This window comes from Zophobas morio, unplaced genomic scaffold (assembly GCF_036711695.1).
Source record: "Zophobas morio isolate AGI-343-1 ecotype UQ-CSIRO unplaced genomic scaffold, CSIRO_AGI_Zmor_V1 ptg000014l, whole genome shotgun sequence".
Classification (NCBI taxonomy): domain Eukaryota; kingdom Metazoa; phylum Arthropoda; class Insecta; order Coleoptera; family Tenebrionidae; genus Zophobas; species Zophobas morio.
The window spans coordinates 20,422,156-20,474,090 of NW_026972119.1; the positions used below are offsets into that span (position 1 = coordinate 20,422,156).

At 32.4% G+C, this 51,935-nt stretch overlaps 5 protein-coding genes across 5 annotated transcripts; all 5 read right to left on the reverse strand.

Moving 5' to 3' along the window:
* Positions 1–2,128: 2,128 nt before the first annotated feature.
* On the reverse strand, positions 2,129–3,505 carry LOC135128623 (odorant receptor Or2-like). Its single transcript, XM_064055558.1, has 5 exons — positions 2,968–3,505; positions 2,698–2,920; positions 2,443–2,647; positions 2,238–2,393; positions 2,129–2,191 (listed from the first exon to the last, which is right to left on the reverse strand). The coding sequence occupies exons 1-5, from the start codon at positions 3,503–3,505 to the stop codon at positions 2,129–2,131; spliced, it is 1,185 nt and encodes a 394-aa protein (XP_063911628.1).
* Positions 3,506–15,940: 12,435 nt separating this feature from the next.
* Positions 15,941–17,408, reverse strand: LOC135128622 (odorant receptor Or1-like). The gene is made up of 6 exons (XM_064055557.1): positions 16,871–17,408; positions 16,593–16,818; positions 16,441–16,540; positions 16,263–16,367; positions 16,057–16,212; positions 15,941–16,003 (listed from the first exon to the last, which is right to left on the reverse strand). The coding sequence occupies exons 1-6, from the start codon at positions 17,406–17,408 to the stop codon at positions 15,941–15,943; spliced, it is 1,188 nt and encodes a 395-aa protein (XP_063911627.1).
* A 4,244-nt stretch (positions 17,409–21,652) lies between these two features.
* Positions 21,653–26,296, reverse strand: LOC135128882 (odorant receptor Or1-like). Its single transcript, XM_064055958.1, has 6 exons — positions 25,759–26,296; positions 25,532–25,709; positions 25,332–25,431; positions 25,172–25,276; positions 24,956–25,114; positions 21,653–21,757 (listed from the first exon to the last, which is right to left on the reverse strand). Exons 1-6 carry the CDS (start codon positions 26,294–26,296, stop codon positions 21,653–21,655), a joined length of 1,185 nt encoding a protein of 394 aa, XP_063912028.1.
* A 7,120-nt stretch (positions 26,297–33,416) lies between these two features.
* Positions 33,417–34,869, reverse strand: LOC135128621 (odorant receptor Or1-like). The gene is made up of 6 exons (XM_064055556.1): positions 34,332–34,869; positions 34,057–34,282; positions 33,899–33,998; positions 33,739–33,843; positions 33,534–33,689; positions 33,417–33,485 (listed from the first exon to the last, which is right to left on the reverse strand). The coding sequence occupies exons 1-6, from the start codon at positions 34,867–34,869 to the stop codon at positions 33,423–33,425; spliced, it is 1,188 nt and encodes a 395-aa protein (XP_063911626.1). The 3' UTR covers positions 33,417–33,422.
* Positions 34,870–45,129: 10,260 nt separating this feature from the next.
* Positions 45,130–47,010, reverse strand: LOC135128883 (odorant receptor Or1-like). Its single transcript, XM_064055959.1, has 6 exons — positions 46,473–47,010; positions 46,194–46,419; positions 46,043–46,142; positions 45,461–45,565; positions 45,240–45,395; positions 45,130–45,186 (listed from the first exon to the last, which is right to left on the reverse strand). The coding sequence occupies exons 1-6, from the start codon at positions 47,008–47,010 to the stop codon at positions 45,130–45,132; spliced, it is 1,182 nt and encodes a 393-aa protein (XP_063912029.1).
* Positions 47,011–51,935: the final 4,925 nt, after the last annotated feature.

The following is a 51,935-nucleotide window of genomic DNA, read 5'->3' on the forward strand; positions in this document are numbered from 1 at the left end:
ACACAGAAAGAACACACTGATATTTTTTGATACCCGTAAATTCCGACTTATACCAATGAATTCTTTATGGTCTCCCCAAAATTTATTAACCTGATTGACCCATTAGACCGATAGGTTCTTGTGTAAATTTTCTTTTTAATGAAGAACATACTAGTTTAGCAATGGGATCTTCTCCTATAAATTCATACCAATTTCCAATCACAGACTTTTTCCTTCTTTGTCCATTTTCAAAATTTTCAAAAAAACTAGATTGTAACATTGCCTTTAAGACTTCTTCTAACCTTTCTGCTTTCGAAGTAGAAAGACAGGAATCATAAATGAAGAAAAATGAAGATATGGAGGAACGAAGACGAAGAAAATACCCGAAAATTAAAAGTTCATTCAAAACATTGATAAAATACCAATGCAAGAAATAGTAAAGAGAAAAATGAACACCTATAAAAGAACCAGAAGTACGAAAATTTGAAGACTTAAAAACTTCTTAAAAATTTAAGGAGTAACAGAAGCAAAGATATACCTAATAACAACGTGACATTAACGAAACTGGGAAAAACAAAAACCCAAAATTTAATTTTATAAATAAACTTCGACAAATCTTTTTCTCCTAAGAAAATATGGTTTTTCCTTTAATACAAGATACTAACAAATATTTTTTTAATTAAAAAAATTAGGCAAACAAAACAGTCGTAAATTATGGCTGTCGGCAATCTCCGATTTCTGTTCTGAGTCTATGGTTTCCTAGAATAATGAGTTTGCATCAATACACTATACAATTTTCCAGACTTATATGCAAAATATAACGGATATGCAAATTTCACAAAAATCCGCTCTCTACGTAATCACAACTTACCCATTTATGCTTTCAAAAAAATTTCTGATCACAAAATTTAATGAAATGCTGATGCTCCTGTACTTCCGACTTAATAATATTTTCCTATTATTTAGAATTGGTTATACAAGATGTCTCAAAAAATCATAAATGAGGCATTTGATATTGTTGATGGAATCATAAACGGTTTTCCTAGTTTTTCTGAAATTCTGGATTTAAAACAATATTACATATCAAAACTGATATATCTGTCCGTGCTTAGAAACTGATGACGTCACCACAAAATTTATTAAAACCAGCTTCTTTGAAAACACAAGAATACGTTACGTATCTCTCGTTTAACAACTCATAGGGATCAGTTTTACCTAACATATAGGAAATTTTAATTTGTTTCAAAAAGTGAACTTATTTAATGGATTTATGGACAAAATAAATGTCTGTATAACTTTAGACTATTTATTTTCTTTACGTTTAACCTCACAGGTAATATTTTCCTGCTTAATCTCGCATTGAAATCTCCAACCAAATTTAATTTTTGGTGCGCTATCTTTAGATTAGTTTCAATATTTTTATATTACTATATAGGAAACATAATTATCTCTGCTTCTAGTTTTCAATTTACATTTTTTTCATTATATTTCATATGAAATTCTTCTTAAATATCGTTTGTTACTTTCTTGCACAGATTCTTTAGCACTCTTGAAATTTTATAAATCTTATCCTTATTAAGTATTAAATTAAGTTCTTCTTTGACGGGACCTTATAGTTTTAAATAACAGTTTGTAAGCTGATTTGGAATTTAGTCCCATTATTTTATTAAATTTTTTAAATAAAATTTGAATTTAGTTTAGGTATGTACTTTCCTATTGTAAATGTGATGATTTTGGTATTCAAAACACAAGTCTAAATTGACCCAGAAAAATCCACTCGTTACAAAAATACTTAGTTATGATTTGAGAAGTTTTAAAGCAAATTATGGTGGAGGCGCCGGGAAAGAAAAATCATGTTTGACAAACCATTATTAAAAATGGTTTTAAAATGTATGAAAGCAGATAATATTTTTAAAACTGTGTCATTTAGAAATAAACGTGAGTACTTACTGTTTTTTTTCACACAGTTTTTGCTTCTATAATTTTATTATTACTAATTAAGTTTTATATTTAAATTTTCTTCCAAACCATTAAAGAACAGAACAGTGTAGACAAGTTATATTAAATGAAATATTATAAATAGTACAAAAGCTACTTATTGAACACACCAAACATTAACAACACTGACTTAGAAGTTTTTATCAAAATTTTAGTTGAATTCTAGATTGTAGTTCTCCAAAACTGCCAACAAAGAATAAGATCGTCTCAATATCTGAAAATTTGCATTAAAAAAGCCACACTTTACTTAACAACGTTACCATTGTAAAAGTGACCAAAGACATATCGAAGATTTTTCCAACTCTAATCACCATAGGTCTTTTTGCACGTTCCATCAAAACAATCAAAGCTCTCTTTGTTTTCACGTCGAATTCGTACCACTTGCTTAAATAAACTGCTGTATTTATAGTATTATTCTAAAAAAAAATATTCATAATAAACTGATAGACTTCTCAGTGTCACAACCTCTTCAAACAAAATCGTCCCAAAATGACAATAAAGATAAACTTCTGTCAACATAGCAATTAAATACATCATCATTGCCAAAAAATTGAAACTTAGAACGTCCACTATGGTAAGCTGAAGACACGAAACGCAAAAAACGACCACACCTCCAGCAAACTGGCTGAAGGCAATTTGCGAAAAACATCTCCCGTATTCTTCGACAAAACTAAAATTTATAAAATTAAATAATTCATACAGTAATTACAAACAAATTACTCTAAAATTCTGTTGTGGTGAATAACACATTGTTTCACTTTTTCAAAAAACAGATGATTCTTATTTAAAGAAATATCGTTCGATGACAACATTTCTTCGTCTACGTATTCCCCAAGAAATTGTAAGTTGTTTTTGAGTATTTGTATCTGAACTGTAGCCTGATAGGCTAATCCAGCGACTAAAGGATCAACAGCTGCACTAGTGTAAGCCCCATAACCAACAGCTGAAATAAAAATTACTCTCGAGTTTATATTTTCTTCAAATACTCACCTAACACTAGATATACATAAACACAACAGTTATAAAAAGTCGGGGCTGTGTTAGGGTCAAAAGGTAGCCACAAATCAGTCGGAAAAATATGATTTTTCCAAGCAATAGGTCTACAAGACCAACTCATAAATCCTGCTGTTACAGACGTAAAAAATAGCTTTGTCGTAGTTCTACAAACTTTAACCCCTTCCTCTAAAATCTTCCTGTGCTCTTTCCTCTCCACTTCAAAAACCGGAGCATCAAAATAATGGATACAATTTTTGATTCTTTCACCATTATTCAAAAACGGCCAAAATTTTGGAATGAAGCACCCCAGCTCCGCTATTAAGAAAGTGTTGTCGGCGATTTGCATAAAACTGAGATCGTCTTGCAAATAAAGATTGAGACACTGCAGAATTGGAACTGGAACTATGAGTAAAAAGTACAAAATGTAAGTTAGCACTCGGTATAGATTTTTATAGCGGTTTGGAGGGTATAAACCGAACACTCTCATTCCACGTAGGTTGAGACTGAAGCTTTGTGTAATTACTTCTGGCATTCTGTTCAAGAATAAGGATGTTTTATTGTGTTTTACGTTTATAAGGGTGGTATACATTTATATATTTATCGCGGCGTCTTTTCAAATTATAGAGAGAAATTGAGATTAATTTTTAATCAAAGTCCAACGGTTAAATTTAAAGTTATTGCATGACATTCTGGCCGGGGTACGTGGGAAACTATTATTGAAAGAAAGTTCTAATCAAAAATTCACGCTGATGATTTCTAATTCTCTTTGAATTGTGTTTGTGGCTATACAAAAAGGAAAAATAGTTCGACTGTAATTGTGTACTGGTCATGCTTGATGATGTTTTTTAAGTGAAGTACTTTTACAAGGTGTGGTGATTATATATAAAATAAAACCTGTGTACTGTGTAGTTTAAATTAAAGTTTTTTCGGTTGTGCTTAATTTCAGAAAATGAAACGAAACAAGAATACAAAAACACATCAAAAGAGTAAATCAAGGAAAATAGAACAAATAAAATAAACGTAAACTTGCAGCTCGGTTTTTAATATTAGGTAAGTTAAACTATATTTAAAATAGACAATAAGACAGAAGGTACAATTATTAACAAGATGTGAATTCATAGCTAATGATTTGGTACATATTTGAAACCAAAACAATTTAAGAATTCGCAGAATGTTTTAAAAAAATCGCAACAGATTCAAAAATATTCTAAAGTCTCACATAAGTCAAATTTATTTTTTAAAATTACACTTTCCGATGCTAAAAATTTATTTTGTGTAATGAACTGTTTTTCCATCGTGACGTCATTAATAGTTTTTTTAACTGGCCCTCCCAATCTTTCCTTTCGGATACTAAAACATGTTTTTATTTGTTAAATGGTCGCGGAAAAAAGTTGGTACCTTGTATAAACATTTTTGGGAAAATTCCTATTAAATTTGGAAAAACAAATTTCCGGCATATATTGAAAAACGGAGCTTTCGGCGAAGTAGTAAAAAAGTAGCCTGTTGAGGGTTCCAGACCAAAATTTTCAAAATATTCAGTTTCAGTCAAAATTTGAAAACACCCCAAGTCGTCAAACAATCCCAAAAGTTCATATCAAAAGAAATAGTCAAAAATTTCAAGTTTTTGAAAAATTGACCTTTTGGTGAAGTTAACTAAAAATCCACAATTTTCTGGGATATACGTATATCTCGACAACCTGAATCGAAAAACAGCCTCTTAATGGTTCCAGACTAAGATTTTAGAAATATTGAGTCTCAAAGTCGAATTTTTAATATAATGCCAAAATTGCCGTATTTCGCTTTGACGATTTAAAAAAATTGTTGGAATTTTCAATGAAGGGAATGCGAAAAACATCTCACAAGATCCAAATCAACAAAAAAAACTCCTTAAATAATTTTCAAAGGTGCTCGGGAAAATGCCAAAAATTTCACACAATTTATCTAGGCACTGAAAAATTGAACTTTTGGCGAAATTGCTTAAAAACTCACAAAATTAATTCTGAAACATACTCAAGTTGAATCGAAGAACATATTCCCAGACAAAGATTTTCAAAATATTCAGTTTAAGTAAAATTTTTCAGATATCCCAATAATTACCATATGTCATTTTGGCGAGTCTGGGAAAATATTAGGCAATTTCGAAGAAATGAAGCCGTCAAATATTCCCAAAGGTCGATATCACCCAAGAAATTCTTGAAATAGTTTTCAAAATTGCTCGCGAAATAGTCAAAAATTTCAAGTTTTTGAAAAATTGTGCTTTTGGTGACGTTATCTATAAATTCACAAAAAAAATAGTTATATATTATCTCGCCAACAGCCTCTTGACGGTTCCGGACCAAGATTTTCGAAATATTGAATCTTAAAGTCAAATTTTTAACATATTGCAAAAATTGGCGTATTTCATTTTGACAAATATGAAAAAATGTTGGAATTTTTAAAGAAGGGAAGCCGAAAAACACTGCACAAAATCGAAACCAACAAAAGACATTCTTTAAATAATTTCGAAGGTGCTCAGGACAATGTAAAAATTGCAAACATTTCGAAATTTTCAATATTAGCAAAATTTTGACAAATACCAAAAATTACCAGGTGTCATTTTGGTGCTTTCAAAAAAACAATCGTAATTTTCGAAGAAATGAAGCCGAAGAACACTCCTGGAACTCGATATCAACACAAGAAATTCTTTAAATAATTTCGAAAAAAGCTCGGGAAATATGCGAAAATTTCAAGTTCTTGAAAAATTGAGCTTTTGGCGAAGTTATCTAAAAATCCACAAAAACATTCTGAAATTTCTACAAATTGAATCGAAAAACATAACCTCTTGACCAAGATTTTCGAAATATTGGGTCTCAAAGCCAAATTCTTAATATACCCCAAAAATTGTCATATTTGATTTTGCCGAAAACACTTCAATCCAAAGAAACTCTTTAAACAATATTCCATGGTATTCAGGAAAATATCAAAAATTTCTTACAAAATTTTCAAATTAGTAAAATTTTGAAAAATCTTGGCAATTAGCACGTGTTATTTTGGTGATTCCGGGAAAATAATTGGAATTTTTAAAGAAATAAAGCCGAAAAACACTCCCGAAAATCGATATCAACACAAGAGCCTCTTTAAAAAATTTCCGAAAATACTCGAGAAATGATCGAAATTTTCAATTTCTTGAAAAATTAGGCTTTTGGCGAAATTACCAAAAAATTCACAAAACATCAACAAATTGAATCGAAAATCATGGCCTCTTAATGGTCTCGAATTTGTGAAATATGGGATATCAAAATCGAATTTTTAACATATCCCAAAAATTACCGCAAGATCGAAATCAACAAAAATCGAAATGTCAAAAATACAATTAGCTTTTGACGAAGTTGTTTAAAAATTCATAAAAAATTCTGGGATATAGACAGTTGATTCGAAAAACATGGTCTCTGATGGTCTCGGACCAAGATTTTCAAAATTTTCACTATCAGAAAAATTTTGAAAAATCCGAATAATTACCACGTGTTATTTTGGTGATTCCTAGAAAATGACTGGAATTTTCGAAGAAATGAAGACGAAAAATGCTCCAGAAGTCGATTTCAACACAAGTAACTCTTCAAATAATTTCCTAAAATGCACCGAAAATGGCTGAAAATTGCAAGTTCTTGAAAAATTGAGCTTTTGGCAAATTTACCTAAAAATTCACAAAAACATTTTAGGATTCAATCGGAAAACATAACCTCTTAATGGTTCGGGACAAAGATTTTCAAAATATTGTGTCTCAAAATCAAATTTTTGAATAATCCCAAAAATTGCTGTATTTCATTTTGACGAGTCGAAAAACAAAAATTGGGAAACAAAACACTTCATAAGATCGAAATCAAGAAGAGAAAATCTATTAAATAATTTTAGAAGGTGTTCAAAAAATGTCAAAAATTTCTTGCATTTCATACATTAAAAAATTGAGCTTTTGGCGAAGTCGTTTAAAAATTCACACAAAATTCTGAGTACACAGACAAAATGAATCGAAAACATAACCTGTCGATGGCCTCGGGTCAAATTTCTACAAATATTCAGTATCAGTCAAATTTTGAAAATATCTCAATTATTATCATGTGTCATTTTGGAAATTCCTGGAAAATGATTGGTATTTTCGAAGTAGTGAAGCTGAAAAACACTTCCAGAAGTCGACATCACCACATGAACTGTTTAAATAATTGAAAATTTCAAGCTCTTGAAAAATTGAGCTTTTGGCAACGTTGCTTAAAAATTCAGACAAAATTCTGAGATATAAACAAAATGAATTAAAAACAAAAACTGTTGATGCGCTCGCCCCAAGATTTTTTTAAATATTAAATTTGAGTAAAATTTGGAAAATATCGCGATAATTTTAATGTGTCGAAGGTCGATATCAACACAAGAAACTCTTTAAATAATTTCCGAAATTTCTCGTTACTGAAAACTTAAGCTTTTGGCAAAGTTGCTTAAAAAACCTCAAAAAAATTTTGGGATCTCAACAAATTGAATCGAAAAATATAGCTTCTTGATGGTTCTGGACCAAAATTTTCGAAATATTGGGTCTCAAAGTCGAATTTTTGACGTATCCCAAAAATTGTTGTATTTCATTTTAACGATTCTAAAAAAATGGGAAGCCGAAAACACTTCACAATATCGAAATCATCAACAAAAGAAAATTTTGAAATAATTTTCTGAAGGTGCTAAGGAAAATGTCAAAAATTTGATGGATTTCATGTATTAAAAAATTGAGCTTTTGTCAAAGTTGCTTAAAAATTCACACAAAATTCTGAGATATAAACAAAATGAATCCAAAATATCACCTGTTGATGCTCTCGGGCCAAGATTTTCGAAATATTCAATTTCAATAAAATTTTGAAAATATATCAAAAATTATAATGTGTCGCTGACGGTCCGGAAAAGTGACACGAATTTTCGAAGAAATAAAACCAAAAAACACTCTCGGAGATCGACATCAGCAAAAGAAACCCTTTAAATAATTTTCGAAAGTGCCTAGAAAAGTGTCAAAAATTTCATATATCTATCTATATTGAAAAATTGAGCTTTGACGAAGTTGTTTCAAAAATTCACAAAAAATTGAAGGATATAGACAAGCTGAATCGATAAAACTTGACCTGTAGATAGTCTCGGGCCAAGATTTTCAAAATATGCAGTTTCAGTCGAATTTTGAAAATATCTTAAAAATTTATAATGACTCATTTTGGTGACACTGGGAATGTGGCAAGAATTTTCGAAAAAATAAAGCTGAAAAACACTCTCGGATGTCCATATCAACAAAAGAAACTCTTTTAATAAGTTTCGAAAGTGTTCAGGAAAATGTCAAAAATTTCTTACAAAGTGAGTCGAAATACATGGCCTGTTAATCTTCTAGGACCAAGATTTTCGAAATTTTCAGATCAGTAAAATTCTGAAAAATCTTAGCAGTTACCACGTGTTATTTTGGTGATCCCAGGAAAATGATTGGAATTTTCAAAGAAATGAAGCCGCACAATACAGCCGAAAGTGATATCAACACAAGAAACTCTTTAAATAATTTCCGAAAATACTCGAGAAATGATCGAAAATTTCAGTTTCTTGAAAAATTAAGATTTTGGCAAAGTTACAGAAAAATTCACAAAACATTTACAAATTGAATTGAAAATCATAGCCCCCCAATGGTCCCGAATCAAGATTTTTGAAGTATTGGATATCAAAATCGAATTTTTAACATATCCCAAAAATTACCGCAAGATCGAAATCAACAAAAAAATGTCAAAAGTTTCATACATTTCAAATATTCAAAAATTGAACTTTTGGCGAAGTTGCTTAAAAATTCATGCAAAATATGATGGTTTCGAACCAAGATTTTCAAAATTTCCAGTATCAGAAAAATTTTGAAAAATCCGAATAATTACTTCATGTTATTTTGGTGATTCCTAGAAAATGATTGGAATGTTTGAAGAAACGAAGACGAAAAACACTCTAGAAGTCGACATCAACACAAGGAACTCTTTCAATAATTTCTTAAAATGCTTAGGAAATGGCTGAAAATTGCAAGTTCTTGAAAAATTGAGCTTTTGGCAAATCTACCTAAAAATTCACAAAAACATTCTAGGATCTTTACAAATTGAATCGAAAAACATAACTTCTTGGTGGCCGGGACCAAGATTTTCGAAATATTGTGCCTCAAAATTAAATTTTCAACATATTCCAAAAATTGCTGTATTTCATTTGGACGATTCTAAAAAACTAAAATTGGGAAACTCAAAACACTTCATAAGATCGAAATCAAGAAGAGAAAATCTCTAAATAATTTTCGAAGGTGTTCGGAAAATGTCAACAATTTTTTGCTTTTCATATATTAAAAACTGAGCTTTGACGAAGTCGTTTAAAAATTTAGACAAAATTCTGAGATATAGACAAAGTGAATCAAAAAACATAACCTGCTGATGCTGTCGGGTCAAATTCCTCGAAATATTCGGTTTTAGTCAAATTTTGAAAATTTCCCAATAATTATCATGTGTCATTTTGGCCTTTCTGAAAAATGGCAAGCATTTTCGAAGGAGTAAAGCTGAAAAGCACTCTCGGAGGTGAATATCAGAAAAAGAAACTCTCAATAATTTTTTAAAGTGCTCAGGAAAATTTCTAAAATTTCCTGCATCTCAAATATTGAAAAACTGAGCCTTTGGCGAGGGATACAGATAATCACAATCGAAAAACTGTTGTTTCTCTCTAACCAAGATTTTCAAAATATTCAGTATTAGCAAAATTTTGAAAAATCCCTATCATTACCAAGTGTCATTTGGGCGATTCCTGGAAAATTATTGGAATTATCGAAGAAGTGAAGAAAAAACACAAGAAACTCTAAACAATTTCCAAAAATACTCGGGAAATAATCGAAAATTTCAAGTTTTTGAAAAATTGAGCTTTTGGCGAAGTTACCTGGGATCTCAACAAATTGAAACGAAAATCACAGCCGGATCAAGATTTTCGAAATATTGGATATCAAAATCGAATTTTTGACATATCCCAAAAATTTCTATATTTCATTTTGACAATTCTAAAAAATTGAGAATCCGAAAACACTTAGCAAGATCGAAATCAAGAAAAAAATGTCAAAAATTTCATACATTTCAAATATTCAAAAAATGAGCTTTTGGCGAACTTGCTTAAAATTTCACACAAAATTCTGAGATATAGACAAAGTAAATCAAAAACGTGACTCGTTAATGGTCTAGGGCCAAGATTTTCGAAATATTCAGTTTCAGTCGAATTTTGAAAATATCCCAATAATTATCACGTATCATTTTCGCGACTCTGATAAAGTGGCAAGAATTTTCCGAGAAATAAAACCGAAAAACACTGTTGTAGGTCGATATTAGCAAAAGAAACTCCTTATATGATTTTCGAACGTATTCAGGAAAATGTCAAAAAGTTCATCTCCTACATTGAAAAATTGAGCTTTTGGATAAGTGGCTTAAAAATTCACAAAAAATTTAGGGATATGGTCAAGCTGAATTCATAAAACATGATCTGTTGATAGCCTCAAATTTTGAAAATATCTCAAAAGTTATCATGAGTCATTTTGGTATTCCTGGGAAAGTAGCAGGAATTTTCGAAAAAATTAAACCGTAAAGCACCCTCGGATGTCGATATTAACAGTAGAAACTATTTAAATAATTTTCGAAAGTTCTCAGAAATAAATGTCACAAATTTCATATATCTCATATAGTGAAAAATTGAGCCTTTGGCGAAGTTGTTTTAAAAATTCACAAAAAATTCAGGGATATAGACAAGCTGAATCGATAAAACATAGTCTCGGGCCAAGATTTTCAAAATATTAAGTTTCAGTAAAATTTTGAAAATATCTCAAAAATTATCATGAATCATTTTGGTGATCCTTGAAAAGTAGCAAAAATTTTCGAAAAAATAAAGCTGAAAAACACTCTCGGATGTCGATATCAACAAAAAAGACTCTTTAAATAATTTTCGAAAATATTCAGGAAAAGTCAAAAATTTAATACATTTGTATATTTAAAAATTGAGCCATTGGCGAAGTTTCTTCAAAAATTCACAAAAAATTCAGTTATATAGACAAGCTAAATGAACAAAACATCGCCCGTTGATAGTCTCGGGACAAGTTTTTCAGTATATTCCGTTTCAGTTAAATTTTGAAAATATCCCAAAAATTATCATGAGTTGTTTTGGTGACCTTAGGAAGGTTAAAAGAATTTTCGCTAAAATAAAGCCAAAAAACACTCAAATGTCGAAATCAATAAAAGAAATTCTTCAAATAATTTTCGAAAGCGCTCAGTAATATTGAAAAATTAAGCCTTTAGCGAAGTTGTTACGAAAATTCATAAAAATTTTGGGATATCGACAAGCTGAATCCATAAAACATGGCCTGTTGATGGTCTCGGGCCCAGATTTTCAAAATATTCAGTTTCAGTCAAATTTTGGAAATATTTCAAATTATCATTAGTCATTTTAGTGATCCTGGGAAAGTGGCAAGAATTTTCGCAAAAATAAAGCCGAAAAACACTCCCAGATGTCCACATCAACAAAAGAAACTCTTTAAATAATTTTAGAAAGTGTTCAGGAAAAGGTCAAAAATTTCATACATCTCATATATTGAAAATTTTACCCTTTAGCAAAGTTGTTCCCAAATATTATTATGAGCCTTTTGTTGACCCTGGGAAAATGGCAAAAATTTTCCAAAAAATAATCAACAAAAGAAACTCTTTAAACAATTTTGGAAATTATTCAGAAAAATGCCAACAATTTCATACATCTCATACATTGAAAAATTGAGCTTTTGGATAACCTTCTTAAAAATTCACAAAAATTTTAGGGATATAGACCAGTTGAATCGAAAAATATGGCCCGTTGATGGTGTAGGGCCAAAATTTTCGAAATACTCAATATCAGCAATTTTGAAAAATCCCTATAATTACCACTTGTCATTTCGGCGATTATTGAAAAATAATTTAAATTTTAGAAGAAATGAAGACAAAAAATACTACTGAAAGTCGATTGCAACACAAGAAACTCTTTAAATAATTTCCAAAAATGCCTGAGAAATGGTCGAAAATTTCAAGTTCTTGAGCTTTTGAAGAAATTACCTAAAAATCCACAGAAACATTCTGGGATCTCAAGAAATTGAACCAAAATTTCCGAATAATTGGGTCCTCAGAGTCGAATTTTTTACATATCCCAAAAATGCTGTATTTCATTTCAACGATTCCTAAAATTATAAAACCGAAAAACACTTCACAACAAAAGAACCTCTTTAAATAATTTTCGAAAGTGCTCAGGAAAATGTCAAAAATTTCCTACAACACATATAATGAAAAACTGAGCTTTCGGGAAGTTGCTTCAAAAATTCAAAAAAAATTCAGGCATATAGAGAAGCTGAATCGATAAAACATGGCGTGTTGTTAGTCTCGAGCCAACACTTTCAAAATATTCAGTTTCAGCCAAATTTTGAAAATATTCCAAAAATTATCATGAGTCATTCTGGTGATCCTGGTAAAGTGGCAAGAATTTTCGAAAAAGTAAAGCCGAAAAACACTCTCGGATGTTGATATGAACAAGAAGAACTATTTAAATAATTTTCGAAAGTTCTCAGAAAAACGCCAAAAATTTCCTCCATCTCGTATATTGACACACTAAGCCTTTAGCAAAGTTGTTCAATAATTCACAAAAAATTCAAGGATATAGACCAGCTGAATCGAAAAACATGGTTTGTGATGGTCTCGGACCAAAATTTTCAAAATTTTCAGTATCAAAAATATTTTGAAAAATCCGAATAATTTCTTAGATAATGACTGGAATTTTCGAAGAAATGAAGACGAAAAATACTCCAGAAGTCCACATCAACACAAGTAACTCTTTAAATAATTTCCTAAAATGCTCCGGAAATTACTGAAAATTGCAAGTTCTTGAAAAATTGAGCTTTTGGCAAATTTACCTAAAAATTCACAAAAACATTCTAGGATCTCTACAAATTGAATCGAAAAACATGACCTCTTGATGGTTCGGGACGAAGATTTTCGAAAATTGTGTCTCAAAATCGAATTTTCGACATATTCCAAAACTTCCTGTATTTCATTTTGACGATTCTAAATAACTGAAAAACCCTAAACACGTTATAAGATCGAAATCAACAAGAGAAAATCTTTAAATAATCTTCGAAGGTGTTCAAAAATGTCAAAAATTTCTTGCATTTCATACGTTAAAAAATTGAGCTTTTGGCGAAGTTGTTTAAAAATTCACACAAAATTCTAAGACACAGACAAAATGAATCGAAAAACATAACATGTTGATGGGCTCGGGTCAAATTTCTCGAAATATTCAGTTTGAGTCAAATTTTGAAAATATCCCAATTATTATGTGCCATTTTGGAAATGCCTGCAAAATGATTGGAATTTTCGAAGAAGTGAAGCTGAAAAACACTTCCAGAAGTCCACATCACCACATAAACTGTTTAAATAATTTCCGAAAATGCTCGGAAAATTACTGAAAATTTCAAGCTCTTGAAAAATTGTTCTTATGGCGAATTTGCTTAAAAATTCAGACAAAATTTTGAGATATAAACAAAATGAATCAAAAACATGTCGTGTTGATGCTCTCGGATCAAGATTTTTTAAATATTCAGTTTCAGTCAAATTTTGAAAATATCCTGATAATTATAATGTGTCGGAAGTCGACAGCAAAAGAAACTCTTTAGATAATTTTCGAAAGTGCTGAGAAAAATTTCATACATCTCATATATTGAGAAATCGAACGTTTGCCGAAGTTGCTTAAAAATTCAAAAATTCAATTGTCTGTTGAAGTTCTCGGACCAAGATTTTCGAAATTTTCAGTTTCAGTAAAATTTCGAAAAATCTTAATATATAATTACCAGGTATTATTTTGTTGATTCCGGAAAAATGTTGAAAAGTGGTTGAAAATTTCAAGTTCTTGAAAAATTAAACTTTTGGCGAAGTTGCCTAAAAATCTACAAAAAACTCTAGGACCTCAACAAATGGAATCGAATAGCATCTTGATGGTTCCGGACCAAGATTTTCGAAATATTGGGTCTCAAAGTCGAATTTTTGACGTATCCCAAAAATCGTTGTTTTTCATTTTGACGATTCTAAAAAACTGGGAAGCCAAAAACACTTCCCAAAATCAAAATCACCAACAAAATAAAATCTTTAAATAATTTTCGAAAATGCTTACGAAAATGTCAAATTTTTGACATGCATTTCCTATACTAAAAAATTAAACTTTTGTTGAAGTTGCTTAAAAATTCACACAAAATTCTGAAATATAAACAAAATGAATCAAAAACATAATCTGTTGATGCTCTCTGGCCAGGATTTGCGAAATATTCAGTTTTAATAAAATTTTGAAAACATCTCAAAATTTTTAATGTGTCGTTTGACGCTCCGGAAAAGTGGCACAAATTTCCGAAGAAATAAAGCCAAAAAACACTCTCGGAGATCGATATCAGCAAAAGAAGCTCTTTAAATAATTTTGGAAAGTGCTAAGAAAAATGTCAAAAATTTGATACAACTCATATATTGGCAAATCCAGCTTTTGCCGAAGTCGCTTAAAAATTCACACAAAATTCTGAGAATAGACAAAGTGAATCAAAAACATAAATTGTTGATGGTCTAGGTCTAAGTTTTTCGAAGTATTCAGTTTCAGTTAAATTTTGAAAATATCCCAATGATCATCATGTGCCATTTTGGCGATTCTGGCAAAGTGGCAAAAATTTTTGAAGGAATAAAGCCGAAAAACATTCTCCGAAGTCGATATCAGCAAGAAAAACTTTATATAATTTACGAAAGTGTGAAAAATTTTATGCAACCCATACATTGAAAAATTGAGCTTTTAAATAAGTTGCTTAAATACTCACAAAAAATTTAATGATATAGACAAGTTGAATCCATGAAAGAAGGCCGTTGGTCAAGATTTTCAAAACACAAAATGATCATGAGTCTTTTGGTGATCCCGGGAAGGTGGCAAGAATTTTCGAGAAAATAAAGCCGAAAAACACTCTCGGCTCTCGATATCAACAAACGAAAATCTTTAAATAATTTCCGAAAGTGCCCAGGAAAATGTTAAAAATTTCATATATCTAATATATTGAAAAATTGAGCTTTGGCGAAGTTGTTTCAAAAATTCACAAAAAATTCAAGGATCTATAGACCAGCTGAATCGAAAAACATTTCAAAATACTCAATATCAGCAAAATTTTGAAAAATTTCGGCAATTCCTGAAAAATGATCAAAATTTTAGGAGAAATAAAACCAAAAAAACTCCCGAAAGTAGATATCAACACAAAAAACTCTTTAAATAATTTCCGAAAATGCCTCCTGATGGCTCGGGACCAAGATTTCCGGAATATTGGGTCTCAAAGTCGAATTTTTGACATATCCCAAAAATTACCCTATTTCATTTTTACGATTTTAAAAAATTAGGAAACCGAAAACACTTCACAAATCAAAAACAACAAAAGAACCTCTTTAAATAATTTTCGAAGGTGCTCAGGAAAATGTCAAAAATTTCATATATTTGATATACTGAAAACTTGATCTTTTGGCGAAGTCGTTTAAAAATTGATACAAAATTCTCGCGTTATTTTGGATAGATTTTTCGAAGAAATGAAGTCGAAAATCACTCCCGGGATTGTTATAAAATTATAAAATTTGCGTATATAAATTTCATTTTTTGAAAAAATAAACGTAAACTAGAAAATAAGCAACTGGCAATAAACTCGAAGGATAAGGTTTCAAAATTAAAAGTTTTGCCACTCTTTCTTGTGTTCTTTGAAATACCATAGATTTGAAAAATTCATTAAACAATAATATTTTTCCAACAAATAGTTATTTTTATTTCATTTATCCCATTGTGCATTGCGGAGACTACATTCTATGTGTATAAATACCATATATACATATTTTAATTTATGACAATAAATTGCTCAGTTTAGTTCTATATTATAATTTTCTAGCACTGCCAACAAAGAATACGACCTCCTTAATATCTAAAAAATACATCTTTTTATAACATTTTAATTGTCTTATTTAAGTGCTTTACCAATGTGAAAGTATCCAAAGACATGTCAACAATTTTCCCACACGTAACGATCATAGGTCTTTTAGCTCGTTCCATTAGAAGAATCAACGCCTTACGACATCTTACGTCGTATTCGTACCATTTACCCAAATAAATGGCATCGATAATGGTATTACTCTAAAAAATAAAAAAATAATAACGAAATATCGCGATTCTAATATTCATACTTCTTCATATAATACGGTTCCAAAATAACAATACAAATAACTTTCGCTTAACATGGCAATAAGATACATTACCATCGCTAAAAAATCAAAACTGACAAGATCCACCTGCAAAACGAAATTTACATGTCTTAAAAAAACAAAAATTCCTGAAAATTAATTAAGGCACGTTCACACTTACCAAAGTTAGCTGCAAACATGAAAGACAAAGTACGACGACGCCTGCTACAAACTGACTGAGAGCAATTTGCGAAAAACAGTGTTCGTATTCTTTAACAAATCTGAAAAATATAAATCAAAATTAAAATAACACACTACACACTAAATATTTACTCTAGTATAAGATTGTGATGAATAACACATTTTCGAATTTTCTCGTACACCAACTCATTCTCACGTGCACTATCCAAATTCGTAGTTTTTCCAAATTCGTCTTTTACTTGTTCCTTAAGAAATTGTAAATTGTTCTTTAGAATTTTTATCTGACATGTAGCCTGATATGCAAGTCCTGCTATTAAAGGATCTATTGCTGCACTAGTATACGCACCATATCCCACCCCTGCAATAAAACACATGTAAAATTTTCAACCCACACGTTGGTATTTAGTCACCCATAACAATGTACACATATGTACAAGAAATATAAGACCTTGGGGCTGTCTTTACATCAAAAGGCAGCCACAAATCAGTCGGAAAAACGTGATTTTTCCAAGAAATGGGTCGACTGGACCAACTAATAAATCCTCCGGTAACTGCAGCCAAAAAAAGCGCTGATGTTCGTCGACACATTTTAACACACTCTTTAAGAATCTCCTCATGTTCGCTTCTTACAACTTCGAAAACCGCAGAATCGAAATAATGTATGCATTTTTTAATGCGTTCGCTGTTATTCAAAAACGGATACAATTTTAGCACGAAACACACTAATTCTGCCAGGAGAAACACGCTGTCGGCGAACTGGGCAAAACGAAGATTTTCCTGGAGAAACAAGAAAAGACACTCCAGAATGGGTATGGGTACAACAAGTACAAAGTACATAATGTACGTATGTATGCGATATAAAGTTTTATATTTGTCTGGAGGATACAGAAAAAAGAAGCGCATTGCTTTTAAATTGACGTGGAAACTTTGGTGTATGACTGAGGGCATTTTGTTAATAAAGCTCGAACTAATTTTAACGACTGTTTTATAAGAGTGGTCGATTTATGTTTTATTAAGTTATTCTTTGATTAGGTGGATCCACATGAAATTAATTTTTCATCAAAGGCTTAAAAGCTAAAATTAAATTGTGCGGCGAAGTTCTTGAGTATTACGTGGGGAAATTATAGTGGGAAGATTTTTTCTCTGCGACCCTTAATAAAAAATTTAAGGACGTAATTTCGGATTCTGTTTGTTCGGCGTTTTAATTTTTAGCCGAAACGACAACTTTGCTCTTGTCACAAGCTCTTCGGTATCAAAAATAAGTAAATGTTGTTTATGAACCGTACATTAAAATATTAGAAAATAAAAGAAAAATAAATATAACTGTGTTGTTTGAATAAAACGTCACTATCATATCTATATTTTTTAGTGCAAATCGGAAGATTTATAAAGAAATATTTGACAGAAGAAACATTAAGATAACGTTAACTGCAGCATTATAAATCTAAGGTAAGTGCAAAAGATGTACAAATTTCTTGTGATAAAGTAAAGAACAAATTTAATAAAAAGCGCAGCATTTGTTTTTGAAAAAAGTGGAAAAATAAGTCAAGCTTTTTATTTTACTCTCCATCTTTTGAAATATGTCAAAAAAATTTTACTTTTACAAATTTGACGTAATTTTTTTTTTGACATGTCAAAAATTTTGTGCATTCCTGTATAAGAAGAAACATTTTTTACACAAAATTAATACATATCTACCGTATTATCAAACCAAATAAGGTGTGTATTTCTCATGTCAAATCACACTATTTAAATAAAAGTTCGCATTTTCGCATCAAGTTTATTGACTTATTTCACTTTTTTGTTTTCTTTTTATGCAAAACAATTTTTTTAAATATAAGAAAAAACATAAGTGTTTTATGACTTTCTTTACTGTTTAAACAGAGATCCTAAAGATGCAGCTGTTATATATTTGGGCAACGTTTAGCAAATCACGTCAAAATGGCTTCCCAGATCTCTCATTAGAGGTAAAAATACAAAATTTGCTTATATTGGCAAAATAAATAAAACAATGTAACCTTGATCAACATCAAGACATGGCAGCGACACTATCCGAAAAATAGTATATGAAACAGTTGTGATAATCATGGACAGTGCCCCATTACATTTACTACTATCTCAAAAAAATTCCAAATTCAACAATGAGGAACTCGGATATTATTAAAACTGGAAAAAATGAGAAAATCAGGTTCTCATAAATGAATAAAAAGCAATGGGAATAAGCCTTTCATGTCACTATGACTTGTTCAGTTTTTTTTTAATAAAATAGCACACTAGCTTGCCCTTCAATAAACAAATAACAGGGTTTTTACAACTGTTTTGCTTTGTAAATGTTTATTTGCCTTAGCGCACTGTACAATAGATAAAAGAAATTAAATTCTAGAGGAACTGAGAAAACAATTTAACCAGGGCTTCTTTAATCTTCAACATTTTTTTTAAGTATTAATTTTAAAAAAAGAGGTGAGTACAGGCTTCCGATGGATGAATAAAAGAATTCCGAAATTTTCAGAAATTTTAGAGATGTTTCGAGCTCTTTCCACAGTAACTTCAATGTGGTTACGTATACCCTCTAAATTGTCAATCTCGATGCTGTAAACCTCGTTCCTTAAAGTACCCCAGAAGAAAAATAGCATGAATTTAAACCACTCAAAGTAAAAAGAGAACACTGTACCTAAATATTTTGAAGCTCAAGATTTTAAACATAAAGCTCCATTTAAAATTATCAATCCAGAAAAATGAATTAATGAAAGAAAGATCAAGTTTAAAAATTTAGTATCCACCGAATAACAATTATTAGCGTAAATCGAGTGTTTAGAGTAAACTAAAGTCAGTTGACATACACCTAGTAAAACTTGACAAGCTACATTATGGCAATAATGGACAGTAATAGCAGCTGCGATTCGGGTCCATAAAGCTTACAATAGCCAGTTTGACTTATAAGGGTCGTTTGGTTTAAGCCGTTTAAGTCAAAAGTTTTACTAGGTGTATGTCAAATGAGTTTAGTATACTACCAAAATTTATTGAAACAGCAAGAAGTCGAAATTTATTGTTCAAAAGAAAAAATTAACGGTTTAAATTTAGAAAATTTAAAAATTAATGGCAAACTGATGATTGCAGGTAAATTTGGAATAAACTAATGAAGTCGATCATCGATCTTCCCGGTAAAGAACCGACAAAGACGACTAAAGTTAAAAACATTGCATATATCGATGACAAACCTAAGGAAGATAAAGTTTTCACTGAAATTCGTTGTAATAGAAACAAAAGGCGACATTTTGTAATTCGTAAAGGAGATGTTCAAACCATGTCAAGAAGGTATGTGAATCTGAAGTTGTAAAACTGAGTCTTAAAAGTAAAAACAGCACGGCTTCATGGCCAATTTAAAAAAATATTATTTTCCAAAGCAACAATCCATTAGCAAACAAGGTGGCCATAATGATTTAACGAAAACAATACTTTTTCAGAAAAGCGTATGTAAATTACATAGCGAATAAAAACAGAGATTTTGTCCCTGAAAAAAAAGTATTGATATCTTGTACCAAAGTGTTCAGTCCTTGAGAAATAAAACTGAAGAACTGGAAACTTTCTTGAAGATCAAAATTGCAACGTTGTATCCGTTGAACGATATTCTGTAAAATCTTACTTCCCAAGAGGAGGTCTTAAACCCATTGTCAATTTTAACACTAGAGGGGCAAATTGTCTGGACAATGCTTCCACAAATATACAATAATATCGAGGAATTTGGCCCCTGTCAAATTGGAAAATTCTGTCTTTACCAATCCCTGGAGCTAGTTGATTGGAACGTCATTACAAATAAATATTCTGACCCAGACAAAAGTTTTCAAGAACTCATTAATACACTGACCGGCAAAAAAAATACAGCCTATCCTGAAAAATTTCGCAAAACCAAACTTTAAAGATTATTAATTTAACTATTGATCGTTATTTTATTAAAAAACCATTCACAATTGACACATGATATATAAATTAACAAAAAAAAGAAGACAAATAAACGCAGAAATAAATTTAATTTAACAAAATAACAGAAACAGAGCCACAATTTGAGAGACGTTTGTAAGAGTTAACGGAATTGTTTTCGCGTCAAAACGTTTATTAATTGCCAAACTTATAATCAAATGATGAAAAACATTGTTACAACAACAGCCTCCTTTATTTTACAAAGTACAAAAGTACCTCTGGGGCGTTGTAGCATAAGCGGAGTTTGGGGCTACAGGTCTGGGGCTGTTCTCCCCCCACGACGGTGATTCTATCTATCACAAAGCCTACCCCACACGCATATCTCCATTACGAACGTGCTCTTCGGAACTAGGCCATTATGGTCGTCCGACCCGCAAGAGGATCTAGGCTAGCACGAAGCCTAGAACTTTACAACATCGGCGGCCGTACAGGTGACACGATAAATCTCGCCAGCTCGACTAGGAACCGAACTTCGCTTCTGCCACGTTTTCTGTGTCATTTAACTTCAATTCCATTTTTAAATATTCAATCTCTTATAACTCTGATATTAACAACAACTGAACAAGTGTTAAAGTTTCAAAGAGCAATAAACAACATTTAGATTCGCCATACAACCTTGTGAAATTTTGAACAACAAATAATTCTTAAGTGAGATTAAATTTGGACATCAAATAATTTATATGATAGAAACATTCATCAACAAAGTATTTACAAAACAAAACTTAGCAAGGATTTATGAAACAAAAGATGTGGTGTGAAATAAACTTGTACAAATAGAAATATTATGTGAGGTTAAAACTGTCGAACATGAAATTTACGTTCCATTAAAATTATACAACAAATAAAATTACTGAGGTTAAGATTGTGAGATTAAGAAATATGGTATGAGGTGGAAAATTGCAGAGTAAACAAAATTTACAGGAGATTAATAATCGCCACACTTTATCAATGAATCAAACAAAGAGTTTCCATTATGTCAAATTATATCATGATCTAAGTGATTGGTTACTTCAAAAAAACAATTTACTTTGAGAGTTTAAAATACCGCGAACTGGTTACCCCAACAAAACACATAATAAACAAACACAAAAATATCCAATCATCTCTCCGAGGGAAAAAGCGTCTCGGTGATGTAAATTTTAAAATCGTTGCGAGGAAAAAGCGTCTCGGTGATGTAATTAATTTGTAACGTTGGGAGGGCATGCCTTGATAAACTAATCAATCTGTAGCGTTGTGATGGCATGCCCTGATGAATTAATCAATCTGTGGCGTTGTGAGGCATGCCCCGATGAATTAATCAGGATAACGATGATAACCGCCTAAGGGAAAAAAAAACATTTTAAACCCCTCCCGCCAGTTCGCAGTATAATGATCTTGTTTAACTGCCGTAAATGAACTATTAGCAATCTTGTGTGAAGAATCTAGAAGTGTTATAATGTAACACTTACGTATATGCATCCAGAGACCTACTCGTAATTAAACCTAAGGTGTTTTTCCTGACTAAGTGAATTTCATTAAATCTTCTAGCAAGTGGTTTATTTAAATAATCCTTATTGTTAAATTGTGTTTGCACTAACTGACTATTAAGAAAAACTAACTTGATTGGTGAATTTACAAACAATGAAACCAATTTACAGCAGGTGTTTTGCGTCGGCCGGAAGTCCGCATTTCCAAGCAAGCATTTCCGTGTACACGGTTGCCTATGTTTAACGATTTCCTTTTTGTGATTGAATTTTTTTTTTCAAATTCAAACTATTCAAATGTGATTTCGAGCCGCTGTTAATTAATTTCAACGCGAAAACTTTGATTTAAATTCGGTCTCTTTGGACTCTATTCTGGAAACGAACTTAAACCAATTATTCACGAAGCCAACGAGAATTCGACAAAATCAAGCCCCTTCTCAAACGGATTTAATTTTTACAAACGATTTACATTTACTGACAAACATAGAATACTTACCGCCATTAGGAAAATCAGATCACCTCACAATTGCATACAAGCTCAAAACCATGTCACGCAAGCAAAAAATGCGTTCATCAAAAGAATTAATCACACAAACTACGACAAAAAACATACTTGTACTACGGAAATTAAAATCCTCCCGCAGAAACCTTGGATAAATTACAATTTACTCAAGCTAATCAAACAGAAAAAGCGTATTTGGGAAGTATGTAAAAGAAATCCATCAGAAAACAAATATCTCGATCACAGATTTTCTAACCACGTCATTTCAGAGCTGAAAAAATAAAAAAAAATGTTCGAAGACAATTTAGCAAAATCAGAATCTTCCAAGAAATTCTACAAGTACAAAAGGTCATCACTAGAGAGCGGAAAATATGCAGCAAAATTTTGGGAAATATGATCATATGATATGCACCAAATTTATGCAAATATGCAGTAACTTTCTTAATATATGCAGAGATATGCAGTTGCATATGCTAGAAAAAATAAAAAAAAGCTTAATAAGCGTACTAAATTTATTTATAAATTACAAAAACAGCTTACGTTTTATTGCAAAAAATACATAAATCACATTGCAAGGTGTTCAATTACATCTCACTAACACATAAATCACATTTTTAATGATAATATTTTTATACTAAAAAATAAATATAAATAGAACAAATTAAAAAATAGTAGTAATTGACTATTTAATTACTATTTTGGTAACAATTTAGTTTTAAATATTTTTCGAAATATTCTAACAAAAAGTTTTTCCGGTGATTCTAAAGTATGTATTTGTAAATAGAAAAACTGAGTACTACGTCCACAGATATAAAAATACTTAGCGGTTTAAAGCAGGCGCGACAAAACACAGTTCCTTCTTGAAGAATAAGTTCTGGAAAAAGTTTAATCCTTAAATTATTTTGAGTTATTTTCGACATCTTAACACACCTCTATCACTTTAAATGCTTTTAATGCAAACTCACGATGAAAAATAATAGGATAACGTTCCTTCGACCACCACAAAACATACCATTAACACACTGAAGTAACGAACAAAAATATTGGGAATGAACGTATTTCCAAAAGTAATTAGGGCGACATTTACTTGGAAGGATGCCTTAACACCCTGTGGTTTCTCCAAACTACCATAAAATCCAAACCTTCCCTAGTTATTTGAAGCTCAGGACAATATTTGCAATATGATTAATGAAATTTCGTCTTTCTAGATAAATGCCGATAGAATGACAATCATTTTTTTTCAAATTAGCGCAAAAATTGATAAAAATGCAAAATATGCAGCCGTTACGTGAAATATGCAGCAGAAGGCAAATATATGCAAATATGCATTTTTTTATAGCTGTATTCATTTTTAATTAGCATGATTCGTTCACATATTAAATATTAAGACTTATATGCAAAAAATAACGAATATGCAAATTTCATAAAATCCGCTCTCTAGTCATCACTCTCAACCAAAGCTAGTATTCCATTACTAAGAAAACCCGACGGCAACCTTTGTATATCCAACAAAGAAACAGCGGATCTCCTTGCTGTAAAATTCCACTCCAACTATAGCCTGGAAACTTATGGACCATTTTTAAAGACAATCGTTTCAATCAGAAATTCCTTGTCGATAAAAGAACCTCTAAAAGAAATAGCTAGACGACAAAGCGCCCCAGGTCCCGACAGCAAATAAGTCTAACATCGATTATATGCAAAGTACTGGAAACGATTATATATAAACAAATGTTGACATTTTTACTACACGAAAAAATTATTCCCGACAGCCAACACGGATTTCTACCTGGTCCCTCAACGATTACCAACATGCTAGTGGGTGTCAATTACTGGACACTAGCTTTAGATTCTGAACAACCATTGGATATCGCATATTTAGATTTCTCTAAAGCATTTGATCGGGTCCCCAAAGAGAGTCTTCTTTTAAACTTCAATCTGCAGGTATAAGAAGTAAATTTTTAAATTGGATTCGGGCATTCCTTTCCAATCGTACATTTAAAGTAAGAGTGGGATCAGATTTCTCTCAAATACGGCCTGTCCAAAGTAGAGTCCTCCAAGGCTCAATTCTGGGTCCTCTCCTGTTCTTAGTTTTTACATCGGACATTCCCAAGTTAATCCATTCCAATATAGCCATGAATTTGAAAATTTCAATTTTTATATAGAAGACCATTTATATTTGTTAACTCTACAGATCTATAGACTGCAACAGTCTAAATCTTTATTTATATTGTAATAGTAATAGTAATAGTAATGATTTCCATATAGTATATATTTCCAACTTTGTAAAGACTTCCTCATAAGTGTATAACATGATTTTTGTAGCGATGTACCACCAACACATTTTAACAAAAAGGGATTTTATTTATACACAAAATTGTGCTTTGCCTAAGCAACTACACAAACAACAAATATTATTATAAAAAGTCTATCCTAGAATTAGTTTAATTATTCGTTAAAACTTTCCAGAACTGCCAACAAAGAATACGATCTTCTCAATATCTGAAAAATACATCTTGTGGTAACACTTTTATTTATTTTATTAGTTGCCTTACCATTGAGAAAGTATCCAACGACATGTCAACAATTTTGTGTCCACATTTAACAAGCATGGGTTTTTTGGCTCGTTCCATTAGAAGAATTAAAGCTTTGCGACATTTTACGTCATATTCGTACCATTTACCCAAATAAATGGCATCCGTAATGGTATTACTCTAAAAAGTAAAAAAGTTTACAACTACGAGTAAACATGGTGATTGTAAATTTCTTACTTCTTCATATAATAGGGTGCCAAAATAACAATACAAATAGATTTCGCTCAGCATAGTGATAAGGTACATTACCATCGCTAAACAATCCAGACTCAAAAGGTCCACCTATAATAAGTATACTAAATGCTTTATCCAAATTAAAATTTACGTAAATACTCACCAAAGTTAACTGCAAACAGGAAACACAAATTACAATAATGGCTGCTACAAACTGGCTAAAGGCCATTTGAGAAAAACAGTGTTCGTATTCTGTAACAAACCTAAAAAATACGTCTCTGAAATAAAATACCACACTACAAACTAAACATTTACTCTAGAATAAGATTGTGATGAATGATACATTTTCGAATTTTCTCATACATCAATTTGTTTAGTCCTTTAGCATCCAATTTCGTGTTTTTTCCAACTTCGTCTATGATATGTTCACTCAGAAATTGTAACTTGTGCTTCAGAATTTTTATTTGAGAGGTAGCTTGATATGCAAGTCCTGCTATCAACGGGTCTATTACACCACTAGTGTAGGCACCATAAGCCGCCGCTAAAAAAAAATTTAAATTTTTTAGTCACACAATCCAACACTTAATCACCTGCCAAAATATACAAATATGTACCAACAATATATGTCACTGGGGCGGTTTTTACATCATAAGGCATCCACAAATCCACCGGAAAGATGTGATTTTTCCACGAAATGGGTCTAGTGGACCAGCTAATATACGCCCCGGTCACCGCCACTAAAAAAAGAATTGCGGTACCTCGACACATCTTCATACACTGTTTGAGAATCTCCTCGTGCTCGGTTCGCACAACTTCGAAAAACGCACCATCGAAGTAATGTATGCACTTTTTAATGCGTTCGCTGTTGCCCAGAAAAGGATACAATTTCGGCAAAAAGCACATTATTTCAGCCAACAGAAAAACGTTGTCGGCGATTTGGCTAAAATCAAGATTTTCTTGGAGAACTAAATTAAGAAACTGCAGACTAGGAAACGGTACTATGAACACAAAATACATAACATGTGTACATATACGATACAAAGTTTTATGTTTGTCTGGAGGGTACAAAAAAAAGAAGCGCATCGCTCGTAAACTCACACTAAAACTTTGTTGGATGATCGAGGGCATTTTGTTAATAGGGCTTGAACTAGTTTAAAAGCGCTTTTATAAGAAGGGTGCGTTTATGTTTTATTAAGATATTCTTTGATGAGATGGAGCCACGTGAAATTAATTTTTCATCAAAGACTTAAAGCGTGGAAGTTGGTGTCTGAACGAGTTCTTGGGTATTACGTGGGGAAATTGTGGTGGAGATTTTTTTTCAGGCGATGCTTAATAAAAAATTTAAGGGTATAATTTCTGATTCTGTTTGTAATTTTTTTGTCGAGACGATATCTTTATTCTTGTTACGGGCTTTTCGATGTTAAAAATGAGAGAATGGTGTCAGTGATACGAATAAGATTAAAACGTTTTAATAAAACATGCACTAGAAAATTAATGAAAAATATAACATAAATGTGTAATTGAATCCTAAATACGGTGTTGTTTGAGTTCTTTAGAGAAAATTCAAGGTGTGGTGTCAAATAAAGTTCCAATTTTTGGCTGGACGAAAGTTTTGTTTGTTTTAAACTTTTAGAACAAAAAGCTTATTACTGGAGTTATAACTAAACGAAATGTTACTGTTTAGTAAAAAACTAACAATGGATTTTTTGTCTAAAATATCGTTAACTGGATTATTATCCGGTGAGTACTAACAGTGCATAAATTTCTCTTACATTTTTTGTTATATGAAATAAATTCATAGTTTATTCTAGTTTTTTTCCAAATTTATTTCTTCACAGTGCATAGTCTTTCCAGATTAAATTTATTAAAAAAAAAATTTGAATTTTTAGTGTCTGCATGGATTTTCTAAAGCTATATCATTCTGGCAAATTTTGTAAAAAAAATATTGTTGTATTATTAAACTACGCCCAACGGAACGCTAAATCTATGATAATTACCACATGTATTGCACAATAAATACCCAATTTTTGAGCCCTTTTAAACACAAAAATCACGTTCTGAGTATACGTTTAATAAATTTTCTTTCAATGAGTAAAAAATAAAAAGCTAAAATCGTCAATTTTTACATAACAATCTCACTGTGTAGTAAATGTGGAAAAGTAGTATCTCGCATTTATTAAATTTCTTTTTAAAAATGTATTAAACCAAATGAAAACGGTCGTATTTTTCAAAAATTTTAGTCAACCTTTGGCCATAATTTTAAATCAAGTACATATATTTTACAGATCAGTATATCACTTTAATTTGTACTTCCTGGACGTAAGTAATTATCTCGACCTTTCATGACCCCTACAGTACGCAGAAATAGATCTCCCGTTTCCGTCTAACTCTCTGTCCGTTTGTTCGTCTGTTCGTCTGTCCGTCTGTCTTCCGTCCCGGATTTTTATTAGACGGATAATCCCCGAAAGTACAGTGCCGATTGTTGTCAAATTTTGTATTTATATTAGGAATATCATGTAGATTGTAAAACGCACGCAAATTTTGCCAAATAAATTCTACGCAAAATTTGCAAAATATGATGAATTTTTACTTGTGATTTATCACTGCATTAATACTTTTTAGTCAATTTATTTTATTGATTAGATCAGGAATGGCTCATTCCATTTTCTCAGAAAAAAATAATATGCAGATATTTATATAATAATGATAAAATAAGGATTATAATATTCAGAACATTTTAATAATATCGTTTATTGTCCAACAGAACAAGCAGAACAAGGTTCCAATTATAGGACAATGACAAAACACAAGTAAACTTACTCTAATCAAAATTAAAATAACAAATTAAAAAAATTATTAGCTTTTAAAAATTTTTTTCGATTTTGGTTTGAATAATAATTTTAGTCCTGTGTTTTGAGAAGACAAACTCATTCAAATTAAACTGATTTCTACGTGACATTCTTTCGATGTATAAACATAAATAAACACTTCGGATTGCTATTACCTAGTGCTGAAGAACAAAGGTTGTTAGAGATGGATTATTTTAAGTTCAACATGGTGAGTCATCAAAATCTGACAACGCACTGTCAGTCAGTAGCGTAACAGGCACACTGCAGAAGGGGGTGGTTTTTAAATTTATTTTTTTTTAAACGCAAAAACAATAACACACGGAAACATAAACGCAAGTCAACTGGTAAACACTCTAGCACGAGTGCGAATGAATCTATTAGGCACTAATCTAAATAGGTTGACGTACTCGTCGCAGGTAGGAAAGTTCACTATGACAGAGAAACGATTGCAGAGGTGTTTTTTTAATTATGAATTTTTTCATGACGGCATATTTTTTTCAAAAGAGTAGTTTTCAACATCTAGTACTACAAAAACTCACTATATTTTCATAATCAATGTAAATTCCGGCTATCGTAGTTTAGCCACTTCCAATAAAATACGACATTTGTCATCACATTGTTGGTGGGAAAATAAATTGCCTCATTGATAAATTTTTTTAGTCACCATATATAAGCATTTCGAACAAATATGAACGCATTCATCTACCACAAATGTAGATTTTTTAAATAAAATTGTCATTATCGATTTGGAGAGAAATCTCGATGTTTAGGGTAAAAAATCAAGACGGATTCATAAATCACAAGTGTATGAGTACGTGATTTTATAACATTGTGACGTCATCACATTGTTGGTGGGAACAATTACACAAAATTTGGTAAACGTTTTACCATCTATACAATATTTTGAACACACATAAATTTTGACAACAGTCGGTACAGAAACAGACAGACAGACGGAAACAGGAAACCTATTTTTTGGTGCACTAGGTGTCATGAATTGTCGAGAAGTAAAAAAAATAATAAGTATAATACTTTAATACTTTTTTACAAGTTTGATAGTTTGTTTCAGATCTAGTTATTCTCTTGCAGTTTTAATAATGTTTTGGCAACTTGAATTCAAACATTTATTCTCGACGGAGCCAGTCTAAAGCGTAGCGTTCCCGATTCTGAAGACAAATAAATAGAGAGTGATAAGATTGGTGACGTTTTTGCGGCCTGGCGAGAAAGAGCTGATAGCAAATACATTGAAAATGGAAGAAAGAGAACAAAAAAGCAAGGACAAGAGCCGTTGATGGAAATGATGAAGCAACTAATGGAAGAAATGAAACAACTGAGAGAAGAAAATAGAGGGGTAAAAAAAGAATTACAGACAATGAATGGAATACTGGAAAGAGAAAGAGAAGAATAGAAACAAAAGGAGAGAAGCTTCGAAGAAAGAAGCAATAATTTAGAGAAGAAGGTGGAAAAAAGAGAGGCAAGACAGAAGAAATAACTTCATAATTACGGGTATGGAAATAAGGGAAAGAACAGATGCAAAAGAAGTAGAGGAATTTTTGAAAAAAGAAATTGAGGTAGAAGTAAAAGTGTTGTAAACAATAATTATAGGGAAAGAGGAAAGCAAGAAAATACTGGTTAAGACGCTTTGGGAGGAAAAGCAAGAGGTGATGAAGAATAAAAATAAACTGAGAGGAAAGAGAATATATATTGATAATGATTGGACACTACAAGAGCAAAAAATTCAAAAAGGAATTAGGGAAATAGCTAAAGAGGAAAGGAAAAAAGGATACACAACAAGGGTGGGATATAAGAAGCTGGAAGTAGGGGACAAAATGTATATATGGAATGAAAATAAAGGAAAATTGGAAGAAAAATTTCTCAAATCAAGTCAGCACTAACCGAAGAAAGAAACACAAAGGGGAGGTGTAGTAATGATGAGACAAATAAAGACTTTAGGTTTAAGAATGTAGATTTTGTACATAATAGGGGAATGGGAAAGAAGAATGGGAAAGATAAAAGTGGTTTAAAATTACTCTTTTGGAATATTGAGGGTTTGAAAAAGAAAGATAACTTATTTTGAAACTACGTGAAAAATTTTGATTTTGTGGGACTAACACAAACATGGATACTAGAGAGAGACTGGAACAAACTGAAAGACGTGTTGCCAAAGGAATTTCAGTGTGAAATTGCAAGGAGCAAAAAAAGAAAAACGCAAGGGTAGAGCAAAAGGTGGAATCATAACAGGAGTGAAGAGAGATATAAAAGAAATAGGAGAGGGGGCAATAGAAATGGAAGGCTTAGTTGAAAGAAAACTGATTGTAAATAAAAAAAGATGGAGAATCTGCACAATATATTGTAAAGGAATGAGAAACACGAAACAAGAAATACAAGAAAAAATCGAAGAGTCCGAAGAAGAATTTCTATTGTTAGGAGGGGACTTTAATGCCAGAATAGGGAACAAAAGCAGGAAAAAAGACGGGGAAAACACACGAAAATCGAAAGATAAAGTGGAAAATAAAGAAAATTGCTATGGGAATTAATTGAAGAAAGAGGTTGGGAAGTCTTGAATGGGGTGAAGGAAGGGGGAATTTACCTGGATAGGTAAAAGAGGGGAATCGCTAATAGACTACGTAATAGTAAACGGATTAGCAGAAGAAGAGGTAGAAACATTCAAGATAGGAGAAAGAGTGGACTCCGATCACATGCCACTAGAAGTAAAAGTGAGGGGCATAAGTAGAGGGAGCGGATGCTTAAAGAATGAAGTAGGAAAAGAGAAGAAAATATGGGTATAGAATGAAAAAGGAATTGAGCATTATAAAAAAAAATGTTGGAAGTGGAATTTAAAGAAAAAGGAACTGGAAAGAAAATGGAAGAATTAAAAAGAGAAATTGAAAAAGTAGCCATACGAAAAGAAATTGTAACGACAAATTCAGAAAAGAGAAACAGATGGTGGAATAGCAGATGCAGAGATTTAAAAACACAAGCAAGGAAATGTTTACGAAGGTGGAAAAAGGGGAAAGGTATAAAACAAGAGTACTGGCAAGCAAAAAATAATTATAGAAAACGATGCAAAGGAGAGAAAGAAGAGATACAGCAAGAAGAAGAAGAAAAAATTAAAGCCATAAGAACTGAGCAAGAGGTATGGCAGTATATAAATAAAGAACGGAAGAACAAAATCACGATTAGTGAAGACATACCTATAATACAGTGGAAGAAGCATTTTTTGAAACTGTTGAATGGAAAGGAAGAGAGAATTGTAGTGCAAGATAGTAAAACCGGGATTGGTGGTAGAGAAAGGGAAGCGAAGATTCGAGTAGAGGAAGTAGGAAAACAAGTAGGAAGACTGAAAAGGGTAAAAGCACCGGGGAAGGATGGGTTGGTAAACGAAGTGTGGATATTTGGGACGGATGGGATGATTGAACATTTGAGCGAGTTAATGAATGATGTGTGGACGGGTAAAAGTTTTCCCATGGAATGGAGAGTAGGACAAATATGCCCAATTCATAAAAAGAGTAGTAAAGAAAAAGTAGAGAATTATCGGGGAATAACTCTTCTAAATACGGCATATAAACTGTACGCAATGGTGTTAAATGAAAGGTTGGTGACAGAGATGAACGAAAAGAGTATATTACCAGAAAGTCAAGCGGGATTTAGAAGAGGTAGAGGGGCTATGGACAATGTATATATCCTGCATCATCTAATAGAAACAGAGTTGCTGAAGGAAGGAGGTCGGGTATATGCACTGTTTGGAGACCTAAAAACCGCATTTGATACGGTGGACAGAGAGTGTTTGTGGGAATGCATGGAAAGAAGAGGACTGAGTGAAAAGTTAATTGTAGCAGCAAGAGAGATTTATAGAGAGACAGTGACTAGTGTGAGAGTGCGAGGAATAGAAAGCGAAATGTTTTGGACGACGAAAGGATTGAGACAGGGGTTCCCATCAAGTCCCAGTCTGTTTGCTTGTTACAAAAGCGATATCGAGGAAATGTTTAGAGGAGTACAAGCGGGAGGAATTGTGGTGGGGAGAGAAAAGGTATGGTGTTTGGCATTTGCAGATGATTTGGTAACATTGGCGAAGGATGAATGTGGAATGAATCAGATGAAAAAAAATCTGCAAAGATACTTTAAAAGAAAGAAACTGGAGGTAAATGTAGAAAAAACAAAAATGATGGTATTTAGAAAAAAAGGGACAAAAGGGGAGGAAAAAGTGTGGCGTTGGGAAGATCGAATCATAGACACAGTAAAGGAGTTTAAATATTTAGGATTTAAGTTTGCAACAACTAACACGGTAAAAGCACACATAAGAGAAAGAAGGGTCAAAGCAATGCAGATAATGGGAATGGTGTGGAGTATAGGTGAGAGAATATTTGGACATGACGTAAGAAGAAGGATGAAAATGTTTGATAGTTTAGTTAGGAGTGTATTAATGTATGGAGTGGAAATATGGGGATGGAAGGAATATGCAGAGATTGAAGCAGTACAAGAAAAATATTTGAGGTGGATGTTAGGGCTACGGAAAGAGACGCCAGGCTATATAGTAAGAGAAGAATGTAAACGAGAGAAACTAAGAGTATACACTGGGAAAAGAACTGTAAAGTATGATGAAAGGTTGAAAGAAAGAGAGGAATGTAGGATATTGTATGAATGCTGGAAGGAAAAAAAAGGAAGCAAGGAAAGGACATCACAAGGGTAGACAAGGATATTATGAAAGACTGGGATACGCATGGATGGAAATAGAGAGAAAGAGAGAAATGGGGGTGAGTATGAGAGAAGAGTTGTGTATGCGTGACAGAGACATAGATAAACAAGAGAGAAAAGCGAGTGATTCTAGGTACAATGCAGACTATAGAAAGATAATAACAGAAACAATACCAAAGTACCTAGACAGAGAAAGCACGAAAGAAAAAAAAATTATATGCGAGATTTAGGTGTGGAAATGAAGAAAGAAATAATAAGTTTTGGGTAAGCGAAGGTGAGAGAATGTGTAGGATGTGTGGAGAAGGGCGAGAGACGATAGAGCACATGCTGCATGACTGTGAGGAGAGCAAAGAAAGAGAGGAGAGTGTGACAGAGATATTGAATGAAGACGGAAGAGGGCTGGAATGGATGAAAGAAGTGGAGAGGACAAGAGTAAGGCTGTGGCAAGGGGGGATGGGGTAAAGGAAAGAAAAAATAGTTAATTAGTTTATAAAATATATTTATTTGGTTTTTATTAACTAAGGAAAAAAATTGTACTGTCAAGAATCTTTTTAAGCCCGTAGGGTAAAAAATAAACACTACTACTACACGATATATTTTTCCAAACATGAATTTTCTTTAGATACACTTACATAGAATTGTGCCTTGTCTAAACAACTACACTTTACTTATACAACTATTAACATTACGAGGCAAAAGTAATCCAAGTGTTAGTTTAATTCTATGTTAAAATTCTGCAAAACCGCCAACAAAGAATAAGATCTTCTTAAAATCTAAAAAATACTTCTTACTACGATACTTTTACTCTACTATTTGTTTACCGTTGCGAAAGTATCCAAAGACATGTCAACAATTTTTCCACAGGTAATAATCATGGGTTTTTTGGCACGTTCCATAAGAACAATCAACGCTTTGCGACATCTTATGTCGTATTCGTACCACTTACCTAAATAAATGGCATCCGTAATCGTATTACTCTAAAAAGTAAACAATTAATAATATTCATTTTGATTCCAATTTTCTCACTTCTTCGTATAACACGGTTCCAAAATGACAGTATAAATAACTTTCGGTTAACATAGTGATAAGATACATCACCATCGCCAAAAAATCCAAACTTAGCAAATCCACCTGTATAACACAATTGGCGTTTTTTAAAAAGAATATTCAAAATTCTGAGACTTACCAAAGTTAATTGCAAACAGGAAACACAAAGTACAACGACGCCTGCTACAAACTGACTGAACGCAATTTGCGAAAAACAATATTCGTATTCTTTAACAAACCTGAAAAATATACTTGTCTCTAAAATAAAATACATAGATAAAACAGAGAAAATTTTACTCTAGTATAAGATTGTGATGAATAACACATTTTCGAATTTTCTCATACATCAACTTGTTCTCACTTGGAGTATCCAATTTCGTATTTTCTGCAACTTCGTATTTAACCTGTTCACCAAGAAATTGTAAAGTGTGCTTAAGGATTTTTATTTGACACGTAGCTTGATATGCAAGTCCTGCTATTAAAGGATCAATTAAACCACTAGAATATGCACCATATCCAGCCGCTGAAAAAAAAAACACATAGTTTTCAATCACGTGTCAAAATTTATTCACCTATAAGAATGTATATGTATGTATAAGTAATGTAGGACTTTGGAGCAGTCTTTACATCAAAAGGCAACCACACATTTGTCGGAAAAACGTGATCTTTCCAAGAAATGGGTCTGGTGGACCAACTAATAAAAGCTCCGGTGACAGCAGCTAAAAACAACATTGATATACGTCGACACATGTTGATACAGTGTTGAAGAATCTCCTGATCTGTGTTTCTTTCAACTTCAAAAATCGCAGAATCGAAGTAGTGTATGCATTTTTTAATACGTTCGCCATTGTTCAAAAAAGGATACAATTTTAGCACAAAACACACCATTTCTGCCAATAGAAAAACACTGTCGGCGAACTGAGTAAAATGAAGATCTTCTTGAAAAACTAAGTAAAGACACTGCAAAACAGGAATTGGTACTACGAATAAAAAGTACACGATGTATGTATGAATGCGATACAAAGTTTTATATTTGTCTGGAGGATACAGAAAAAAGAAGCGCATTGCTTGTAAATTTACAGGGAAACTCTGTTGTATGATTGAGGGCATTTTGGTAATAGGGCTTGACCTAGTTGCGACGACACTTTTATAACAAGGGTCGGGTTATAATTTATTTAGATTGTCTTTCTATAGACGAAATTAATTTTTCATCAAAGACTTAAAAGCTAAAATTAAAATGTTCAAACGAAGGTTTAGTATTACGTGGGGACATTCTAGTGGAAAGATTTTTTCTCCCAATAGCCTTAATCAAAAATTTAAGATCATAATTTCTGATTCCGTTTGTTCGGTGCTGGAATTTTTTCGGTGAAACTGCATCTGGTTATTGTCGCGAGGTTTTCGGTGATAAAAATAAGTACGTGGTGTTGGCACAAATATGTTAAAACCTTTTAAAAAAATGTAAAATAAAAAAATAAACAAAAGTTGTCTGTTTATACAAACTTTTAAAAGAAACAAAAGTTTATTTTTAATAATAAAATGGAATGTTTAGAAAGAAAGGTTTTATTGGTGGAATGTGTTACTTGGCTTCCTTCTAGCAAGGTATTACTGATGCAAAATATCGCTAACTGAAGCATTATCTGGTGAGTACAAAAGTTGTATATAATTGTTTTTTTTATAAGTTTTTTTTTTATTTTTATATTTATATTTTATTTATTTTTTCTTACTATAGCTTACATAGTGTAGTTATATCTTGTGTAAATTGGAGAAATTCCGTAATAAAGTATTATTATTCTTATTATTACTTGGTTATGATAAAGTAATGCACAAAATTCATAAAAAGTGCGGCACTTGTTTTTGAAAAAAAATGCAGAAACAAGTCAAGACTTTCATTTTCCAAGAAGGACGTAAAGGACGAAAAGGACCAAAAAGGACGAAAAAGGACGAAAGGGACAAAAAACAACGAAAAGGACGAAAAGAACAAAAAGAACCAAAAAGGACGAAAAAGACGAAAAGGACAAAAACAGACGAAAAGGACGAAAAGTACGAATAGGACAAGTATGGACGAAAAGGACGAAAAGGACAAAAAAGTACGAAAAAGGACGAAAGGAACGGAAAAGGACGAAAAGATAAGATAATAATAATAATAATAATAATACTTTATTTCCTTTAAGACAACATTTACATTGTATAGGACACGTCAATAAGTACAAAAAAAAAAACAATACACTCGCAAATCGCATCACAAAATAATAATTAGACAACACAATTAAAGAATTCTCCTAGACTATAAAACGCATTGTCTACTAGAAATATTTTAAGTTCCTTCTTAAACTTCGCAACAGTTTCGCAAGTCCCAATCCTGGTTGGCAATTTATTGAAAATTTTTGGACCTAAATAGCGCAAAGAATTTAAACAAATATTGTATCTGGTACACGGCACGGTAAGGTTGTTAATTTGTCTTGTGTTATAACTATGAGTTTGTCGTACAGTTGGTATTGTATTTTTGTTTGCATAAGTATAAATCGCCATCTCAAAAATAATCAAGCATGTCAAGGTTAAAATTTTATATTTTCTAAAAATATTTCTACAGGTATCCGTTTTCCTTAGTCCAAAGATCGTTCTTAAAACTTTTTTTTGTGTTACAAAAACATCAGATGCCATAGTTGAACAGCCCCACAGACATATCCCATACCTCATCCTAGAATCCACCTGTGCATAATACAAACATAAAAGTTGTGGTTTCGACAAATAAGATCTTAATGTACGAAACATATACACACACTTTGATAGCTTAGAAATAAGACTTTCACAATGGCTGTTCCATGTAAAGCAATGGTCAAAAATCACTCCGAGAAATTTTACCTCATCAACATTATTAATTCCAGTGCCATTTACTTTCAAAGATATATTTTCGCATCTTTTTTGTCGAACGTGGAAGCGAACACACTGAGTTTTATCTGTATTCAAGAATAATGAATTATCACAAAACCAGTTAGAAACTTCATTCAGTACCCTCTGCGACTTCTCTTCTATCCTGACATTTTGTTTGTCTGAGATTACGATTGATGTGTCATCTGCGTAAATCGTAAATGATCCTTCCCCCGCAATACTATCTAAATCATTCACATATAACACGAATAAAATTGGTCCAACAATCGAACCTTGTGGAACGCCGACATTAATATTTTGCATATTAGAATTAGTTGCTGTAACAATATTACGATTATTCTTGCTTGTTATACTAACATATTGTTTTCTGTCATGTAAGTATGTCTTTATCCAGTCTAAAGCGTTGCCACGAATGCCAATCCGATCTAATTTAATAAATAATTTTTCATGACTTACGCAGTCGAATGCCCTGCTGAGGTCACAAAATACTCCAACCGGGCACTCGCCTTCATTAATAAACTCTAATAAGTTCTCATGATATTTTTGTAATGCTGTTGCCGTGGATCGTCCCAAACGAAACCCATGTTGCCTATCTGATAAAATTGATAACTTATTAATGTAACCTAGGAGTCTCTGAACAAAACAGTATTCAAAAACTTTAGAAAATCCTGATGTTATTGTTACGGGTCTGTAGTTTTCCATCAGCTGGGGGCTATTTTTTTTAAATATAGGTATTACTTTGCTGGTTTTGAGTAAGTTAGGAAATTTCCCTGAACTGAAAGACAAATTAACTAAATAAGTAAGTTGATTGGCAATAGTTGTTATACTATGTTTTATAATACACAAAGGAATATCGTCTAGTCCTGCTGAGCTCTTGTTTTTCATTTTTGTCAATAACAAGTTAACTAATTCTTGCGAGTGAAATGGAGTTAGATAAATTGAACTTTCTTTTGATGATGGAAAATTTATTCGATTTTTATTATCGTTTTGCTTGGATGGAATCTGATTAATAACATTCTCTGGAGCATATTTGAAAAAATTATTAAATGCGTTAGCAATTAATTTTGGTTGTGTAAGCTGGATACCATTTATTTCAATTTCAATGTCATTCACCTTCTTATCTCGTCCAGAAGCTTGTGCAATTACACGCCATGCCGTTTTAGATGGATCTTTGGACATAAAGATTTTGTTTTGAAAATATTTTTTTTTTGTTGATGCAACAAGTTGAAAGTGATCTTTTTTTGCTTCTTTATAGACTTCGTTTAACTCGAAATTTCTACATTTGTGAATGTAAAGATCTTTAAGTTTCAAGCTAGATAGCTTCACGTCATCATTTACCCAATTTTTGTGAAGAGCATTCTCAAAATATAATTTTTTAGGAAAGTATATATCGAAATAATACTGAAATGTATTTATAAAATATTCAAAAGCGTCATCTATATTCCCGATTTTGTAGAAATCATTCCAATTCATTTGAGAAAGAGACGTTAAAAAATTCACGATGGCTTCCTGGTCATTAATGTTCCGCTTAAAGAATTTTTGAGATACCGGTTTATATTGCAAAGCGGGTAGATTATACAAAATTGTTCTATGGTCAGAAATATTGTTGTCATTTACACCAGACCAATTATTATCAAACGTCCATAGATTAGAATAGAGAAGGTCTATGGTAGATGCAGAATTATTCTTCACCCGTGTAGGGTTTGTTAAGTGTAATCCAAGATTGAAACTTGTAAACACGCTGCTAAGCAATCTAAGATTTTTACTATCTACCTTTGCGTCAATATTAAAATCACCGCAGCATATAATTTTTAACTTAGGTTTAAAACACAAATTTAACACATTGTAAAGTTGGTCACAGAACATACTAACATCTCCAGTTGGAGATCGATAACAACTAAACAATAATAAGGTATTATTAGAGTCTAACTTGCAGGAAATTCCACAGATTTCAAAATTTTTGTCCATACAAAAATGATCTAATTTGATAGCTTGTACGTTTAGACCTTTGGCACACCAAATAGCAACGCCACCTCCGATCACAGACTTCCTACAGTAATAAGAAACTAGACTGTAATTACTAAAACTAAAACTACTAATTGAGGTATCGGTAGCCCAGGTTTCAGTTAGACAGATAAATTTAATATTTCCGCTATATGCATTCAATATTAATTCTAATTCGTTACATTTATCTACACTTAAACTTCTAACATTTAACAATAAATAATTAGGATTCCCTATTTTATTCTCTAAAAGTTCCGGCCTTACGAAAAAATCTGTACTGCTTAACAATAATACGTTCTGGCCACTTACCGGGATCATACAGTTGTGTTAGTAATTCATTGTCAAATTGAGTGCTAACTTTAAAGGAAGCGTTAGTACCTTTAGAATCCAGTTTTGTTACCGCAAATTGATTGTGAGGCCAATTTTCGGTTAAGTGTTTTTCAACATCTTCTTCTTTTGTTTTGGGATCACAACCTCCAACGTATAGCCAGATTCTTCTATCGGGTGCTTTCAGAGACTGCTTTCCTGAATCATTCCCATTGTCATTTCCACCTGTTCCCTTTATAACGTTTTGTTTAGGACGAATGGGTTGAATTTTCGTCCTTCCGGTATCCTTATCTGAATTGGTAGGCGGATTTGTTTTCTTCATTTTTTCCTTGCTACGATTATCTTTATCGCTATTTTTTGGCACCTCGGTATCAAAAAACTCTTCTGAATCAGTCGAGGTGTCTAATGCTTGAACTTGAATATTTTGGTTATCTCGGTCTTTCATACCATTGCCGCTGACATAATCGAATAACCTATTGTTAATTTCTGTCAGATGATTTATTTGATCCTCCAGATCTTCTATTTTTTTCAGAAACTTTGCAGTTTCGCGTCTTACGACATCACTCACTACTTGCCGTAGATCACTCAATTTCACTAACTGGTCGTTAGAATTGTTTTCCTTTTTCGAATTACGAGTATTTGTCATTTTGTGAGAATATAAACGACGTAATTTGACAACAATTACGGAGAGCGATAAAGACTACGTCCGCTCACTCGCTACCATAACCTCAAACATAAAAGATAAGATAAGATAAGATAAAATTTATTGCCCAACAGAATACAATGTTCCATTAATAGGACATTTATATAAGTATATGAAAATATAAAAATTAATCAAAACCCCTCAACTTAACTTAAGAATTAAATGATAGAATTACATGTATCCTCAACTGTTTGATTTAAAGTTCTTCAACTGCAGTTGAAAATATCAATATCTCCACTGAATTCCAATTTACTTAGTAAATATATGATAATATAAACAGGACTTTTCCTACCTATATTAGTTCGTGGAGTCTGGCAGTACAAGGTGACCCTATGTCTACTGTTCAACCGGGGAACATAAAATTTCAGCTTACTTAGCATTTCGCAACAGCCTAACTTACCATGTATCAATTTATACAAAACACAATAGCACTGTTAATCCTACGATAACGTAGCGATCTCACTGCAAATTTGTCTAACAAAAAATTTTGAGCACAATTCCTCACTGGCCACTGTTTCAATTCCTTGAAATAAAGATACTTCAAGAATTTTCTCTGAATGTTTTCAAGGGAAGTGCATTGATATCTGTATTATGGAAACCAGGCCAGAGAGCAATATTCAAGCTTCGTCCTAACAAGGGAATAATACAAATGTTTCAAAGTTTGGATGTTATCAAAATTTTTGCAGATCCATAATATAAAACCTAACACCTTCATAGCACTGGTTACAAGAAAATCAATGTGGACTTTAAAGGTAAAGTGCGAATCACCTAAGTCTTTAATCTCTGAACATCTTATTAGACTAACACTATTTATTGAATACTCAAACATTAACACGTTCAGCTTATTTGAATATGTAACAACACTGCACTTATCATTGTTAAGCAGAAGACAATTATTATAGGACCAATGATGTATTTCATTGAAGGAAAGGACCAAAGAGGACGAAAAAGGATGAAAAAGGACGAAAGGGACGAAAAGGACGAAAAAGGACGAAAAACGGCCGATAGGACAAAAAGGACGACAAGGACGAAAGGACCAAGAAGGACGAAAAGAACGAAAAGGTCCAAAAAGGACGAAAAACAACGAAAGGGAAGAAAAACGTCGAAAAGGACGAAAAGGACAAAAAGAACCAAAAAGGACGAAAAAGGCGAAAAGGACGAACAGGACCAAAAAGGACCAAAAAGGACGAAAAGGACGAAAAGCACGAATAGAACAAAAAACCACCAAAAAGTACGAAAAAGGACGAAAGGGACGAAAAGGACGAAAAGGACGAAAGAGGATCAAAAAGGACGAAGAAAAAATTGATTGATTAAAAAAAAAGGATTGAAAGGTCGAAAAAGGACGAAAAAAGACGAAAAGGACGAAAGGGCCAAAAAGGACGAAAAGGACCAAGAAGGACGAGAAGGACCAAAAAGGACGAAAAGGACGAAAAGGTCCAAAAAGGACGAAAAATGACGAAAGGGACGAAAAACGACGAAAAGGACGAAAAGGACAAAAGGAACCAAAAAGGACGAAAAAGACGAAAAGGACGAAAGAGTACGAAAATGGACGAGAAGGACGAAAAAGACGGAAAGGACAAAAACGGACGAAAAGGACGAAAAAGGACGAAAAGGACCAAAACGGACCAAGAAGGACGAAAAGGACCAACAAATACGAAAAAGGACGAAGGGGACGGAAAGGACCAAAGAGGACGAAAAAGGATGAAAAAGGACGAAAGGGACGAAAAGGACGAAAGAGGACCAAAAAGGACGAAGAAAAAATTGATTGAAGAAAAAGGACTGAAAGGTCGAAAAAGGACGAAAAAGGACGAAAAGGACGAAAAGGACGAAAAAGGACGAACAAGGACGAAAAAGGACGAAAAACGGCCGAAAGGACAAAAAAGGACGAAAAAGACGAAAGGACCTAGAAGGACGAAAAGTACCAAGAAGGACGAGAAGGACCAAAAAGGACGAAAAGGTCCAAAAAGGACAAAAAAGGACGAAAGGGATGAAAAACGACGAAAAGGACAAAAAGGACAAAAAGAACCAAAAAGGACGAAAAGGACGAAAGGGACCAAAAAGTACGAAAAAGGACGAAGGGGACGGAAAATGACGAAAAGGACCAAAGACGACGAAAAAAGATGAAAAAGGACGAAAGGGACGAAAAGGACGAAAAGGACGAAAGAGGACGAAAAACGACGAAAAGAACAAAAAGGACAAAAAGAACCAAAAATGATGAAAAAGACGAAAAGAACGAAAAGGACGTAGAGGATGAAAAAGGACGAAAAAGGACCAAAAAGACGGAAAGGACTAAAAGGATGAAAACACCTAAGAAGGACGAAAAGGACGAATAGGTCCAAAAAGGACCAAAAAGGACGAAAAGGACGAAAATGGACCAAAAATGACGAGAAGGACAAAAAAGGACGAAAAGGACAAAAAGAACCAAAAAGGACCCAAAGGACAAAAAAGGACGAATAGGTCCAAAAAAGACGAAAAGGACGAAAAAGGACCAAAAATGACGAAAAGGACAAAAAGGGACGAAAAGGACAAAAAGGACCAAAAAGGACCAAAAGGACGAAAAAGACGATAAAAGACGAAAAACGACGAAAAGGACGAAGGACGAAAAGGACGAAAAGGATGAAAACGACGAAAATGGACAAAAAGGACGAAAAAAGACGGAAAGGACGAATAAGGACAAAAAGGACGAAAAAGATGAAAACGACGAAAATAGACGAAAAGGTCGAAAAAGGGCGAACAAGACGAAAAAGGACGAAAAGTACGAAAAGGACGAAAAGGGGCCAAAAAGACGGAAAGGACTAAAAAGGATGAAAACACCTAAAAAGGACGAAAAGGACGAATAGGTCCAAAAAGGACCAAAAAGGACCAAAAATGACGGAAAGGACAAAAAAGGAGGAAAAGGACAAAAAGGACCAAAAAGGATCAAAAGGACGAAAAAGGACGAATAGGTCCAAAAAGAACCAAAAAGGATGAAAAGGACGAAAAAGGACCAAAAATGACGAAAAACACAAAAAGGACGAAAAGGACAAAAAGGACCGAAAAGGACCAAAAGGACGAAAAAGGACGATAAGGACGAAAAGGACGTAAAAAGACGATAAAAGACGAAAAACGACGAAAAGGACGAAGGACGAAAAGGACGAAAAAGATGAAAACGACGAAAATGGACAAAAAGGACGAAAAAAGACGAAAAGGACGAATAAGGACGAAAAGGACGAAAAAGATGAAAACGACGAAAATGGACGAAAAGGACGAAAAAGGGCGAACAAGACGAAAAAGGACGAAAACGACGAAAAAGGACCAAAAGGACCAGAAAGGACGAAAAGGGCGAAAAAGGATGAAAAAGGACGAAAAAGGACGGAACAGGACGAAAAAGAACGAATAGCACGAAAACGACCAAAAAGGACGAAAAAGGACGAAAAAGAACGAAAAGCACGAAAACGACGAAAAAGACAAAAAGGACCAAAAAGGAGTGAAAAGGACGAAAAAGGACCCAGCAAAGGACGAAAAGGAAGAAAGCGGACGAAAAGGACGAAAAGGACCAAAAATGACGAAAAGAATGAAACAGGACGGAAAAGACGAAAAACGACGAAAAAGGACGAAAAAGGACGAAGAGGACGTAAAGGACCAAAAAGAACGAACGGGACCAAAAAGGACGAAAAGGGCCAAAAAGAACGAGAAAGGATGAAAAAGGACGAAAAGAATCAAAAGGACAAACAGGACGAATAGGACGAAAAAGGACAAAAAGAACGAAAAGGACGAAAAAAGACGAAAGAGGACGAAACAGGACGAAACGGACGAAAAAGAACGAAAAAGCACTAAAAGGACGAAAAGGACCTTCTTTTGACATATATCAAAAAAATTTTACGTCAAATTTTTAAAAGTTATGACGTCGTCAATGTTTTTTTTTAATAAGAATGGACAATTTTTATTGCATTATTTGATAAAGCTTATTTTTCTGCATATGACAATGTAGTTTGATGTAGGGGTTGCACAACAAATTTTCAGTACTGTCGAGACTTATACGAGTAAGTTGTCACAAGTTCTCACCTGTCATTAATGTCATTTGTAACCTGTTGTTTCTATTGTTTTAACGTTTTTCAAGTGTGAGCTTCGATAATTTTCGTTGGTCCAAGCTCAAAACAACAAAACAATCGCTTTAAAAACACATTAGAGATGTAATCAACAGATTTGTTCGAACTGGCAGTGTCAACAAAGAAAAATCTCTTAGAAGACCTTCAATATGTGAGAAAGTTGTTGATGATCTGAGACGACTAGAGCAGAATCCGCAAACATCTTTGACAAAATTTCCTCAGCAGTCAGGAGTTCCTGTTGCAACATGAAATTGAGCAATGGGCATTGACGAAAAGATTACAGAACCTTTTTGAAATTATAAAGAGAGTAAATATGTGTCCTTGTTGCTTTTTATTATAATGAATCAATTTTATTATTTTTTTTTTTAATATGAAGCACTTAGGCAACCAGTTATACAGATGCGTGTGGTATTTATCGTGGTTCTTGGGCATTTAATACGCTCGAAACTGAGAGGCGGCACGTGTTCATAACCTATTTTGACCTTATAATCATTTATAGAAAACCTGTATGTACTAATCATGTGGAAATTATGTCTCATTAAGACAGTTCCAGTATAGTTCCACATTTGCTGAATAGTTAATCTTTTAATAGTTCAGGAAATATATTTCTAAGAAAATGAAGATAAGTGGTTTCCAGTTATACCAGCCTAAACATTGATTCCAATCTGCTGTTGATGGTGACTGGAACGTACGTACGTAAAACAAGCTTCATCCGTAAACATCACTATTGCAGGAAATATTTACCATTCCCACCCTACAGAAGAACATATAATACATTATTATACATAGTGAGACCATTAACTCGACAAACAGTAATTTATGTGACGTAGCACAATCCGAAAGGAGCTTGACAAAAATCAGGAATAGCAAAGGACCCAGATTTGAACCGTGCGGGACGCCCGATGTGGAAATAGGACTAGTCGAAATAAAATTTCGATATATAACAAATTGTCTGTTCAACAAATAGGGTCGGAACGGATGAACCCGAGGTTGAGTAAACCCAAGTCTATCTACTTTTCCAAGTAAAATGTGATGATCTATTTGGTCAAAAATTTTGTCATAGTTGAGTTGTTAGACCCAAATCCGTGTTGAAATGGCGTGATTAAAACCAGTTGGTCTTCTTGACGTTAATTTTCAGAAAATTGCTATTAGTATATAAACAATCCAAAATTTTGTTACATTAACTAGAACAGCTTTATTTACCATACGATTATAAATTTATAAAAAAAATGTAAAACATTGTTAGATATTATTTCCAAACAAGAACTATTTTTATACACAAAATAGTGCACTAACTAAACAACCACATTCATCTTGTACAAGTAATAAACTTAATGATATAAATGTATATTTTAAGGGTCACTTTAGATCTATATTATAATTTTCCAGAACTGCCAACAAAGATCTTCTCAATATCTAAAAAATACACATTACTATAGCATTTTTACTTTATTATGTATTTGTTTTACCATTGCGAACGTATCCAAAGACATGTCAACAATTTTTCCACATGTAACAACCATGGGTTTTTTAGCACGTTCCATCAGAAGGATCAACGCTTTACGACATCTTACGTCATATTCGTACCATTTACCCAAATAAATGGCATCCGCAATTGTGTTGCTCTAGAAAATAAACATTGATAACGAACTGTGATAGTTCCAGTTTTATTATAATTCCAGCTTTTTACCTCGTCATACAATACGGTTCCAAAATAGCAATACAAATAACTCTCACTTAGCATAGCGATAAGATACATTACCATAGCTAAGAAATCGAAACTTAGAAGCTCAACCTAAAAATGAAATTTCATTGCACATAAGTTTGAATGCAGAATATACAGGGTGATTTCGAAATATATGCCATAATTGTAACCACGAAATCACCTAACGTAGTAATGTGGAAATATAGAAAGCACAATTTAAAAGTCGAATCCAACTGCTCTTCCAACACATTGTTTAAAAACTCGAGGTACTGTACCGCACTACAAACTGTGAAACTCCAACTTCAGTTGCAAGTCGGCGAGTACTGATGTCGGGCTCTTCTTCGACGCGTTCCAAAATTTGTTCTTCAGTTTGCAGTATTTTTTCAGTTCTATCACGGCCACGATCATAAGGCTTGCAGGCACCATGATCTCGGAAATGCTGTACCACTGACGTATTGAATTTGAAAAATTCACCCTTGCTTTTTGGTTCTTAATCCTAGTCCTATTCCCCATATTTTTACTACACATATTTCGAAATCACCTTCTTTCATAAGTGTTGAGACTCACCAACGTTAACTCCAAACAAGAAACACACAGTACAACGACGCCTGCTACAAACTGGTTAAAAGCAATTTGCGAAAAACAGTATTCGTATTCTTTAACAAATCTTAAAAAAATCCAGTTAAAACAAAATAACCCCTTATCGACTAAATTTTACTCTAGAATGAGATTGTGATGGATAACACATTTTCTAATTTTGTCATACATTAACGTGTTCCCGCTTGCTTGATCAAAATTCGCACTTCTCCCAACTTCGTCCTTAACATGTTCACTAAGAAACTGTAAATTGTTCTTCAGAATTTTTATTTGACAGGTAGCTTGATATGCAAGTCCTGCTATTAACGGATCTAAAACTGCACTTGTATATGCACCATATCCCCCTGCTGCAACAAAAAACACATATATAGATAATTTTCACAACGTCAATAGTAGTCACCTATGACAATACATATATAAGTATAAGTAATGTAGGACTTTGGGGCATTCTTAACATCAAAAGGCAGCCACAAATCCGTCGGCAAGACGTGATTTTTCCAAGAAATGGGTCGACTGGACCAACTAATAAATCCTCCGGTAACTGCAGCTAAAAAAAGCGCTGATGTTCGTCGACACATTTTAACACACTCTTTAAGAATCTCCTCATGTTCGCTCCTTACAACTTCGAAAATCGCAGAATCGAAGTAATGTATGCATCTTTTAATGCGCTCGCTGTTGTTCAAAAAAGGATACAATTTTAGCACGAAACACACTAATTCTGCCAAGAGAAAAACGCTGTCGGCGATTTGGGTGAAACGAAGGTCTTCTTGGAGAAATAAATAGACGCACTCCAGAACAGGAATAGGTACTACGAGTAGAAAGTACATGATGTACGTATGTATGCGATATAGAGGTTTATATTTATCTGGAGGGTAGAGAAAAAAGAAGCGCATTGCTTTTAAATTGAAACGGAAACTTTGTTGTATGATTGAGGGCATTTTGTAGAACTAGTTCTAACGAGAGTTTGATAAGAAGTGTCGATTTAGATTTTCGAGTAGATGGATCCATATGAAATTAATTTTTCATCAAAGGCTTGAAACCTAATATTAAACAGCTCAGACCCAGTTCTTGGATATTACGTGGGGAAATTGTACTGGAAAGAATTTTTCTCCGGAAATCCTTAATCAAAAATTTAGTATCTTAATATCTGATTCTGTTTGTTCGGAGTTGAAATTTTTCAGTGAAACGATATCTTATTCTTAACGCACAAGCTCTTCTACGATAAAAATAAGTTGAAACGTGTTGATAAAGGTATAACTTTCAAATAAAATTATTTAAAGAAATATTTTAATGTATTATTAATATTACATAGTTTTCTTATAATTAGAAGTTTTTATCTGAAATATCCTCAACTAGAACATTTTCCGGTAAGTACAAGTGGTACATATACTTTTTGTTCTCTAAAACATGTTATAGTTTTTTTTTCCAAAATTTGTTCCTTGCACATCTCAGATCTGAGTGACTTAAAAACAGCCTTTTTGTAAATTTGACGAAACATAACTCCAAATGGCACAAGAACACCCGCTGTATTTTTTACAAATGGGAAGCAAAGAACCAGAATTCTAAAATCAGTAATTAAAATTTTATTTAGTAAAATGTCAAAAACTATCTGCGGGAAATTTCTAAAAATTTGTTGCAAGAAATACTTGTATTCAAACTTAATTCTTAGCCTGTTCTGCTATTTTGGACGTTAACACAAAAAAAAACGGAATATTCAAATCTCGAGTTCTCGTTTCTCAAGCTACTAAATTTTCATAAAGAAATATGAATTTTTCATTTATTTTACTGAATAACTTTTTGATTATTAATTTTAGAATAATGGTTGCTTTTGATATTTGGTAATAAAAAAAAACAAATTCTTTTATTAAAATATATGCTGGTGATGTTCTATTCAAAAATATAAATTTGATGTCATTTCCGGTGTTACCGAAAGAAGAACGTTACAGGGGTTGTATTAAATAAAAAAGACACCCTGTATATCGACAGTTTTAAGAGTACATTTATTTTTGTAAGAAGTTAAGCTTTCGGTTCATTTTCTCGGATTCCAACCAAAGATTTCCTAAATGTTATCACGGGACTTTAAATGCGCTATATTTTTGAAACTAGTGCGTCGAAATCTACATCTGTGAATTTTCTAATAATTTTTCGGCAACTTTTTCAAAAGCAAAATTTTTCAATATTTCGTGTTTTTGAAAATTTGAGCCTATTTTTGACCATTTCCGAAATTCAATCAAATACATTTTCTTGTAGATTTCGACCTCCAGAAGACACTTTCGGCCCTATTTCTTTAACAACTCCTATCATTTTTCCAGAATCGCCAGTTGAAATACCGCAATTTTTAGGATTTTTGAAAAAAACTGGATTGCAAACCGATTATTTCCTAAATATTTTCCCGAGACTTTAAATGCGCTATATTTTTGAAATCAATGCGTCGAAACTCACATCACTAATTTTTTTGGGAATTTTTCGACAACGTTTTTAAAAACAAAAGTTTTCAATATCGCGCTTTCATGAAAATTTCGCCCATTTTCAACCATTTTCAAAATTCAACGAAATACATTTTCTCATAGATTTCTACCCCCAGAAGTTCCTTTCGGTCCAATTTCTTGGATGACTCCTACCATTTTTTCAGAGTAATTGAATTGTGTCATTTTTTAGGATGTTTCAGAACAATTAGATTTCAAACCAAATATTTCTTAATAAGTTTTTGGGCGGGGCTAAGCTTAACTTCTTACAGTCTTTTGTAACCAAGCAGTAGCCCCGCCCACCCAACCGTTCTTTTTTTTTTGAAATTAAAACTTGCATTTTTATTGCACATAATAAGTATAACAAAAAAAAAAACACGATTAGCGTTCTTTTTTCTCTTTTTAACACTCCAGGTTCTATTAATTTCTTGCCACTTTACAGAAGAACATATAATTAACTCCGCCCACTCACCCCGCCTTTATTTTTGTGATTCATTGTATCTAAATGAAAGATTGATTTTATCTTGCTAAGATAAAACTAATATTGGCAAATGACATACCCTCTCATAAAATAGAGGGTGGGTGGGCGGGGCTAGTACTTGCTAAGATAAGACTGATTTTGGTAACAACACTTTTATTGCTCCTAAAATGGAATTTAATTGACATCCTTTAGTTCAAAGATCTGAGAAAATCCTACTTTGAAGGTTTCAAATATTTTTGAATTCTTTAACAATAATTTTGAATACTTTTTGGGAAACATTTAAAGTTATAACACAAAGAAATCATCATTTAATCCAATGTTCAAAAATTGTCCCTAAATATAATGTGCAAAAGAAAATAGCTTCCAACATTTTATCACAAGCATCATAAAAATACAATGTACTCAAATAAACAAATTTATTTTTTAGTGTTAAAAATGCGTTTCTGAAAATTTAGAATAATAATTTTTAAAACGTTTACATAATTTTTTCGGCGCCCTTTCAAAATGTGCACAAACAATATTTTTTTCCACATTATTTATCCGAAATACGAGAAAACTACGTCAACTTTCATCTCATTTGTTATTGTTTTTTTTTTTGTAGTTTCTTAGATAAGCAGTTAGATGTTACAAATTATTTTTTATTTCCAGAAGTATTGTAATAACGTCCATCCAGCGATGGCTATTTTCATGTTCTCTAGACGTTTCATGGTGCCTAGAGCATGAAAAAGTAGGTCTCCCATTTTCGCCTGTCTACCTGTCTTCCGTCTGTCTCTCATCTGTGTCTATATTTTATTACGAGGATAATCTCAGAAACTACTAGATTATTTGATTCTTGAGAAATTTTGTATCCATGCTAGAAATATCATGTAACCAACAAAACGATAACCAAAATTAGTCTGATCATCCCCACCAAGAATTTTATGACGTCATCTCAAAATTTTGCGTTATAAATGTCATTTAAAGTTTATGAAATAACATACTTCTGTAATTATCGTCTATAAATCAACCTTGATTTTTCGAAAATTTCACAAAAATCGGTCCAGTCATTTCGGAAATTTTGTATCTAATGACAATCGACACATTTAAGACTTCTGAAAATAATACATATAACCACGGATATTTGAAAAACGATCGAAATCTATATCCTAGATTTTTTTTGTGGATTTTCAGACAATTTTTTCAAAATTTTTCAGTACTTCCCCCTTATGAAACTTTAGACCTTTTACTAATCACTTACGAAAATTACGCAAAGAAATTGTTTCTAAATTTCAATCTCCAGAAGTTATTTTCGGCTTTATTTCTTCGAAAATTTTTGCCATTTTTTCAGAATCGTTCAATGAAATTTGGCAATTTGTAGGATATTTTTAAAATCTTGATATTCAGATGGAGTATTTCGAAAATGTTCTCCGGAGCCATAAAAACGTTATATTTTACAAATCAGCACCTCAAGAGTTTTTTGAAATTGAATTTGTTCCTAATTTTTTACACATAAGTTTTGTGTAGCTTAATTTTTTCTAAAATTCCTAGCATTTTTCCAAAACCGGCTAAAAAAATTTGGTAAATTTGATAATTTTAAAAATTCCAATATTCAAATCGAATATTTCGAAAATCTTACTCCGGAACCTTAAGCCCGCTATATTTTTGGAATCGTTACATCGAGATCTACACCCCATAATTTTTTATGGATTTTTGGGCATTTTTCTCAAAATTTTTCACTACTTCTCCTAAAAATCTTTTTTGTAGTTTTCGACTTCCAGAAGTTATCATCGGCTTTATTGCTTCGAAAATTCAAACCACTTTTCCAAAATCGATTGAAGAAATTTGGAAATTTTTAGAATTTTAAAAAATATTGATGTTCAAGTCCAATATTTAGAAAATCTTGTTCTGGAACCTTAAACACGCTGAATTTTTCGAATCGGTACATCGAGATCTATATTCCAGATTTTTTGTAGATTTTTAAACAATGTTATCAAAATTTTTCAGTACTTTCCCATTTCTAAAAAATTTTAGACCTTTTTCCAATTACTTACAAAATTATCCAAAGGGTTTTTTCTAGATTTCGACCTCCAGAAGTTATTTTCGGCTTTATTTCTCCGAAAATTCTTGCTATTTTTTCAGAATCGCTAAATACAATTTGGCAATTTGTAGGATTTTTTAAAACCTGATGTTCAAATGGAATATTACGAAAATGTTTTCCGCAGCCATAAAACGCTATATTTTACGTACGAATCAGCACGTCGAGATCTCTATCCTTGAATTTTTTCCAGCTTAATTTATTCTAAGATTCCTATCATTTTTCCAGTACCGGCTAGAAAAATTAAGTAACTTTTAGAATTTTAAAATTTCCAAAGTTCAAAACGAATATTTAAAAAATCTTACTACGGGCCCTTAAACACGTTTTATTTATCGAATTCTTACATTGACATTTACACTTCTGAATTTTTTTATGGATTTTTGAACAATTTTTTCAAAATTTTTCACTACTCCTGCCTCATGAAATTTTTGCTCTTTTTTCACTTTCGAAAAATTAAAAAAAAATGTTTTTGTAGTTTTCGATTTCCAAAAGTTATTTTCGGCTTTATTTCTTCGAATATGCCAAACATTTTTCCAAAATCCCCCAAAGAAATTTGGAAATTTTCACAATTTTAAAAACTTTTGATGTTCAAGTCGAATATTTATAAAATCTTGTTACGGGACCTCAAACAGGATAAATTTTTCGAAACGGTACATCGAGATCTTTATCCCAGATCTTTTGTGGATTTTTAGACAATGTTTTCAAAATTTTTCAGTACTTCTCCCTTATGACATTTTTACAATTTTACAATATTTCAAAAATCTTACTACTGGTCCTTAAACACCTTTTATTTATCGAATTCTTACATTGAGATTTACTTTTCTGAATTTTTTATGGATTTCT

Coding starts and splice junctions, on each gene's coding strand:
- LOC135128882 (XM_064055958.1), bottom strand. CDS start 26,296: ATGCCCTCGATCATCCAACAAAGTTTTAGTGTGAGTTTACGAGCGATG. Junction 25,115..25,171: donor GCACCCTATTATATGAAGAA/GTAAGAAATTTA, acceptor TTTACTTTTTAG/AGTAATACCATTACGGATGC. Junction 21,758..24,955: donor CGTTGGATACTTTCTCAATG/GTAAGGCAACTA, acceptor TTTTTCCCTTAG/GCGGTTATCATCGTTATCCT.
- LOC135128622 (XM_064055557.1), bottom strand. CDS start 17,408: ATGCCCTCAGTCATACACCAAAGTTTCCACGTCAATTTAAAAGCAATG. Junction 16,819..16,870: donor ATATGTGTACATTGTTATGG/GTGACTAAATAC, acceptor GTTTTATTGCAG/GGGTGGGATATGGTGCGTAT. Junction 16,541..16,592: donor CATCACAATCTTATACTAGA/GTAAATATTTAG, acceptor TATATTTTTCAG/ATTTGTTAAAGAATACGAAC.
- LOC135128623 (XM_064055558.1), bottom strand. CDS start 3,505: ATGCCAGAAGTAATTACACAAAGCTTCAGTCTCAACCTACGTGGAATG. Junction 2,921..2,967: donor TTATGTATATCTAGTGTTAG/GTGAGTATTTGA, acceptor TTTTTATTTCAG/CTGTTGGTTATGGGGCTTAC. Junction 2,394..2,442: donor GGACGATTTTGTTTGAAGAG/GTTGTGACACTG, acceptor ATTTTTTTTTAG/AATAATACTATAAATACAGC.
- LOC135128883 (XM_064055959.1), bottom strand. CDS start 47,010: ATGCCCTCAATCATACAACAAAGTTTCCGTTTCAATTTAAAAGCAATG. Junction 45,566..46,042: donor CTTGTTTGGAGTTAACGTTG/GTGAGTCTCAAC, acceptor TTTCATTTTTAG/GTTGAGCTTCTAAGTTTCGA. Junction 45,396..45,460: donor GAACCGTATTGTATGACGAG/GTAAAAAGCTGG, acceptor TTTATTTTCTAG/AGCAACACAATTGCGGATGC.
- LOC135128621 (XM_064055556.1), bottom strand. CDS start 34,869: ATGCCCTCAATCATACAACAGAGTTTCCCTGTAAATTTACAAGCAATG. Junction 34,283..34,331: donor ATACATATACATTCTTATAG/GTGAATAAATTT, acceptor TTTTTTTTTCAG/CGGCTGGATATGGTGCATAT. Junction 33,486..33,533: donor CTTTGGATACTTTCGCAACG/GTAAACAAATAG, acceptor AGTATTTTTTAG/ATTTTAAGAAGATCTTATTC.